Source organism: Hordeum vulgare, chromosome 5H, assembly GCF_904849725.1.
Source record: "Hordeum vulgare subsp. vulgare chromosome 5H, MorexV3_pseudomolecules_assembly, whole genome shotgun sequence".
Lineage (NCBI taxonomy): Eukaryota > Viridiplantae > Streptophyta > Magnoliopsida > Poales > Poaceae > Hordeum > Hordeum vulgare.
The window spans coordinates 68,699,635-68,771,723 of NC_058522.1; the positions used below are offsets into that span (position 1 = coordinate 68,699,635).

General features: G+C 43.4%; 1 protein-coding gene and 1 long non-coding RNA gene across 2 annotated transcripts; both read right to left on the reverse strand.

Annotated features, from left to right (window-relative positions):
• Positions 1-22,757: 22,757 nt before the first annotated feature.
• LOC123397787 lies at positions 22,758-23,178 on the reverse strand. The gene is made up of 2 exons (XR_006610025.1): positions 23,059-23,178; positions 22,758-22,967 (listed from the first exon to the last, which is right to left on the reverse strand). It is a non-coding gene; the product is annotated as an uncharacterized LOC123397787 (long non-coding RNA).
• A 92-nt stretch (positions 23,179-23,270) lies between these two features.
• On the reverse strand, positions 23,271-54,971 carry LOC123396339 (ATP-dependent RNA helicase HAS1-like). Its single transcript, XM_045091296.1, has 4 exons — positions 54,822-54,971; positions 26,051-26,068; positions 25,730-25,915; positions 23,271-23,396 (listed from the first exon to the last, which is right to left on the reverse strand). The coding sequence occupies exons 1-4, from the start codon at positions 54,969-54,971 to the stop codon at positions 23,271-23,273; spliced, it is 480 nt and encodes a 159-aa protein (XP_044947231.1).
• Between the last annotated feature and the right edge of the window lie 17,118 nt (positions 54,972-72,089).

The window sequence follows — 72,089 nt, forward strand, 5'->3', positions numbered from 1 at the left end:
AGTGTGTAACCTTCCCCTTTTGGAACCTTCTTCATGTGGGTCCAACTTGTCATGGACATGAGAGTTATCTATGCTATGATTTCATGTGATGTCCCTTGTATTTCTTCCTTTGCATGCTTGCATTCCATATCATTCCGTTTCTTGGTTTGAGACTTGTGATTTCATGTGTTGCTTGATGTGATGTGGATTGGCATACCATGTGTTATTCCATGTGGGTTTCCATGGCTTGTTTTGCATTACCATCTCCTTGCATGCTTGTCTCATTCTTGTTGTGTTGATCCTTGTATGTGTGAGCATGTGGTGGTGAAGTGATGGGAATGTGGAGTGTGGTCATCCTATTGTTTCGAAGCATGTTGTTTCCAAAAAAAACATTCCTCCTTCTACTTTTATACTTGCACGCATTTTGAAACTTGTTTGAATGCTGTTCTAAAAATGTTACCCTTTTAGTGCATTTTAGTTGGAGTGTGGTGATACGTCCATTTTGCATCATGCTTTCATGTTGATATTTATCACTTTATGGGCCGTTATATTACTTTGTGGTACCATATTTATGCCTTTTCTCTCTTATTTTGCAAGGTTCATTTGAAGAGGGAGAATTCAGGCAGCTGGAATTCTGGACTAGAAAAGGAGCAAATCTGAGTCCTCTATTCTGCACGACTCCAAATTCCCTGAAAATTTACGTGGAATTTTTTGGGAATATATAAAACATACTTGGCGAAAGAAGTACCGGAGGGGAGCTACGAGGGCGCCACAAGCCTGGTAGCCGCCACCCTCCTGGTGGCGGCTACAGGGCTTGTGGGCTCCCTGATGGCCCAATGGCCCCCCTCTTTTGCTATCTGAAGGGTTTCGTTCCAGAAAAAATCAATCGGGAGCTTTTTCGTGGTTTCGCCACCACCACAAGGCGGAACTTGAGCAGATCCAATCTAGAGCTCCGGTAGGACGATCCTGCCGGGGAAATTTCCCTCCCGGAGGGGGAAATCGTCGCCATCGTCATCACCAACACTCCTCTCGTCGGAGGGGAGGCATCTTCGTCAACATCTTCATCAGCACCATCTCCTCTCCAATACCTAGTTCATCTCTTGTAACAAATCTCCATCTCCCGACTCCGATTGGACTTGTAAGGTTGCTAGTAGTATTGATTACTCTTTGTAGTTGATGCTAGTTGGATTACTTGGTGGAAGAGTTTATGTTCAGATCCTTGATGCTATTCATTACACCTCTGATCATGATTATGATTATGCTTTGTGAGTAGTTACTTTTGTTCCTGAGGACATGGGGTAAGTCATGCTAATAATAGTCATGTGAATTTGGTATTCGTTCGGTATTTTGATATGTTGTATGTTGTCTTTTCCTCTATTGGTGTTAGTGAACGTCGACTACATAACACTTCACCATATTTGGGCCTAGAGGAAGACATTGGGGAGTAGTAAGTAGATGATGGGTTGCTGGAGTGACAGAAGCTTAAACCCCAGTCTATGCGTTGCTTCGTAAGGGGTTGATTTGTATCCACTAGTTTAATGCTATGGATAGACGTTGTCTTAATTCTTCTTTCATAGTTGTGGATGCTTGCGAGAGGGGTTAATCATAAGTGCGATGCTTGTCCAAGTAAGGGCAGTACCCAAGCGCCAGTCCACCCACATATCAAACTATCAAAGTAACGAACGCGCATCACATGAACATGATGAAACTAGCATGACAGAAATTCCCATGTGTCCTCGGGAGCGTTTTTCCTCCTATAAGACCTTGTTCAGGCTTGTCCCTTGCTACAAAAGGGATTGGGCCACTTGCTGCACCGTTGCTATTACTTGTTACTTGTTACTTTTCGCTTGCTACGTTTCACCTCACTACACCATCACTTGTTACCGCTACTTTCAGTGCTTGCAGTTATTACCTTGTTGAAAACCGTTTATCAGAGCCTTCTGCTCCTCGTTGGGTTCAACACTCTTACTTATCGGAAGGACTACGATTTATCCCCTATACTTGTGGGTCATCAAGACTCTTTTCTGGCGCCGTTGCCGGGGAGTGAAGCGCCTTTGGTAAGTGGAAATTGGTAAGGAAACATTTATATATTGTGCTGAAATTTATTGTCACTTGTCACTATGGAAATTGTTCCTTTCAGGAGTTTGTTCGGGGTATCTTCACCACGAACGGAAGCACGAGGAGTTGTTCCTCAACCTGAGGTACCTACTGAAAATATCTTTTATGAAATTCCTTCGGATATGCTTGAGAAACTGCTGGCTAATCCTTTTATAGGAGATGGATCTTCACATCCATACTTGCATCTGATCTATGTAGATGAAGTTTGTGGTTTATTTAAGCTTGCAGGTTTGCCCGAGGATGAGGTAAAGAAGAAAGTATTTCCTTTATCTTTGAAGGATAAGGCGTTGACATGGTATAGGCTATGTGATGATACTGGATCATGGGACTACAATCGGTTGAAATTGGAATTTCATCAAAAGTTCTATCCTATGCATTTAGTACATCGTGATCGGAATTATATTTACTTTTTGCCTCGTGACAGGGAAAGCATAGCTCAAGTTTGGGGGAGGCTTAAATCAATGCTATATTCATGCCCCGGTGATGAGCTCTCGAGAGAAATTATCACTCAAAACTTTTATGCTCGGCTTTCTCATGAAGATCGTACCATGCTTGACACTTCTTGTACCGGTTCTTTTATGAAGAAGGATATTGACCACAAGTGGAATTTATTGGAAAGAATCAAACGTAACACTGAAGATTGGGAGATGGAGGAAGGTAAGGAGTCAGGTATGAATTTCCAATTTGATTGCGTTAAATCTTTTGTTGAAACAAACACGTCTAGAGATTTTAGCGCTAAGTATGGACTTGACTCTGAGATAGTTGCTTCTCTATGTGAATCATTTGCTTCTCATGTTGATCTTACCAAAGAGAAGTGGTTTAAGTATCATCCTCATGTAGAAAGCAACATAGTCAAAACCAATCAAGTTGAGGATAAAGTCATTGCTTTTAGTGATCCTGTTGTTCCTTGTGCCTACGCTGAGAAACCGCCATACCCTGCTAGGATAAAGGATTATTCTAAAGCTCGAACTGTGATACGTAGGGGTTACATTAGAGCACTTGCACCCCCTGAGGAGATTAGAGTAGAACCTAGTGTTGCTATTATCAAATATCTTTTAGCCGAAGACGTAGACGGGCATGTTATCAAATTCGATGAGGACTCTGCTAGAATTGCTAAACCTCACGCGAAAGACAAATATGGACTTGTAGTTGGCCTGCCCGTAGTTTTTGTCAAGATAGGAGATCACTGTTACCATGGTTTATGTGATATGGGAGCTAGTGTTAGTGCAATACCCCGTTTTCTATATGATGAAATCAAAGATGAGATTGCACCTGCTGAGTTAGAACCCATTGATGTCACTATTACGCTAGCTAATAGAGACACTATCTGCCCTCTCGGAATTGTGAGAGACGTAGAAGTCCTGTGTGGTAAGACGAAGTATCCTACTGATTTCATCGTCCTTGGTACTACACAAGATAGCTTTTGTCCCATCATATTCGGTAGACCCTTTCTCAACGTTGTCAATGCTCACATTCATTGCATTAAGCAGACTGTCACTGTTAGTTTCGAGGGTGTGTCTCATGAATTTAACTTCTCCAAGTTTGGAAGACAACCCCATGAAAAAGAGTCGTCTGGTAGGGATGAAATCATTGCTCTTGACTCTATTGCCGTACCTCCTACGGATCCTTTAGAGCAATATCTGCTTGAGCACGAAAATGATATGCATATGGAGGAAAGAGATGAGATAGATAAAATTGTCTTAGAACAATATCCTATTCTCAAGAATAATCTTCCTGTTGAACTGCTTGGGGATCCTCCCCACCAAAGGGTGATCCTGTCTTCGAGCTTAAACAGTTGCCTGATATTCTTAAGTATGCCTATCTTGATGAGAAGGACATATATCCTGTTATTATTAGTGCTCTCCTCTCAGAGCACCCAGAGAAGAAGTTACTAAAAACTCTGAGGAAGCATCGTGCTGCTATTGGATATACTCTTGATGATCTTAAGGGTATTAGTCCCACTCTATGTCAGCACAAGATTAAAACTGATCCTGATTCTAAACCAGTTGCTGATCATCAAAGGAGATTAAATCCTAATATGAAAGAGGTCCTTAGAAAAGAAATATTAAAGCTTCTGGAAGAAGGAATCATTTATCCTGTTGCTCATAGTGATTGGGTGAGTCCAGTACATTGCGTACCTAAGAAGGGAGGTATCATCGTCGTTCCTAATGATAAGGATGAACTAATCCCACAAAGGATTATTACAGGCTATAGGATGGTGATAGACTTCCGGAAACTGAACAAGGCAACCAGGAAAGACCATTATCCTTTGTCGTTTATCGACCAAATGCTAGAAAGGCTATCCAAACACACACACTTCTGCTTTCTAGATGGTTATTCAGGCTTCTCGCAAATACCTGTTGCACAATTTGATCAGGAGAAAACCACTTTCACCTGCCCCTTCGGTACCTTTGCTTATAGACGTATGCCTTTTGGCTTATGCAATGCACCTGCCGCCTATCAAAGATGTATGATGGATATATTCTCTGACTTTTGTGAAAAGATTGTCGATGTTTTCACGGATGACTTCTCCGTTTACGGGTCTTCCTTTGATGATTGCCTCAGCATCCTTGATCGAGTCTTATAGAGATGCAAAGATACCAACGTCGTCTTGAATTGGGAGAAGTGCCACTTTATGGTTAATGAAGGCATCGTCTTAGGACACAAAATCTCTGAAAGAGGCATTGAAGTTGATAATTCTAAGGTTGATGCAATTGAGAAAATGCCTTGCCCCACAGATATCAGAGGTATGCGAAGTTTCCTAGGTCATGCTGGTTTCTATAGAAGGTTCATTAAAGACTTCTCTAAGATTTCTAGGCCTCTTACCAACCTCTTGCAGAAGGATGTTCCTTTTGTTTTTGATGAGGATTGTGAGGAAGCTTTCGAAATACTTAAGAAGGCTTTGATAACCGCACCTATTGTTCAACCACCTGATTGGAACTTGCACTTCGAAATCATGTGCGACACTAGGGATTATGCTGTTGGTGCTGTTCTAGGACAAAGTGTTGACAAGAAGTTGATGTTATTCACTACGCTAGTAAAACTCTAGAAAGTGCCCAAAGAAACCATGCCACTACAGAAAAGGAGTTTTTAGCAGTCGTGTTTGCATGTGAAAAGTTCAGATCTTATATAGTTGACTCCAAAGTCACTATTCAATCTGATCATGCTGCTATTAAGTACCTTATGGAGAAGAAGGACGCTAAGCCTAGGCTGATCAGATGGGTTTTCCTGCTACAGGAATTTGATTTGCATGTTGTTGACCGAAAGGGTGCTGATAACCCTGTAGCAGATAACTTGTCTAGGCTAGAGAATGTTCTTGATGACCCATGACCTATTGATGACAGTTTTCCTGATGAGCAATTAAATGTCATCCGCACTTCACATAGTGCGTCGTGGTATGCTGATTACGCAAATTATATCCTAGCCAAATACATACCACCCAGTTTCACCTATCAGCAAAAGAAGAAATTCTTCTTTGATTTGAGACACTACTTTTGGGATGATCCTCACCTTTATAAGGAAGGAGTAGATGTTGTTATTAGACATTGTGTGCGTGAACATGAACAGGGACAGATCCTGCAGAAGTGTCATTCCGAAGCCTATGGAGAACACCACGCTGGAGATAGAACTGCTCATAAGGTATTGCAATCAGGTTTCTATTGGCCCACTCTCTTTAAGAATGCCCGTAAGTTTGTCTTGTCCTCTGACGAATGCCAAAGAATAGGGAACATTAGTAACCGTCAGGAAATGCCTATGAACTATTCACTTGTCATTGAACCATTTGATGTCTCGGGCTTTGATTATTTGGGACCCTTCCCGAGTTCCAATGTTTACACTCACATCTTAGTTGTTGTGGATTACATCACTAAGTGGGTAGAAGCTATCCCCACTAAAAATGTTGATCACCACACCTCTATTAAGATGCTTAAATAAGTCATTTTCCCAAGATTTGGAGTCCCTAGATATTTGATGACTGATGGCGGTTCACACTTCATTCATGGTGTTTTCCGCAAGATGCTCGCTAAGTATGATGTCAACCATAGAGTTGCATCTCCTTATCATCCTCAGTCTAGTGATCAAGTGGAGTTGAGTAATAGGGAGATCACATTGATCTTACAAAAGACCGTCAATAGATCTCGAAAGAATTGGTTTAGCAAACTTGACGATGCACTATGGGCTTATAGGACTGCTTATAAGAATCCCATGGGCATGTCGCCATATAAAATGGTTTATGGTAAGGCCTGTCATTTACCTCTTGAGCTGGAACACAAAGCTTATTGGGAAATCAAAGAGCTCAACTTTGATTTCAAACTTGCCGGTGAGAAGCAGTTGTTTGATACCAGCTCATTAGATGAATGGAGGACCCATGCATATGAGAATGCCAAGTTGTTCAAGGAAAAGGTTAAGAGATGGCACGACAAACGATTACAGAAACGAGAGTTCAATGTAGGTGATTATGTCCTGCTACACAATTCTCGCTTAAGATTCTTCGCAGGAAAGCTTCTCTCTAAATGGGAAGGTCCTTACGTTATTGAGGAAGTATATCGTTTCGGTGCCATCAAAATCAATAACACGGAAGGAAATTTTCCTAGAGTGGTAAATGGGCAAAGAATCAAGCATTATATCTCCGGTACTCCCATAAATATTGAGACCAATATCATCAATATCATAACTCCAGAGGAGTACATAAGGGATGTTTATCAGCCTGTTTCAGACCCTGAAAACGAAGAGGTGTCTGTTTCAGTAAGTAATTGGACTCCGAAACTTTTCCAATAGGAAATTTCCTCCGTTTTCGAATTTTTGGAAAATTAGAAAAATAAAAAGCAGTTCGAAGAGCGCACGAGGCGGCCACAAGCTTGGTAGCTGCCACCTACCCCCCTGGCGGCGGATAGAGGGATTGTGGGCACCTCATGTGCCACCCGAACTCCGTTTTCTTACGGAGCACTCCTTCTGGTCCAGAAAAAATCATTATTTATACGCCCGACGGTTTTGATCTCCGTATCGCGCAATTTTCCTCTATTTTTGTTTCGAGCCTGTTGTCTGCCGAAGATTTAGAGCAAAGATGTCTAAGGAAACTGTTGGCGAGAATTATCTTCTCCAAGTTCATGAAGAAGTAGATGCTGATCTGAAAAGAGTAGAAGTCACGGAAGCCAGGGAACCTGTGTTCAACATTGAAGACGTTGAAGGAGTAGATTTTCTCCAGGCCTTCCTCCACGTGCTGTCTCCATCCTTGATTGAACTCTTAAGGTTTTTCGAAACAACTCGTGCTCGCAATATTTCCCTTTCTCCTGAAGTTGTTTTGCTGGAAAACCATGTCGCAGATCTCAAAGGTATAAATCAAAGATTGATAGCTCTCTTGGAATCAAAGGCAACAACTCCACCACCATCACCACCAAAGGAAGACAACTAAGCATTGGTAAGGGCAATCCCCTTGGATTTTTCCAAGCTTGGGGGAGTTGCCCTGGTATCGTATCACCTTTATATCTTTTGCTTTTACCTTTGTTTTAGTTCTTTCCTTTTCAGTTTTTATTTCTTATCTTAGAGGAATAAGTCTTTAGTGTTTAGTTTGAGCCTTTTACCTTGTGTCTCCCCCGATGTATTCAAGCTTGCGAGCTATATAATAAAGAGTATCTTAGTCAAGGGCTTTTTTTTGTGTCGTGATCAAAAGTATGAAAAGAACGATAGCATGAAAGATCATGAGATGATCTTATGGAAAGTGATAACTTCACATATGACACGTATGATGGTTGAAACTTGTTGAGAATAAATCAACATAGACCTCAGTCATTGTTGCAATTAGTAAGAAGTAATAAGGAAAGAGAGGTTCACATATAAATATATCATCTTAGACACTTTTTACAATTGTGAGCACTCACCAAACTATTACATGCTTAGGAGTAGATGTTGGACAAGGAAGACAACATAATGAATTAGAGATCCCTTAGCATGTGACGATTGCTTCCACCTCATATTAGCCAAAACTCCCGCACTAAGTAGAGATACTACTTGTGCATCCATAAATCTTCAACCCAGTTTTGCCATGAGAGTCCACCATACCTACCTATGGATTGAACAAGATCCTTCAAGTAAGTTGTCATCGGTGCAAGCAATAAAATTTGCTCTCTAATATGTATGATCTGTTAGTGTGTGGAAAATAAGCTTTGTACGAACCTGTGATGAGGAAGACATAAAAGTGACAGACTTCATAATAAAGTTCTTTATCACAGGAGGCAATATAAAGTGACGGTCCTCCGCACTAAGAGGACATGCATTCAAACCTCAAAAGCGTATGACAACCTCTGCTTCCCTCTGCGAAGGGCCTATTTTGTACCTTTACTTTTTGCCCTTGTAAGAGTCATGGTGATCTTCACCAATTCCCTATTTTTTCCTTTGTCTTGGCTACCGTCACATGCTTGGGAAAGATCTATATTCATATATCAACTTGGAGTTGAGTACTTATGCTTTATTATTGTTGACTTTACCCTTGAGGGAAATAGTTAGGCGGCAAAACTATAAGCCCCTATCTTCCTCCGTGTCCAGCTGAAACTTTGATACCATGAGTACCGCATGAGTTGTAACAATTGTGGAAAATAAAAGAGATGATTGAGTATGTGGGTTTGCAATTGCAATTGCTTCCATGACTTTGGACTGTTTCTGATGTTATGATAAATTGCAATTGCTTCCATGACTTTGGACTGTTGTTGGTTACTTCTTGGTAAGGTTTTTGCTTCATACTTTGCTTTGTGAAGGAATTGTTACTTTCCCATAAGAATCTTTATGATGTATTGCTGTTCTATGTGTGATCATGATGCCCTCATGTCCGTATTATGTTTTATCGACACCTTCGTCCCTAAACATGTGGACATGTTTATGGAACTTGGTTTTCGCTTGAGGACAAGCGAGGTCTAAGCTTGGGGGAGTTGATACATCCATTTTGCATCATGCTTTCATGTTGATAGTACCGCTTTATGGGCTATTATATTACTTTGTGGTACCATATTTATGCCTTTTCTCTCTTATTTTGCAAGGTTTATTTGAAGAGGGAGAATTTAGGCAGCTGGAATTCTGGACCAAAAAAGGAGCAAATCTGAGTCCTCTATTCTGCACAACTCCAAATGCCCTGAAAATTTACGTGGAATTTTTTGGGAATATATAAAAAATACTAGAGGGGAGCTACCAGGGCGCCATAAGCCAGGTAGCCGCCACCCCCTTGGTGGCGGCTACAGGGCTTGTGTGGTCCCTGACGGCCCACTGGCCCCCCTCTTTTGTTTTATGAAGGGTTTCGTTCGAGAAAAAAATCAATCGGGAGCTTTTTCTTGGTTTCGCCACCGCCACAAGGCGGAACTTGAGCAGATCCAATCTAGAGCTCCGGCAGGACGATCCTGCCCGGGAAATTTCCCTCCCGGAGGGGCAAATCGTCGCCATCGTCATCACCAACACTCCTCTCCTCTGAGGGGAGGCATGTTCATCAACATCTTCATCAGCACCATCTCCTCTCCAATCCCTAGTTCATATCTTGTAACCAATCTCCATCTCGCGACTCCGATTGGTACTTCTAAGGTTTCTAGTAGTGTTGATTACTCTTTGTAGTTGATGCTAGTTGGATTACTTGGTGGAAGAGTTTATGTTCAGATCCTTGATGCTATTAATTACACCTCTGATCATGATTATGATTATGCTTTGTGAGTAGTTACTTTTGTTCCTGAGGACATGGGATAAGTCATGCTAATAATAGTCATGTGAATTTGGTATTCGTTCGGTATTTTGATGTGCTGTATGTTGTCGTTTCCTCTAGTGGTGTTATGTGAACGTCGACTACATAACACTTCACCATATTTGGGCCTAGAGGAAGACATTGGGGAGTAGTAAGTAGATGATGGGTTGCTGGAGTGACAGAAGCTTAAACCCGAGTCTATGCGTTGCTTCGTAAGGGGCTGATTTGGATCCACTAGTTTAATGCTATGGTTAGACGTTGTCTTAATTCTTCTTTCATAGTTGCGGATGCTTGCGAGAGGGGTTAATCATAAGTGGGATGCTTGTCGAAGTAAGGGCAGTACCCAAGTGCCGGTCCACCCACATATCAAACTATCAAAGTAACAAACGCGAATCACATGAACATGATTAAACTAGCATGACAGAAATTCCCGTGTGTCCTCGGGAGCGTTTTTCCTCCTATAAGACTTTGTTCAGGCTTGTCCCTTGCTACAAAAGGGATTGGGCCACTTGCTGCACCGTTGCTATTACTTGTTACCTGTTACTTTTCGCTTGCTACGTTTCACCTGACTACACCATCACTTGTTACCGCTACTTTCAGTGCTTGCAGTTATTACCTTGTTGAAAACCGTTTGTCAGAGCCTTCTGCTCCTCGTTGGGTTCGATACTCTTACTTATCGAAAGGACTACGATTGATCCCCTATACTTGTGGGTCATCATGTTGGCATGTAGGACACGGGTATTTAAAACTTCTTTTGTTTGTGGTTTACCTTTAGTTCAGATTTAATTAAATCTGATTGGTAATTGTTTTAGTTGCCCTAATAATATTTTTGGTATTTTATTTATTTGGGGCATAATTCCCTTGTGCTGAGGGATATTTTGTTTCTATTTTTAGGTCCTTAGTTTTTCCTGGGAATATTAGTTGATGTGATGTTTTTTTAAATTCGAAAGGGCCACACGTTGTCCTCCTCTCTCACTGGCGCTACCGTGGCCCATCTTCTCTTCGCAGCACAGCAACCCACAAGTCGTCCCTGTTCTTCCTCCCGTCGACGTCATGCTTGTATGAACCAACCTCAGCCTCCCGATCTCACTTTCCTCGATCTTGCGGCTCCAGCGCTTCCCCCAAGGTTGATTTAAGACGCACCTCGTCTCCCCCTGCACCTAGGGTTCATCCTCCCCCTCCTCTTCTCCTTCCAGCGCTGCGAGAGACCTCCTCGTTGTCCCCATCGCCATGAGAAGCTCCGGGTCGAGCTCGACACCGGTGTAGCGTCGACCTCGTCGTCTCCTTGTAGCCGCGCGAGCAAGTGGACCCAGGAGGGGTTCCATTTTTGCGCGGAGCCGAAGCCGGGACTTACTCCTCAACGTCCATGACGTGCGCCTTCTTCCTCGACTCCGGCTGCTTCTTCCTGCAGCGGATCGGCGCTGTCTCTTCTTCCTGCAACGCGTCGACCTCTCCTCTCCTTCCCCCTCGGTGAGCAACGCGTAGACCCCTCTCTTCCCTCTCTAGCGCGGTAGGCTCGAGCTCATCGTCGATGTGCTCTGTTCGGGTGCAGTAGCAGAGAGCAGCGCAGCGGTAGTGAGGAGATTGTGCCCGTTGCTAGATGTAGTAGGAGGGTGTTTTCGAGGCGGGAATGGATCCCCTATGGATCCTACTTCGCTCCTGTAGCATGGAGTGATCGGTGGTAGCCGTGGTAGTCGCCGTCGTCCTCCTCTGGTTCGGTCGCCGGCGTGGTGGTTGCAGTAGTTGCAGGGGCTCTTCAGAGCTAGCTCCCTTACTCTGTCAAGCTCCCACATCGTAGTGCAGTGGTGTGTCTCTGTGATTATAACGAACAGGTGCAGGGTTCGAGTCCCCTGTGGGGCACTCCCTTTTTTCCCTGTTTTTCCTTCCTCTTCGACAATAGATGCAGCACCAGAGGTATTTCTTGCTAGATGCACCTTCTCTGTCGAAGCCATGTCAGTAGCAGGGTGGCAACAGCAGCAATACAATTGCAGAGAGGGCTTGGGTTCGACCCCCTCCCAAGCCTCTTATTTTTTTTCCTGTATTTTTTTCTTTGCTGTGTAATATTTTGCTTCTAGCAACAGTGATTGCAGTTGCAGGTCATCAGGTTATGTTGGCTAGTTTTTCATATTTTTGTGGTGTCCTTGGTTGCTACTAGTTAAGATTACATGTTGGTGCATATTCATGCTTGTACTTATGTGTGTGTTTATATACTTGGTAGTAGCATGTGTAGGTTGTTTTGGTAACTTGTAAGAGGGCGTGCATGAGGTTGTGTGAGCTTGCTCTAGGGTAGCATGTGTAGTTGCTTCTCATGAGATATAGTGAAGTGATGTGTTTTGTGCTTATGAACTCAAGAGTGTGGTGTGTGTGTAGATGGGTTTCCCCCCTTCTCACATGCCTTGTGTGAGTGTGGTGTGTGTGTAGATGGGTTTATTCACTACTTAAGGTTCTATGTAGTTTTTCTTCTCTAGTTTGTGCTCTTTTGTTCCAAGCAAGTGCATATGTATTTTAAATGCTTTTGGGGTAGAATCATCCCAGGAATCCATTGGTGAGATTAGTTTTGCCATTGGAACATTTTCTGGAGATGACATATTTTAGATTTGTTCCATGTTTAGAGCTTGGTTCCATGCGATTTGTTGAGCACAAAGGTTTGCTTCTTGGTTGTGCTAGCAGAGGGTGACCCCCTCTACCACATGTTGGTTTCATTTCATGTTTAGGAATCCATATGTGCAAGTTGTGCCCACTCAAAGTAGGCATGTGGCTGAAATTCCAGATTAGTGAAAATCTTAGATTTTCACAAAGTCTGAGAATCTGTTTATATTTTCTTCTCCTGTAGATGAGCTTGTGCAGGTCAATGTGTTGTGATCTAGCCTTAGCTTTCAACTGGAAAGTTGAAGCTGATATGTTTTCTAGCTCCCTGTAAAATTTCATTCCATTTGGAGTCCTGTAGATATTGTTTTGGCTGCTGTCAAAATACTTCAGAGCATAGACAGAAAGTGAGAATCGGGAATTTTCACTAAGTCCCTGAAATCTGATATTTTTGGGCATGTTTGCAGCCTTGTAACTTTCTGTGTTTAAATCCTTTGTGTGTGATTCTTGCTAGTGCTTGTAGTAATATTGGATAGCTACAGCCACATATCTTATTTCGCATGTTTAGAGGCTGTAGGTTCTTTGCATGTAGATCACAAAGTGCTATGATGCAGTTTATGGCAGATTGTGTAGTTTTGTCATTTTGATGTTTGTGAGTGCTTAGTTGATGATGTGGTGTTCTTCCTTGCTCCAACCCATTCATGTTGGGTTGTTTTATGTCTTGGCTACCTGGAAATACCAGAATTGAGCCATTCGAGTGTGTGGTGATGAATTTGACACGCAGGGCTTCATATCTTGTTTTGTTGATTCCCGTTGATCCGTAGCTCCGATTGTAACGTTCTTTATATGCTTTTGCATAGTTTTCACGAGACGCATCTGATCATGTCATTCTCATGCATGTCAAAATAGCTTAGGATGCATTTCTGTCCAGGAACATGTATTTACTTCTCATGCTTGTGCTAGCGAGTAGAATAGTGATGCATGCTTGTGCTTGTGCTTGTGCTTGAGCTGTCCGGGATCAGAGAACGAGTTCGTGGATTCGGGAGAGTACGTGCAGGACGATCAAGAACCGTTCCAAGCTGAGGATATCACAGGAAAGATGACATGACCTTGATTCCATCTCTAGACTTGTTATGCTAGATTACGTTTCTTCCATCATATACTCGCTGCCTACCACTGAAATATTTGCCTCCTGATATGCCATGAAACCCAAACACTTATCCCTTCCTAGCAAATCTTGAATGGCTAAGTAGGCTTTGCTGAGCTACTAATGTTAGCGTTGCTAGATGTAGGTGCTTGCCTCATGTGATAACATGAGCTTGATATCATTATCTTAATTTTGTTATTTAATTAATGCATCTATATACTTGGTAAATAACAGAAGGCCTAGCCTTTTGTCGGGTGTTTTGTTCCGTTATTGCCGCCATAGTTACCGGCTACCGGTGTTTGATTCCATATTGATCGCTCCTAACACGTTCGGGGTTGTTATGGGGACCGCCTCGATAAATCGGGTAGTGTTAAGACTTGTCCGGCAGGACCCAACATTGGTGTTAACTTTCTAATCACTTAATAATAATCTGCATAGGGAATGCTCACCCCGAGGATCTTTAATCAACAATCCGGGCCAGTGCTTCTCATGAGTGTTGGTCCAAACTAGAGTCGTGTGCGGGGCCAACCCGGGGCAACTCCGGAGATGTCTATCAGGCCATTGTACGCTGTGCTCATCCGGCGTGTCCTGAGACTGAGATACGTGGCTCTTATCAGGGTCGTCGACACGTCGGGATGTCCTGCTAGTCTTGTCTTACCTTAGCGATATATCTTGCGTATAGGAATCCCGATGAAGCTTTGGTTCTCCCGAGAGTTGAGGTTTTCCTCTAAGGAATCCGGCGAGATCACGAGATTCGTAATAGAGGATTACTTTGCGGCCCGTGTACGTTTGTGATGGACTAGTTGGAGCACCCCTGCAGGGTTTAATCTTTCGGAAAGCCGTGCTCGCGATTATGTGGCAACTTGGAATATTTTGCGAACATCCCGTAATAGATAACTTAAACATAAGCTGATAAAATTGCCAACTGTGTGCGTAACCGTGATTGTCCCCCTCGAAGATCTCTCTTCGATCGGGAACACGGTGGGGTTATGATTGACATAGGTAGGTGATCAGGATCACTTAGTGATCCGTTGTTCATCGACTGCTAGCATAGACCACCTTCATATATGTTCTACGTACGTTAGCCACCATATCAAGCTTAGGATGCTGCAACCTATATACTCCACCTATCCAACCTAATAACTTGACTAGTTCTGGCACCGAGGTCATAGATTGTTGAATCCCCGTGGCTCACAGATTCCTTCACAACACCAATAGGTACAGGTACCCCCGAGATAGGTGATCCCGACGACACGCACCTGGCGTGGCAGTACGACGAGGAGAACGACCGCATGTACGTGAACTATCTAGAAGATTGAGGCATGGTCGTGATCTTGGGCCAGCAGGCAGGGTAACATAGCCATTTCCCTTGTTTTGTAGTCTGTAGCGGAACTACGTTGATTGTATGCCTGATGTACTCTGATATATTTATGAGATGGCAATTGAATCCCTTATTGTCATTCTGTTGATATTATGTATGTGCTATCATACCTTGTTTGCGAGACGCTTAGATGCGCTGCTTTCCAATTCGGGGCCTCGATCCCCAGATCAGAAAGGACCGCATCTTAGTCGTTACAAGTTGGTATCAGAGCCTTACGACCATAGGAGCCTTTATGTGATCATACTTGGCCGATTCGAGTCTAGTAAAATGTTTTGAGTCTTAGTTATATCGGAGAGTAGGATTCTTTTTTCTCCTCTTCCATGCTCTGGTGAGGTTCCCGACTTAGGATATCTTTATTCTACTCCTCTTCTCGCTCAAAAAATTTTAGGATCACGCGGGTATTTGTGAAATCTATATGATTTTGATGTGACAGAGTCCTGTCTTGGTGCTTCCTGTCTGCCTTGATTTCTTTCGGGGAGTTGAGCTCCAGGGGATTCTTGCGCACATCGCCATCTTTCAGATTTCTGAGTATCTAAGAACGAAGGATGTTCGTAATTGCTTCAATACTAGTAGTGGCAAGATAACCCCGATGTCCCCAGTAGTGGTGCAGATTGTTCGGGAGTACTGCCATACTTGGTATCATTGTGATTACGAGGGTCTGTTGTAGATGAAGGTCCGAGATGCTGGTTGTGTGTTAACGGATGTGATAGAGGTGACGGGTTAGTATAGGAGTTGTGTGATATTACTCCTTGTATCCGTGTACCAGATTGCATGACCAGTTATTTCGGGAATTCATAGGTGGGATATCAAGTAGTATCTTATAGGACTATCTTCCTACAGATGCATGATTGAGCCTGGGATTCGATGTTTAGTGGATGCGTTTGTTGACGGTCGTCTTACAACGGTTCTCGTTGTGTCTTAAAGAGTCCTTGTAGCTCGCTACGACTCGGGGATACTTGGTATGTCGTGTGCACTACCTTGCACAGGATGGCTACTATAAATTCGAGCCCGTGCGATCTTATCCACGAAGATATCAGATGAAATCTCGATCATATGTTTGTTCCGAGCAGTTCTAGCTCATACTTGTTTGCAATGGTCTTAATCAGAATTTTTGTCGACCGTCACTTTGAGGAAGCATTCTTACTATTTTACTCGAATGCAATTGCTTTATTCCTGTTCAGATATTCCTGCCTTTTGATTCAGCAATATCTTCAATGTATTATGTGGGCTAATGTGTTGTCCGTCTCCAGGATGGCTCCACCAACTCGTCAGAACCCAAGGCATGAGGATGTGCCGCCACCACCACCTCCTCCGGAGAATCCTCCGCCACCGCCGCCTCCTCCTGCGGAGGCCTGGCAAGCGGTGATGGATGCTACTAATGCAAACACCTAGATGCTGCTACAGTTGTTGCAAGAGAGAGCTAATCAGGAGCAAGGCAATTTCCAGCATGGTGGCAATCAGTTTGCTAGTCTGAGTCAGTTCCTGTCGAATCAGCCAAAGACTTTCACTTCCTGTGACCAGCCATTTGATGCAGATGATTGGATCCATGATATGAACAAGCATTTCGAGTGTAGCAATGTTTGTCCTGAGGATTTTCTCAAATTTGCAACATTCCAGTTGAAGGGGCAGGCTTCTATCTGGTGGCAACAATTGAAGGACTCCAGAGGCGCTAGAGTGATCACTTGGGATGAGTTCGGCCATGACTTCAGGTCCCACTACATTCCTTGCAGCTTTGTGGAGGAGATGCGTGATAAGTTCAGGCGTTTGAAGTAGGGTGGCAATTCCGTGTACAAGTACAACGTTGAGTTCCGCGAGCTAGCCGTTACGCACTGCAAGATATCCCTGATCAAAAGAGCAAGATTTATCAGTTCAGAGGTGGCTTGAAAGAAGATTTGCAGTTAGCTCTTGCTTTGCACGATCCTGAGGAGTTCGACAAGTTCTACAACTTAGCTCTTAGGGTAGAGGCAGCCTTGCTTAGGGTGGAGAATTCTAAGAAGCGCTTCACAGATTCCAGCTCTTCCTCGACTCAGGTGGTTCAAAAGCAACAAAAGTTTTGGGTTTGCCTCCTCCTCCTCGGCACTCGCAGCAGCTTAAGCACTCTGGTGGTCGTAGTTCTTCCCACCCACCCAACCCTGTCTTCCAGCAGAGATTCCAGCATTAGAAGCAACAGCCTCTTTAGTCTCAGTTCCGGCAGCCAGCAGAGGTGACTTGTCACAAGTGTGGGCAGAAGGGTCATTATGCCAACAAGTGTACTTCTCAGCTCCGACTGCCGCCTCCTCCTCCAGGCAAACCTCCAAGCAATGCTCTTGTCAAGTTCAACCCAAGATCAGCTCGAGTCAACATGGTGAATGCTGCTGAGGCAGAAAACTCGTCAGATGTGATCATGGGTAACCTCCTCATGAATGATATTCCTGCTAAAGTGTTATTTGATTCTAGTGCATCACATTGCTTCATGTCCCGTCCATTCTCTGCAAAGCATGAGTTTGTTTGTCAAGATTTGGTTAAGCCTATCTCAGTAGTTTCTCTTGGGAGATTGATGAATTCCAATTGTCGGGTCCCGGATATTTCTGTCAATATGGGCGCTTATGCTTTTCTGGCATCTCCTATTGTCTTGGGCAATTCCGACATCGACTTGATTCTTGGTATGGACTGGCTGGCCATGAACAAGGCATCAATTGATTGTGAAGCTAAATAAGTGAAGCTTACCCACTCTTCAGAGGATGTGATTACATTCGCGGCACGCGATGATACAATCCGTCTGTTCTCTTTGAATGAAAAAGGTGAGATTAATCCTATTACGCAAGTCCCAGTGGTCTGCGAATATGAAGATGTGTTTCCTGAAGAGCTGTCAGGCATGCGTCTGCACCGTGAACTTGAGTTTGTCACTGAGCTTGAGCCAGGCACCGAGCCGGTGTGCAAACGGCCGTACAAATTGAGTCCAGAAGAATTGATGGAACTTAAGAGGCAACTCGATGAGCAGGAGCGTTTGGGTTTGATCAGATCGAGCTTGTCTCCGTGGGGCTGTGGAGTTATGTTTGTCAAGAAGAAGGATGGCACGGACCGGTTGTGTGTCGATTACCGTCCATTGAACAAGAAGACAATCCGGAACCAATATCCACTTCCGAACATAACTCAGTTGTTCGAACAGTTGAAAGGTGCTAAGGTCTTCTCCAAGCTTGATCTCAGAATGGGCTATCATCAAATTCGCATTCGCGAGCAAGATATTCCGAAGACTGCCTTCAGGACTAGTTTTGGCTCGTATGAGTATACGGTCATGTCTTTTGGTCTGGCTAATGCTCCTCCGACATTCTATCGATTGATGAACTACATATTTTCTCCGTTCAAGAATGACTTTGTCTTTCTTTATCTCGATGAAATTCTGGTCTTTTCTGAAACCGAGGAAGAACATCTCAGATTGGTGCTTGATAAGCTGAGAGAGTACAAGTTGTATGCCAAGTTTTCCAAGTGTGAGTTCTGGCTGAAAGAAGTTGTCTATCTGGGTCACATTATCTCTGCCGAGGGCATTAAAGTTGATCCGTCCAAAGTTCAGGCTATTGTTGAATGGGAGCCTCCACAGAATGTGAAGCAACTTCGAAGCTTGCTCGGCCTTGCTGGCTATTGCAGAAGGTTCGTTGAGAACTTCTCCAAGATCGCCAAGCCGCTCTCAAGTCTTCTTCAGAAAGGTGTGAAGTATGCTTGGTCTCCAGAGTGTCAGTTGGCCTTCGACACACTCAAAGATATGCTTACCTCCACTTCAGTCTTGGTTCCTCCGGATGATTCCAAGCCTTACCAAACCTTCTGCGACGCTTCTCTCAAGGGTCTTGGTGCAGTCCTGATGCAAGAGAAGAAGGTGGTTGCTTATACCTCCAGGCAGTTGAAGCCACTGGAGAAGAATTATCCTGTGCATGATCTTGAGCTAGCAGCTGTGGTACATGCTCTGATGACTTGGAGACACCTCTTGTTGGAATGTAAGGTTGAAGTTTTCACCGATCACAAGAGTCTCAAGTACATATTCCTTAGCCTAACTTGAATCTTCTACAAACACATTGGGTGGAAATGCTCCAGGATTTTAATCCGAGTGTTGAGTACACACCAGGCAAATCTAATGTCGTGGCAGATGCATTGAGCGGAAAAGCGTACTGCAACAGTCTGATTCTGCAACCTCTCTAGCCTGGTCTTTGTGAGTCTTTCAGGAAGCTCAACCTTCAGTTCGTACCTCGGGGATTTCTTGCAAACCTTCAGATCTCTCCTACCTTGGAAGATCAGGTCCGACAAGCACAGCTTCTTGATGCTATGGTGAAGAAAGTCAAGATTGGCGTGGCAAAGAGTCTTCCCAAGTATAAGTGCTTCATGTTGATGCCAGAGACACGTTGTTCTTCGAGGATCGTCTGGTCGTCCCGAAAGGTTATCTCAGAATGGTAATCATGGAGGAAGCTCATAACTCTCTGCTCTCTATTCATCCTGGAAGCTCCAAGATGTACCACGACTTGAAACAGGCCTTCTGGTGGACTCGTATGAAGCGTGAGATTGCTCAGTTCTTAAATGAATGTGATGTATGTCAAAGGGTGAAAGCAGAGCATCAACGTCCAGCAGGTCTTTTGCAACCTTTGCCAATTCCCGAGTGGAAGTTCGATCACATTGATATGCATTTCATCACTGGGTTTCTGAAGTCGAAGAAGGGGAATGATGCCATCTTCGTCGTCATCGACCAGTTGAGTAAAGTGGCTCATTTTCTTCCAGTCAAGGAATCCATTTCAGCAGCTCAGCTTGCAGAGTTGTACACCTCCAGGATTGTGTCCTTGCATGGTGTGCCTATGATGATCTCCTCGGATCGCGGAAGTATCTTCACTTCCAAGTTCTGGGACTCTTTTCAGTCTCCTATGCTGAGAGCCTGTGTTATCTCTTTTGGTATGAAGTGGGAGGATTGTGTGCCTTTTGCGGAGTTCTCGTATAATAACAGTTATCAAGTTAGTTCTGGCAAGGCTCTGTTTGAAATTCTCTATGGCAGGAAGTGTCGTACCCCGCTCAACTGGTCCGAGACCGGCGAGCGTCAGATCCTTGGGAATGATTTGATAGAAGAAGCTGAGGAGATGTGTCGGGTCATTCGTGACAACCTCGGAGCAGCTCAGTCCCGTCAGAAGAACTATTATGATAGCAAGCACCATGACATGTCTTATGAGCTTGATGACTTCGTCTATCTCAAGGTGTCGCCTATGAAGGGTATCAGCGCTTTGGCATCGCTTGCGCTTCGTTTCGTTGGTCCATTCAGAGTGGTTGGCAAGAGAGGCGACCTTGCGTACCAGCTTGAGCTCCCGTCAAACTTTTCAAATGTCCATGATGTGTTCCATGTTTCTCAGCTTCGGAGGTGCTTCAAGTCCCTCGAGCGCACTATTCATCTTCTAGACATCGACCTTCATCCTGGCCTATCTTATCGCGAGCATCCAGTTGCGGTTCTCGAGGCGACTGAGAGCAAGACCCGCAACAAGACCGTCAAATTTCTCAAAGTGCAGTGGTCACACCATTCCGGTAAAGAGGCTACTTGGGAACGCGAGGATCGCCTCCGTTCTGAATTTCCGGAGTTCTTTCAGGCGTATATCTCGGGGCGAGATCTTTTTGTAGTGTGGGAGAGTTTGTAATGCCCCATGTGTGTAACCTTCCCCTTTTGGAACCTTCTTCATGTGGGTCCAACTTGTCATGGACATGAGAGTTATCTATGCTATGATTTCATGTGATGTCCCTTGTATTTCTTCGTTTGCATGCTTGCATTCCATATCATTCCATATCATTCCATGTCTTGTTTTTGAGACTTGTGATTTCATGTGTTGCTTGATGTGATGTGGATTGGCATACCATGTGTTATTCCATGTGGGTTTCCATGCCTTGTTTTGCCTTGCCATCTCCTTGCATGCTTGTCTCATTCTTGTTGTGTTGATCCTTGTATGTATGAGCATGTGGTGGTGAAGTGATGGGTATATGGAGTGTGGTCATCCTATTGTTTTGAAGCATGTTGTTTCCAAAAAATCCATTCCTCCTTCTCCTTTTATTTTGGCAGGCATTTTGAAACTTGTTTGAATGTTGTTTTAAAAATGTTACCCTTTTAGTGCATTTTAGTTGGAGAGCGGGCATGTAGGAGAGGGGTTTTTTAACTTCTTTTGTTTGTGGTTTACCTTTAATTCAGATTTAATTAAACCTGATTGGTAATTTTTTCAGTTGCGCAAATAATCTTTTTGGTATTTTATTTATTTGGGGCATAATTCCCTTGTGCCGACGGATATTTTATTTTTATTTTTAATTCCTTAGTTTTTCCTGGGAATATTAGTTGTTGTGATGTTGTTTTTAAATTAGAAAGGGCCACAGGTTGTCCTCCTCTCTCATTGGCGCTACCATGGCGCATCTTCTCCCTGGCCCATCTTCTCTTCGCAGCACAGAAGCCCACACGTCGTTCCTCTTCTTCCTCCCGTCGATGTCATGCTTGTACAAACCAGCCTCAGCCTCCCGATCTCACCTTCCTTGATCTTGCGCTCCTGCGCTTCCCCCAAGGGTGATTTAAGCCGCACCTCGTCTCCCCCTGCAGCTAGGGTTCATCCTCCCCTCCTCTTCCCCCCAGCGACGCCAGGGACCTCCTCGTCGTCCGCATCGCCATGAGAAGCTCCGGGTCGAGCTCGACGCCGGTGTAGCGTTGATCTCGTCGCCTCCCCGTAGCCGCGCGAGCAAGAGGACCCAGGAGGGGTTCCATTTTTGCGCGGAGCCGAAGCCGGGACTTCCTCCTCGACGTCCATGACGTGCGCCTTCTTCCTCGACTCCGGCGGCTTCTTCCTGCAGCGGATCGGTGCCGTCTCTTCTTCCTACAACGCGTCGATCTCTCCTCTCCTTCCCCCTCGGTGAGCAACGCGTAGACCCCTCTCTTGCCTCTCTAGCGCGGTAGGCTCGAGCTCATCCTCGATGTGCTCTGTTCGGGTAAAGTAGCACAAAGCAGTGTAGCGGAAGTGAGGAGATTGTGCCCGTTGCTAGATGCAGCAGTAGGGTGTTTTCGAGGTGGGAATGGATCCCCTGTGGATCCTACTTCGCTCCCGTAGCATGGAGTGATCAGTGGTAGCCGTGGTAGTCGCCGCCGTCCTCCTCTGGTTCGGTCGCCGGCGTGGTGGTTGCAGTAGGTGCAGTAGTTGCAGGGGCTCTTCAGAGCTAACTCCCTTACTCTGTGAAGCTCCCGCATCGTACACTACTAGGAAAAGGCCTGCTAGTGGCGCACCTATTTTGGCTACTAAAGGCGCACTATAGGTGCGCCACTAGCATCACGTGATTAGATTTTTTTACTAATGGCGCACCACAGGTGCGCCATTAGTATCTGGTATACTAATCGCGCACCAGGCAGTGTGCCATTAGTATAGCTTATGGTGCGTCATTAGTATCTGGTATTCAAATGGCGCACCAAGAAGTGCGCCATTAGTATAGCTCATGGTGCGCCATTAGTATCTGGTATACTAATGGCGCACCAGGCAGTGCGCCATTAGTATAGCCCATGGTGCTCCATTAGTATGCCTCCCAGGGCATATATACTAATGGCGCACCAGGTAGTGTGCCATTAGTATAGCCCATGATGCTCCATTAGTATCTTGTATTCTGGCATATATATGTTTTGTTTCAAAACCACAAATTCAACAGCACGTAACATATATATCAAATATATAATACATAATATGTGCCCAATAGTTTTACTGATCCACAACACATAACATATATGCAAAGTTGCATAACAAATTTCATGATCCATATATCAAAATTCCATAGCATCCATACATCCAAAATTCCATAGCATCCATATATACATATAGTTCCATAGCATCCATATATACATATAGTTCCATAGCATCCATACATACATAGCTCCATAGCAAATATAATACACAACGATACAACCCAAATCTATAGTGCAGTGACCAACAACGACACAACTACCAAATTGCTGAGGTATATATGGTGATGTGTCAGGGAGAACCAATAAAATCTTCGCCATGCAAAGAGTTCTGTTCCTGCACTTATTCCTGCAAACCCAAAACTAAACATATTCAACAATCTGTAGAATTGAACCATAATGCAAGTCTGTGTGAAACTGTGAAACTTGTGTCTACCTACAGAAGGATTCCTTTGTTGATCCTGCGCCATGCATACTCCTCCCAGCCATTTTGTAATGCATCAATGTACTCTTTTGTGAGTATTGTGGTACTGTTGCGAACCTAGAAAAAAAACAACTTAAGTCACTACATCAATAGGTACTGTGTTGCTCTAACAACATTATGTCAAGTGCCAACGCATCACTTAACGATGTCTTCCCGATTTTCAGTGAATTAATATAAACCACACAGATAAGTATGTACAGTACGTAAAATGCACACCTGCTCCCATGAGGCCACATCTTCGCAGAGATTGAACTCAAATGCCAGCCCTTCAGACTCTCCAGTTATTGGATCTTTCTGCAAGCACCAGCCATAAGAGCTAAGACAATAATCACAACAATAAGACAAGCTGGTCTAACTACGAGAGGAACAACAGATGCCCGTGGTCCACCCTTGTCTATGTAGAACAGTTGCCAGGTACAAAATTAAATTAAAGAACAGTTGCCAGGCATCTGATGAATGGTCAGGCAATTAGCCTAAACCGAGCCCGTGGATCTGACTATTTGTTAGGACTCCAACAACACAACAGCAGGTTCATATCACTTTAAAATAACAGGAACTATGTAATGAATGATAATATAAATGCTAAAAATTGAACTAAAAGTTCGTGAACACGGCACATATAGCATGGGAGTAGAGCGCTGAAACACACAACAAGAGGCAACCAGACATCTCCAAGTGGTTCTTTAACTCATGACCACGCTTGCCTTCAGCTGGCGTCTCTGAATTTCGAAGCAAGGTTTTTCAGAATTTCAGCACTCGCATCCAAATTTCTGTGCCGCGTGTCACTGTCACTCTAAGCCGCTTCCCCTTCCCCCACTCGCCATCAGCATGCAACGGGCCAGCAGCATGGCACGGCACTATCAACTACCCACCCGGAGCCGGCAAGCGATCGGAGCCAAGAACGCCCCGCGACGGCGACGGGAAGGTACATACAAAAATGTCTGCAAAGCGACCAGCTTTTATCCCAGAAAAAGTTCAAAGGGTAACATTTCACCCATCTACAAGAGCTAAGCTGTACAAAAAAAGAAAACAGAGCATGGAAAATGAGTGCACCAAACAACATCCACACCTTATCTGCGGCCATGATGACAGATGCAACATTGGACCTGTCGAAATTCTGAAGACCCGAAATGATCTGCAGGTGCAAAAGGCCAATAACTATCATCAGAGTCTAGCAGGCACATTCCATCGTATCAAAGCAATGAAATTTCTATTGATCTACGCTTGAAACCCAGAGATGACTTCTAAACTTGCACTATCCATGCAGTATGAAGATAAAACGCTACCACATCTATCAGAACTAGTGACAGATACAACACAGTGCCACATCTATCATCAGAGTCTATCAAAGCAATGTAAATTTATTACTGCACGGAAGGTGTCAAGGTGGAGAGCGATTCCTTGAGAGCACGGTTCTCACGGAAGGGCCTGAGGACGGCGTCCTTGGTGGCGGCAGAAGCCGCCGAGGCACGGACGGCGTCCTTGGTGGCACCATTTGGGAAACTAGACGCTGCTACGCAGCGCCCGCGTGCTATACAGGCAGCTACAGCGGCCGCCAGATTTGGAAAGTCCCGTCGCTGTTTGTCCCCACCCATGTGTTGAAAAAGGCATGTTCATCCTCCCCTCCTTGCCACGTCACACCACTGGAAAATCAATCTAATGAAAATATACCTTATGTGCTGCAACTCTCAGTTTTCTAGCTGGCATAGTTGGCAGAAAAGTGTATAGTAAAATCACAGAGCTATGCTTGGTCCGATCCTTGCACTCCATAAATATGCAACTTCAAATCCAAGGTCTTGCTTCTTTAGTTATGACAATGTGCATTGATTTTTCAAGCTAACTTATGAAACCCTTGGTGTTTAAAAACATTTTTACTGCCACGCCATTCCTGCAATTTATAGAAACACCACTCATAACTGCAGGAAAGTGCACTCTGGATATGTTATTGAATGTCATTAGCCTGGCAGATCGTGAACCTTGCCCGCAAATATTTTGATCCAAGGAGAATCAACTACAACTTGGTGTAGATTTACATAGTTGTTGCAACTTGAAATTAACTATGCGGCTACAGAGGCGATAAGGACTGCGGCGAATACTAAGATAGGAAGGGGAAAAGGAGGATCATTATTCTTCATTTTTCCACTTTGAGTGCATCAGAATCAGCCATACAGCACAGCTAGCAAAATCGGAGGGTGATTTGTCAAATGAGAGCTATAGCTACTAGGGTCATCAACAGCAGTCCTAGTGGGTAAAGCACCTCTTAGATGACTGATTAGTCCATAACAAAGCAATTCTGGCATAAAAAATTGAAGTTAAGCTATATGGTGTGCAACAAAGCATCATCATACATATATAAACTATGATGAGTGCTGCTTCCTCCATGAAAATGTATGTTTCTTTCACACGTTGCTGAGAGTTACAACCATAATGGCTACTGTTTTCTGTTGTACCAAGGCCAATTACATCTCACATCTTGTGCATAAGTGTATTATGACAAAAGCTACTTACTTTAGTAAAGCTACTAGACATAACTAAATCTGTGATGTTACCATAAACATGCAACTTCAAATCCAACTTCAAATCTTCTCTGTTCCTTGACATAAAGGTGGTGCATACTAGTTATTTACCTTTAGTCTCTTATATATGAAACCCTTGGTGTTTTGCAGATGGTCCAACAACCTGCCTGGTGTTGCTACTAACAAATTGACCCCCTTTGCAAGCTGGTCAGCTTCAGTTCTCCGACCATTGCCACCAATTACATATCCGAGGGTTTGTGAGTGATACTTCATCAATTCCTTGGCAACATTGTGTGTCTGGACCAGAACAAAAATACTTGTGATTAAGAATAGTGAAACACAAAAGTGCAAGGCTTTCAAAAGTTGATTGGTAATTTGTTCCGTCTCGCTATTTGTTCAGTGGTTTAGTGGTTCGTCAGTCCCAGGAATTACCAAAGCCAAGTCGGCAAATTATAAAACTGCAAGAGAGAAGCTAATTATTTCTCACAGAAAAGGCATGCAAGATAGTTGAAACTTGAAAGAATCGAGAACTGAGAATCTACAGCCACTCATATACAAAGAGTGGCCAAGAAATAAATGTTTTATGCACATATCAAATAGATTTAACTAAATATTCTGCCACTTAAGTTTTGCTCGTGGCGGAACAAAAACAGTATAATTCACGAGGTAGCCATAAGTAAAAAGCAAGAACACAAAGACTAGGGAACATATACATGCATTATGAACACAAGTGAATTCAAGACATATTTTCCTAGAGCAATACCATATTTTAAGAATTTCGAAAGTACAATGTCCACATAAGTAGGTAACTGGTAGACGTTAGTTAAAATAATGCTAGCCTAAAGCATTCACTGTGAATCAGATGCAGAATGAACACTATGATCAGATATCCCCAATCAAACAACATCAGATCATGTTATAAAAAAATCTAAGACCCTCGAGCTAAACCATCCAAACAAATCGACCATAATGTACATAGGCCCGGCAGGCTACTGATATGGCAACGGGTAATCTGACATCCGAGTTGCCATCCCAGAACCGAACTGACATCTTCAAACTCGTCAGCCCGCGCAATCCTCGCACTCCACGCACGAGCCATCTCAGAACCCGACTACTGACACTGCTAACTATGAGCCGCTATTGGAGTTTACTACAGATCCATACTGGTAGCCGCGAGCTGCAGCCGCTCCACGCCCCGGCCGTCTGAACCCGAACCGATCACAGATTCATGAACAGTTAGAGGCAAACAATGCCTCACGAAAACGGATTACAGATTCACGGATCTGGGAACGCGGGCGAGAAGGCTGGTTGGCGCGTAGGGGACACGAGTCGTGATCAATCAGATCCTGGCGCCCACCGGAGTATCCGGCAAGAGGCGGAGCAGAGCAAAACCTAGGGAGGGGGGGGCATGGCGTGTCATGGGGAGCGGGAGAGAGAGGAGTTGCAACGTACCTGAGATCCGCGAGGCGCGAGCTATGGAGGGTCGGAGGAGGGAACGGAACGAAGGAGAATGGCGACGGTCGTCTCGATCAATCCGGCAGCTTCCCTGGTGTAACATCCCAAATTTTGGAATGTTAATATAATTATTAGAATGATCGTTTGTTTGTTTGAGTGATTGAAACTTGAGTGAAATTTGAAACTTTTTAAAAAACTTTTGAATGAGAGGGAATAAAATGACATTTCCATTTTCTTTTGAATTCAAATTTCATGCGATACAAATCACAGATAGAAGAAAACATGACTTCTTCAAAATAAAGGACATGGAAAAAAAGTGGTTTGTGAAAATAATTCCTTTTGCAATCTATTTCTTATTTTGGTCCTATTGGAAAGTTTAAATGAAATCAAATCCCCTTGCCCAAATTCAAAATCTTGAGAGCAGCAATATGACACTCCAAACCAGGGGCCATTTGGAATTATATTTGAACTCATGAAATTCACAAGACTATTTTGAAAATGTTTTATATTATATTTCAAAAACAATTTTTTAAGTGGTTTTCAAATTTATTTTTCTCCAAAAATAAAATACATGGAAAATAGGGTAAAATGATTCCCTTCAATATAAAAATGGAGAGGAATTAATTTGAATCCATTTTTGTATTTTTAAAATGTTTTCTTTGCATTTTTCTTAAACCAGCAACAATGTTTGAATTTTCTGATTTTGTGAGAATTTTATTTGGTCTAGAAAATACGTTCATCTTGTAGGAAATTTTATTCTGAAAATTTTGATATATAATATGCCTATATAAAATATTCTCTTAGTTTTGTTTATATGTTTTCTTCGCTATTTTTTCTAAAACAAAAAAAACTGTAAACACTGTTCATGCGGGAATAATAAAAAACACAAAAGGCCCGTATTGCCGCATGCGGCCCGCCGAATGCTTCCTGCCCATGAAACGTTTTCTTTTCTTTTTGTGCACATTACGTATATGTTTAGTCCCACATTGCCTACCTATGGAACAATAGACCTTCTTTCCACCTATAAATATAGACTCATAGGAGCATCCAAAAATAATCTATTTTGGGTTAAATCAATCTTTTGGTTTGACTAGGTTTATTAAATAAAAATATTATTTTCTCTTCGACGGGATTTCTTGAAGTCGTCTCGTTATTGGAATTAATTCTTACTCTGCATTCTCAAGGTATTTCTCTTCGTATTTTTCTATACTCCCGTAGTTTATTATTTCTAGACTAGTATTCCTACACTAGTATACGGTAGAGTAATTAGATATATTAATTAGTCTTCGTATTTACACATTAGTACTAGAATTCTTTTAGACATAGCACTTTTCTTCCGTAAAACAGCTTGGCCATGATTTTTCAAATAGCCATAACTTTTTACTCGTTTATCCGAATTAGATGAAACCAACGCCTAGACTTTCGTCTTGATCCCACCTATCCGGTGAACCTATCATATCAACTTTTTGAAATTTTAAAATTTTGAAATTTGTTCACACTGATATTCAAACTTCTTTTGATCATATCTTTTTGTCTGTAGATCCGTTTTAGATAAATCCAACGTATCAAAGTAATCTTCCCATTTGTATCATTAGTTTTAACTTTTCAACTTATAATTTTGATCAAATCAGATTTATCTATTAGTGCCCAAAACTGTTCACATCGTTCTAAGCCGATTCAATGTTATATTGAAGTATTTGTATCTTTTGATCCGCTATTTCAAGTCTAGTAATTCTTTTTTCTACACGCTCATGTTGATCTCCTATATCCAGTAGCATCATTAGTTTCGACCTTTGAACCTTCCAAATTTGAGCGATTCAAATTTGTATTCGAACATTCATTTGATCTTATCTTGCAAATCGTACCACCTTTTCAATTGATTCCTTTTACCCCTAAACACTCATGTCATATATTTTTGTACGTAACCATCGTACTTCAGTTCAACTTCTCTTGACCTTTTTAATGCAAATTCAATTCATACTTCAATTTGCTATAACTTGCGTTGTAGTTTCTCCATTTCAAGAAATTCCTTTTACAAATAAATTCTTATGTCTTATACTATTTGACAAACAATATTCATGTTGTTCTCCCAATATTTTTTATCATCTCCCATAGTGTATGCAAGTTGAGCTTATATAGCGATAGTTGATCATCCTTTGACTCTTTTGAGTTGACCCCTTTCATCGTTCCTTTTACAACACCATAAGGCCCTATCTTTTTTTATGAAACCTTAGTACGTTGTTATTTTTGCACCAAGACATGCTTTGTTCTTATGTTCTCTTGGTTCTTCCTTTTTGGCATGAATGTTTACGATAGATTGCTCGGAGTGTGGCCAGTAGAATTATCAGGATTTTGAGAGCGACTATCTTCATCAAGTAATACCAGGCAAGTCATTTGATCATGTATCACCTATGTTTTATGCATCGTAGTTCTACCATCCTATGCCCAATTGCATGCTGACTAGGTACTTCGAAATTATGGTTACATATTGTAGTATCATGTGGTAGACACCCAACAACCCCGTTACTTGGCCCGCAACGACAAATTTCATATTGCTATGCTTGAGTAGACGTGATTCTGGTTGAGAGTTTATCACGAGTGATGCGAGAATAATTTAATAAACAAGACCGGTTAAGTCAAGACTTTTCAAGACCTCAAGATGCAATGCAACTCTGGGTGAAGGACGGTTGATCAGCTCCCTGCAGAAACCAGTGGATGACCCGGGATGCTGGAGACGGCCTTGACATCTTGCGGAAAGCTTCACCCAGGGTCAAAGAGACGTACGGATATTTTCAAGACCCAAGGCTTACCTTCACAGCCACAAGTCATTATGGGCTCTGGCTTGGTTGGACAACGCGGCGACTCTGGACAGGCGGTGCTAGCAGATGTAGAAGAACGGTAGGATTGGATGGGCACCGACAGGGATTCAGAGGGACCCGTTGAAAGACCATGTTTTGATCATCCGGTCTTCAAACACCCTGAAGTGCGAGGACATACACGGAGGCGATCAAATCTTGTGGGGAACGTGTGCAAAACTCTGCAGAGTACTCAAACCTAATCGATTAGCCGTGTCCACGGTCATGGACAACTTGAGCCAAAGGAACTGAAGTTGTCTGAAAATCTCAACACAAATAATAATATTGATGTGGGTATTATTGACAACATGGGTATGAGAATTGGTTGGTGGAACCATCTCGTTAACAACCAACAATGTAGTAACATTTTGCTTTTATCCCTCTCTTGATGTAGGAGAAAACTTGCTTTTCGCCAAAAACTTATAGCCCCACCTGCCATATAGGCATGTAGAATAGATGATTATTATTTTACCCCCTCACATATGTGACTTGCGGGCATATACAATATGCTGACCTACACGGCTGCAAAGTCTTATGTTGCAGATATTTTTCTTCGACGAGTAAGAGTACGATTCAGGGTTACGGTCTACACTCAACCTGCCGTTGGTGTTTATTGGGACTCCACTCCCTTGACTGCTTCCGCTGAGATATTTAAGGTATATATCAGTTTTACGCTATTTACATGTGATTGCACTTTGATATATACATTGATGTACTGTGTGTGCCAGCATACTGATCCAGGGATGGCACAGATACACAGAGGCTTGACTCGTTTTGAGTCGGGTCGCTACAGAAATGGTATCAGAGCACATGTTGACTGTAGGACGTGACCCTAGAAACTGGAAACTTCTTAGGATAGGATCTCTCAAAAATCTTATTTTCGAGAACACCTTTCACTTCTCATCTCTTTTGATTTCATCAAATATTCTCTCTCACCTCAAATAGTTATACAATCCCCTTACCCCTTTGACCTCATGAAGAATCAATGGAGTTCTACTTCAAAGTAAAGAGGATTTCACCACGCGTTTGAAGAATTGAAGCTACACCAACAGAAGACTCTCAAGACCCGAAGAACTAGAAGACCCTGAAGTGTTCGAATAATTATATGACCATTAGAAGTCCAAACCCCTTTTATATACCCACGTTAGATACGATAATTTGTGAGCTGTCATTGGTGTGTGTTTTCCGACAGCCACAAATAAAACCTATTCTCAAAAATATTGTTTCTATTGTGTGTTTCTCCCTCTCTCTCTCTTACCCATCTCATCCCCAAAACCTCAACCCTACCAGATGGAGTATGAAGCTGGACTTGTAATATCTGGACCAATGACCCAGCTGGAGGCTGATATATGGATTCAGAACATGGAGAACCACTTCGGGAGCAATTTGATTTCAAGGAAGTATGAAGTGGCACACGCTCTTCAGTACTTTACACAAAGTGCTGCTATCTGGTGGAAAATGCTTCAGGCCATACAAGGATTTAGTGGAGCAGAAACTTGGGACGAATTCAAGAAGACTCTGTTAAGATCCCATCTTATTCAAAAGTACTATGAAAGCTCGATGAAGAAGCCTTGTGCATGCAAGATCTGTGGAGAAATAGGACACACCCAGGAAGAACACAAGGATGGATGCCCTCATTGTGAAGAGAATCACTAGTGGAGGAATGCCCAACTAGTCAGGTGACTTGCTTCTTGTGTGAAGGAACCACCCACTACCCAGCCCAGTGTTACATCTACACCAAGGTGCCACAAGTGGCCAAAGAGCAGAAAGCAGTAATGAAGGAAACCTTCAAGAAGAAGATTCTAGTAGAACCTGTGATGAAGGAAAATATAGAAGACCCTGATGGACAAAGCCTAACCAGATTTTTCTCCAATGCCTACTACTCATGTGCAGAATAAGGACATTTCTCACACAATGCACGTAGGAAAGCCATAAATGTCTGGGAGACTTCCCGACAGAAAAAATAGAGTTGAATCCACTTGAAATGGAAGTACTGACAAGAATGAAGCAGTCCGGAAAGAAGACAAAGTACACCAGCCAGAGTCAAACTCTGACACATAAAGACCTGAGTCATATCAGATGTTTCAAGTGTTAGGAATTGGGCCACTACAACGATATGTGCCCAAGAAGGAAGCAGGAAAACCAAGGAGAAATAGCAAACACCAAGAAGCCCCGAGACTTGTCGAAACTCATTTGTTTTCATTGCAAGGAAGCAGGACATTATGCTAGTAATTGTCCATAGGGGTAGAAAGCTAAAATGGAGTAGTTTAGTTTTGACAATGGCAATAAGTGTGACATGAAGCACTCTTGTTTTCATGAGATTATGGAGTTAAATTTTGTAACGGAAGTCTCTAAGATTGTAATAACTTCATGGATCAATGGAATTTATGTGTCATGGTTTCCTATGTCGAAATTGTATGAGTTATTTCTCTATGAACAAATATCTCTGACCATTTCGAGGATATGACAAAATACGGTCTATGTAGACATGAGTATATTTCATTATAAGTGTGGTAGTAATCGGTAAACCCACAGGACCCAAGGAATTTGAATGTACCATGCATACCAAGAAGCCAAACCCACTGAATACAGTCGAAGGAAATGTTGGATCATATCAAACTATGGGGTGACAACAGAAGAATAGTGAACCTTGGAATTGGAAATTTGAGGAAAGATTTAATATGAGGAACAAACTCTTTTGTTGGTACACAAACCAATGGAAAGGAAAATGAGTTCAAGGAATACAACCGGTACCAAGGATGCATCTCAAGATTTCATGAAGGTTGCCCCAAGAGCATGAAGGAATAGGCTATGATGCACCAGCAAACGTTTTTCTTAGGAGCATACGAAAAACCTGAGAGTTGTGAAGTTACGATAGATGTTTTGTTCAGCTTGCAGAATCAATGGATTATCCGAACTTCATTCGTGGACAAGAGAAATTCTGTAATGCTTGTGAGGATTCCCAAGTGTTAGAATGCGAGATTCGCTAAACCTTATACAGAGTAATGTTATGGGTGCGGAATTGATTGATCACCATGACGACTTACTCCTATCATTCTCTTGCTAGTCGGAATGGTAAATCTGAGAGACTTACCCATAGTGAGAGAAGACGTTCTTTGAAGCTTTTTTGCCTTAGAATGGTATGATGAAAGCCCCATGTACATGGCATTTGTTGTCACGCGTAGGAAATTTTACGGCGAGGATGAAACCAAGACCTTTCTCAGTGCAGGATAACCACAAATGGCAGACCACCATGAGAATCATCGATAGACTATTTAGGATGATCACGAGACTTGTCAGTTAAGAAGACCCAGTGATGGAAGAAGCTTATATCAATAGAAGAACCCTCGTTTTTTATGGAAACGTTACGAATCTAACAGAAGAGCTTCACCAAAGTAGTTGCCATGAAGAATGTGAGGAGTCAGATGCCAAGATCCTAGAGGATTGTTAATATTTTGAGGGACCAGTAACTCTCATTTTAAGTGTGGTAGCATCCCACATTACAGGAGGTTAGATTTGTTCGAAGACCCCCAAACCCTAACCTTTTCCTTCTAGCCCTTCCGAATATCGAGGACGAGATTCATTTTAAGTGTGGTAGGTTTGTAACATCCCAAATTTTGGAATGTTAATATAATTATTAGAATGATCGTTTGTTTGTTTGAGTGATTGAAACTTGAAACTTTTTAAAAACTTTTGAATGAGAGGGAATAAAATTACTTTCCCATTTTCTTTTGAATTCCAATTTCATTCGATACAAATCACTGAGAGAAGATAACATGACTTCTTGAAAATAAAGGACATGGAAAACAAGTGGTTTGTGAAAATAATTCCTTTTGCAATCTATTTCTTAGTTTGGTCCTATTTGAAAGTTTAAATGAAATCAAATCCCCTTGCCCAAATTCAAAATCTTGAGAGGAGCAATATGACACTCCAAACGAGGGGCCATTTGGAATTACATTTGAACTTATGAAACTCACAAGACTATTTTGAAAATGATTTATGTTCTGTTTCAAAAACAATTTTTTAAGTGGTTTTCAAATTTATTTTTCTCCAAAAATAAAATACATGGAAAATAGGGTAAAATGATTCCCTTCCATATAAAAATGGAGAGGAATTAATTTGAATCCATTTTTGTATTTTCAAAATGTTTTCTTTGCATTTTTCTTAAACCAGCAACGATGTTTGAATTTTCTGATTTTGAGAGAATTTTATTTGGTCTCGAAAATATGTTCAGCTTGTAGGAAATTTTATTCTGAAAATTTTGATATATAATATGCCTATATAAAATATTCTCTTACTTTTGTTTATATGTTTTCTTCGCTGTTTTTTTAAACAAAAAAAACTGTAAACACTGTTCATGCGGGAATAATAAAAAACACAAAAGGCCCGTATTGCCGCATGCGGCCGGCCGAATGCTTCCTGCCCTTGAAACGTTTTCTTTTCTTTTTGTGCACATTACGTATATGTTTAGTCCCACATCGCCTACCTATGGACCATTAGACCTTCTTTCCACCTATAAATATAGACCCATAGGAGCATGCAAAAATCATCTATTTCGGGTTAAATCAATCTTTTGGTTTGACTAGGTTTATTAAATAAAAATATTATTTTCTCTTCGGCGGGATTTCTCGAAGTCGTCTCCTCATTGGAATTAATTCTTACTCTGCATTCTAAAGGTATTTCTCTTCATATTTTTCTATACTCCCGTAGTTTATTATTTCTAGACTAGTATTCCTACACTAGTATACGGTAGAGTAATTAGATATATTAATTAGTCTTCGTATTTACACATTAGTACTAGAATTCTTTTAGACATAGCACTTTTCTTCCGTAAAACAGCTTGGCCCTGATTTTTCAAATAGCCATAACTTTTTACTCGTTTATCCGAATTAGGTGAAACAAACGCCTAGAGTTTCGTCTTGATCCCACCTATCCGGTGAACCTATCATATCAACTTTTTGAAATTTCGAAATTTCGGAATTTGTTCACAATGATATTCAAACATCTTTTGATCATATCTTTTTATCAGTAGCTCCGTTTTAGATGAATCCAATTGCGTCGGATTCATATCAAAGTAATATTCCCGTTTGTATCATTAGTTTTAACTTTTCAACTTATAATTTTGATCAAATCAGATTTATCTATTATTGCCCAAAACTGTTCACATCGTTCTAAGCCGATTCAATGTTATATTGAAGTATTTGTATCTTTTGATCCGCTATTTCAAATCTACTAATTCTTTTTTCTACACGCTCATGTTGATCTCCTATATCCAGTAGCATCATTAGTTTCGACCTTTGAACCTTACAAATTTGAGTGATTCAAATTTGTATTCGAATGAATACATTCATTTGATCTTATCTTGCAAATCGTACCACCTTTTCAATTGATTCCTTTTACCCCTAAACACTCATGTCATATATTTTTGTACGTAACCATCGTACTTCAGTTCAACTTCTCTTGACCTTTTCAATGCAAATTCAATTCATACTTCAATTTGCTATAACTTGCGTTGTAGTTTCTCCATTTCAAGAAATTCTTTTTACAAATAAATTCTTATGTCTTATACTATTTGTCAAACAACATTCATGTTGTTCTCCCAATATTTTTGATCATCTCCCATAGAGTATGCAAGTTGAGCTTATATAGCAATAGTTGATCATCCTTTGACTCTTTTGAGTTGACCACTTTCACCGTTCCTTTTACAACACCATAAGGCCCTATCTTTTTTTATTAAACCTTAGTACGTTGTTATTTTTGCACCAAGACATGCTTTGTTCTTATGTTCTCTTGGTTCTTCCTTTTTGGCATGAATGTTTACGATAGATTGCTCGGAGTGTGGCGAGTAGAATTATCAGGATTTTGAGAGCGACTATCTTCATCAAGTAATACCAGGCAAGTCATTTGATCATGTATCACCAATGTTTTATGCATCGTAGTTCTACCATCCTATGCCCAATTGCATGCTAACTAGGTACTTGGAAATTATGGTTACATATTCTAGTATCATGTCGTAGGCACAACAACCCCGTTACTTCGCCCGGGACGAAAAATTTCATATTGCTATGCTTGAGTAGACGGGATTCTGGTTGAGAGTTTATCACGGGTGATGCGAGAATAATTTCATAAACAAGACCGGTTAAGTCAAGACTTTTCAAGACCTCATGATGCAATGCAACTCTGGGTGAAGTACGGTTGATCGGCTCCCTGGAGAAACTAGTGGATGACCCGGGATGCTGGAGACGGCCATGACATCTTGCGGAAAGCTTCACCCAGGCTCAAAGAGACGTACGGATATTTTCAAGACCCAAGGCTTACCTGCACAGCCACAAGTCATTATTTAGGATGATCGATAGATTATTTAGGATGATCACGAGACTTGTCAGTTAAGAAGACCCAATGATGGAAGAAGCTTATATCAATAGAAGAACCCTCGTTTTTTATGGAAACGTTATGAATCTAACGGAAGAGCTTCACCAAAGTAGTTACCATGAAGAATGTGAGGAGTCAGATGCCAAGATCCCAGAGGATTGTTAATATTTTGAGGGACTAGTAACTCTCATTTTAAGTGTGGTAGCATACCACTTTACAGGAGGTTGGATTTGTTCGAAGACCCCCAAACCCTAACCTTTTCCTTCTAGCCCTTCCGAATCTCGAGGACGAGATTCATTTTAAGTGTGGTAGGTTTGTAACATCCCAAATTTTGGAATGTTAATATAATTATTAGAATCATCATTTGTTTGTTTGAGTGATTGAAAGTTGAGTGAAATTTTAAACTTTTTAAAAACTTTTGAATGAGAGGGAATAAAATGACTTTCCCATTTTCTTTTGAATTCCAATTTCATCCGATACAAATCACTGAGAGAAGATAACATGACTTCTTCAAAATAAAGGACATGAAAAAAAAAGTGGTTTGTGAAAATAATTACTTTTGCAATATATTTCTTATTTTGGTCCTATTTGAATGTTTAAATGAAATCAAATCCCCTTGCCCAAATTCAAAATCTTGAGAGGAGCAATATGACACTCCAAACGTGGGGCCATTTGGAATTATAATTGAACTTATGAAACTCACATGACTATTTTGAAATTTTTTTATATTATGTTTCAAAAACAATTTTTTAAGTTGATTTCAAATTTATTTTTCTCCAAAAATAAAATACATGGAAAATAGGGTAAAATGATTCCCTTTTCCTAGTAGTGGTAGCGAAGTGGTGTGTCTCTGTGATTATAACCAACAGGTGCAGGGTTCTAGTCCCCTGTGGTGCACCCCATTTTCCCTATTTTTCCTTCCTGTTCGACAGTAGATGCAGCACCAGAGGTATTTCTTGCTAGATGCACCTTCTTTGTCGAAGCCATGTCAGTAGCAGGGTGGCAACAGCAGAAATACAGTTGCAAAGAGGGCTGTGGTTTGACCCCCTCCCAAGCGTCTTATTTTTTCCCTGTATTGTTTTTTTCTTTGCTGTGTAATATTTTGCTGCTAGCAATAGTGATTGCAGGTGCAGGTGATCAGGTTATGTTAGGCTAGTTTTTCATATTTTTGCGGTGTCCTTGGTCGCTACAAGTGAAGATTACATGTTGGTGCATATTCATGCTTGTACTTGTGTGTGTGTTTGTATACTTGGTAGTAGCATGTGTAGGTTGTTTTGGTAACTTGTAAGAGGGTGTGCATGAGGTTGTGTGAGCTTGATCTAGGGTAGCATGTGTAGTTGATTCTCATGAGATATATTGAAGTGATGTGTTTTGTGCTTATGAACTCAAGAGTGTGGTGTGTGTGTAGATGGGTTTCCCCCCTTCTCACATGCCTTGTGTGAGTGTGTGTAGATGTGATATAGGTGGATTTGCATGTGTAGATTCATGTGAGTGTGTAGTAGTGTGGGTGTGTGTGGGTTCACCCCCACCTACTAGGGCCAAGTATGCACCATCACATGTCCATATGTGAGTGTGTGCATACTCCCTTGATAGTGTAAGTGTTATTAGTTGTTGTGCTTGATGTTTGTGATTGGGTGGTGATGTGCCAAGGCACATAGGCATGAGGTCTAACCCTCATGTACCCCCATAGATATTGTGGTCATGTGTATTTGTTTATGTAGGTTTGATATAGTGAATAGCACATGTGATGATGCACTATTCACTACTTAAGATTCTATGTAGTTTTTCTTCTCTAGTTTGTGCTCTTTTGTTCCAAGCAAGTGCATATGTATTTTATATGCTTTTGGGGTAGAATCATCCCAGGAATCCATTGGTGAGATTAGATTGCCATTGGAACATTTTCTGGAGATGACATATTTTAGATTTGTTCCATGTTTAGAGCTTGGTTCCATGTGATTTGTTGAGCACAAAGGTTTGCTTCTTGGTTGTGCTAGTAGAGGGTGACCCCCTCTACCACATGTTGGTTTCATTTCATGTTTTGGAATCCATGTGTGCAAGTTGTGCCCACTCAAAGTAGGCATGTGGCTGAAATTCCAGATTAGTGAAAATCTGAGATTTTCACAAAGTCTGAGAATCTTTTTATATTTTCTTCTCCTGTAGATGAGCTTGTGCAGGTCAATGTGTTGTGATCTAGCCTTAGCTTTCAACTGGAAAGTTGAAGATTGTATGTTTTTCTAGCTCCTTGTAAAATTTCATTCCATTTGGAGTCTGTAGATATTGTTTTGGCTGCTGTCAAAATGCTTCAGAGCATAGACAGAAAGTGAGAATCTGGAATTTTAACCAAGTCCCTGAAATCTGATATTTTTGGGCAAGTTTGCAGCCTTGTAACTTTCTGTGTTTAATTCCTTTGTGTGTCATTATTCCTTGTGCTTGTAGTACTCTTGGATAGCTACAGCCACATATCTTATTTGGCATGTTTAGGTGGTTGTAGGTGCTTTGCATGTAGCTCACAAAGTGCTATGATGCAGTTTATGGCAGATTGTGTAGTTTTGTCATTTTGATGTTTGTGAGTGCTTAGTTGATGATGTGGTGTTCTACCTTGCTCCAACCCATTCATGTTGGGTTGTTTTATGTCTTGGCTACCTGGAAATACCAGAATTGAGCCATTCGAGTGTGTGGTGATGAATTTGACACGTAGGGCTTCATATCTTGTTTTGTTGATTCCCGTTGATCCGTAGCTCCGATTGTAATGTTCTTTATATGATTTTGCATCATTTTCATGAGACGCATCTGATCATTTCATTATCATGCATGAAAAAATAGTTTAGGATGCAGTTCTGTCCAGAAACATGTATTTACTTCTCATGCTTGTGCTAGTGAGTAGAATAGTGATGCACGCTCATATTCATCTCATGCATCATGTGCTTGTTGCATCTTGAGGTGCTGTTGTTCATTGGATGTTATTCTTATGTTGGGTAGCACCGGGATCGGAGAACGAGTTCGTGGATTCGGGAGAGTACGTGCAGGACGATCAAGAACCATTCCAAGCTGAGCATATCACACGCAAGATGACATGACCTTGATTCCATCTCTAGACTTGTTATGCTAGATTACGTTTCTTCCATCATATGCTCGCTGCCTACCACTAAAATATTCGCCTCCTTATATGCCATGAAACCTAAACACTTATCCCTTCCTAGCAAATCTTGAATGGCTAAGTAGGCTTTGCTGAGCTACTAATGTTAGCGTTGCTAGATGCAGGTGCTTGCCTCATGTGATGACATCAGCTTGATATCATTATCTTAATTCGGTTATTTAATTAATGCATCTATATACTTGGGAAATAACGAAAGGCCTAGCCTTTTTCCGGGTGTTTTGTTCCGTTATTGCCACCATAGTTACCGGCTACCGGTGTTTGATTCCATATTAATCGCTCCTAACACGTTCGGGGTTGTTATGGGGACCCCCTCGGTAAATCGCGTAGTGTTAAGACTTGTCTGGCAGGACCCAACATTGGTGTTAATTTGCTAATCACTTAATAGTAATCTGCATAGGGAATGATCACCCCGAGGATCTTTAATCAACAATCCAGGCCAGTGCTCCTCATGAGTGTTGGTCCAAACTAGAGTCATGTGTGAGGCCAACCCGGGGCAACTCGGGAGATGTCTATCAGGCCACTGTACGTTGTGCTCATCCGGCGTGTCCTGAGATTGAGATACGCGGCTCTTATCAGGGTCGTCGACACGTCGGCAGGTCCTGCTAGTCTTGTCTTACCTTAGTGATATATCTTGCGTATAGGAATCCCGGTGAAACTTTGGTTCACCCTAGAGTTGAGGTTTTCCTCTAAGGAATCCGACGAGATCACGAGATTCGTGATAGAGGATTACTTTGAGGCCCGTGTACGTTTGTGATGGACTAGTTGGAGCATCCCTGCAGAGTTAAATCTTTCGGAAAGTCATGCCCGCGGTTATGTGTCAACTTGGAATATTTTGTTAACATCCGGTAATAGATAACTTAAACATAAGCTGATAAAATTGCCAACTGTGTGCGTAACCGTGATTGTCCCCCTCGAAGATCTCTCTTCGATCGGGAACACGGTGGGGTTATGATTGACGTAGGTAGGTGATCGGAATCACTTAGTGATCAGTTGTTCATCGACCGCTAGCATAGACCACCTTCATATATGTTCTACGTACGTTAGCCACCATATCAAGCTTAGGATGATGCAACCTATATACTCCACCTATCCAACCTAATAACTTGACTAGTTCTGGCACCGAGGTCATATATTGCTGAGTCATCGTGGCTCACAGATTCCTTCACAACACCAACAAGTACAGGTACCCCCGAGACAGGTGATCCCGACGGCACGCAGCAGGCGTAGCAGTACGACGAGGAGAACGACCGCCTGTACGTGAACTATCCAGAAGATTGAGGCGTGTTCGTGATCGTGGGCCAGCACGCAGGGTAGCATAGCCATTTCCCTTGTTTTGTAGTCTGTAGCGGAACTACCTTGATTGTATGCATGATGTACTTTGATATATTTATGAGATCGCAATTGAATCCCTTATTGTCATTCTGTTGATATTATGTATGTGCTATGATACCTCGTTTGCGAGACGCTTAGATGCGGTCCTTTCCAATTCGGGGCCTCGATCCCCAGATCGGAAAGGACCGCATCTTAGTTGTTACAGCTTTCCTATGGAATCAAAAGTGATTTCTCACAAATATAAAATGAAGTGTCTTCTAGCTTGAAGCTTGAGCCAGTATCATTCCTTTCTTGCATCAAAGGGGCACCTCCACACAAACCTTTAGCCATAGCTCTCCATGAAATAAACCTGAAATATCTAGGTAAAAGTGTTAGTCCAAGAGACAATGTATGTTGTCATCAATTATCAAAATCACCAAGGGAGCATATGTGATTTCAGACCTTTTGGCCAGACCCACCAAAAAACTCGGCTCCTGGAGGGAGGAGGGCATCGCCTCGTGGAAACCCGAGGAGGTGGATGCCCTGATCAAGAAAATCAAGTGGTGGTCCACCGAGAGGAAACTCGAGCTCCCTGCTGTGATCACCATCATGCTAAGCCGCCGAATTCTCCCTCTTCAATTTCGAGCCAAGCCGATGTGGGAGCACAAATCAGAGGATGCGAGGCCTATCTGTCGTTTCTTCCATGCCGACTTGTCCTCCATGTGGATGCGGCTACTCAAGGTAGCCATGGACAAGATCCCCAAACAAGGACGAGACCTCAACTTCTAGGTTGGCTATGAAGCCCCACCGGTAACTGTTCTAACACACATGTGTAATCTACTACCTTGACATGATGAAACAACTTTTGTTTGACAAATCCCTTGGTTTGTTATATGAAAAAATAGTCTGCAACGATGCAGGGCGTGCGTTGTGCAGCCCCACTGCAATAGGAAGAGAGATCTTCTCTGCTCACGGTGCTCCTGGTCAAGGAGCCTCACGTGGTAGTCTTCAAGAAGCTGAAGTCCCAAAAAGGCAAGGTGAGTACCCGTAGTCGGAAGGCCTAGGCTACCCGATTCGAAGATACCCACACCTGTGCCACCCATGAAGATGGCGAGAGGACGTGGAGGGAATCCCTCCCCCGAAGGCAAAAGGGCAGCAGCAGAGGACGTCGATGTCAAAGCACAGCCCAGAGAATGAAAGAGGTTGAAGAAGGCCTTAGCCAGAGACACTGGCAAGACGTCAGAGAGGATCGTACTCTCTAACGAGTCTGAAGACGATCCCCTTGTTTCAGGGAGGAAAACTAGAACCTCGAGGTTATGTTACTATTCTCCACGTCTTGCATTTCATTAGATATTAGCAGGGGTGAACTTATATCAGTACCCCCTCTGCAGTACGTCGAAGGTGCGTCCAAGCGACTCTTTCACTGGTCTACCACCCACTAGTGGGACCCCGGATCACTCCACTCCTTCGTCACCTCCTGATGGGCTAGCGGAGGTTACCTCCTCTCCGGCTCCCCAGGCCGACCCAACAGGGGCCGAAGGGACAATTATCATCAGATGAAATAGCTAGCGGAGCTAGTTCTCATGGTGAGGCCATCGCTGTAGGACCTCTGTATCAGACTGTGACGCACCAAAGCTCTGCCCGACTCTCAGCGGCCTCCTGGCCCGGCTGAACGTTGTTTTCCCCCAAGTGGATAGTTGAAAGCGATCTTCGTACTTCAAAGGAGCACAACAGGCATACGCCTGCAAGAAGATGCACTTTTCAAGGTTGACATGTTGGTTTGCTGTGGGGACTCCTCTAGGGAAGCAGTGCATTGCGGAGCAGTTCTACGCCGTGGTGGAAGGGGCGTGTGTGCTACCGAGGCCTAGTGTCCAAAAGACACTTTATCAGCTATAGTAGTTCGGAGTGCCAAAGTACATGGATGTAAAACACTATCTTTTCTTTGAATGAGTACATCGGTTAGATTTCCTCATATTTGTGATTTATATTAATTGATTTGCCACCCATTTGACCATTTTAACTGAAAGTTGCAAGTCGTCGACTTCTGCCCCAATGTAGAGGATACAAAGGGTGTTCATTGACACAGTTGTGACCCTCAGGTGATGTCTCAGTACCCGATGGTGGTTCGTGCATTATAGGAACTAGGCAATCAAAATATTACTCCTTTATTACTTTCACTTAGTCATTGGAGTTTGACTGTGGGGGCTGATGATGAGCCCTCGTTGTGTGAAGTGGTCGGCTGTAGGTAGCCAAGGTCAAAGCCATTACCCACTTCAGCTTATGCGATGAATACGCCTTTTGTTCAATACGGGTGACCTCCTAATGACACAGCACTTAACGTGGTATCTAGACTGCCGACCAGTTTTCGCTTAGTGAGATAGTCTATTTTCGGCTTTCTTCACTAAGGCGCTTTGCCAATTGACTGGTGGAACAATCGTAGTGGTTCTCCCATTACACCGTTAGCCAAATTTATGTGGGAACGTAAGGGGTAACATAGGAGCTGGGTAAGCCAACTACTAATCAAAATCAAGGTTCAAAGCTAATGCAAATAGTGCAATATCCAAGATGTTGAGCATTTCGGGCTTGTATGTAGGACATGGAAACCGATGCCATTAAGTAGTTGTATTTTGAAGACATTCATGTAGCTCATGGGCGGTGCTTGTATAGAAATACGATAAGAGCCTTGAGGGGCATGATTCCTTTTTTTATATCTTCAAGCTTTACATGTCGAGCTTGTAAGAAGAGAAACTAAAAATATACAATGCAAAAATAATAAATAAAGGATCACATAAAAAACACAACGGATACGATCAATGGGTTTATGAGCCCGGGCCGCTTCCTGCAGCATGTCTGTGTCTCTGTGTTGTTTGACCAACATGTCCTCATTGATGGCAAAGACTGGGATGGACCGTATGCAACCTCGGCTTTGCATGTGATCCAAGCACCTATTGGCCGAGTCCTTTAAGAGGTCTGCATATGTCCAATTCATGGTTGAAGCCACATGACTATATTTTCCTGGCCAGATCTTTGACGAGACCTTGCCAAAACGGAAGCTCGAAGGTTAGTCATTCCTCGAATGTAGCTAGTCTGATGTTTTCGTAAATTTTGGCTCCTCGACAGCCCAAGGGATTCTCAGCGTGAAATTGGGCACCCTGGGGATGTAGTGCCCCTCCCAATGGGAGCGCACAAGGAATCTTTAACCCCTATTTAGGGGGTGGGGTATGTGCCCGTGGTCGACCTATGTAGCCCGTGTACGCTTCGAAGAGCTAAAAGTGTGTTTACCACCGCTAGCTGCTTCCTCGCATGTCTGCACCTTGGTTGTGAAGGCCATAGTTTGCTCCCCTATATGGAGGGAGCGTTCGGTATTTCCGTTGATCATGATAACACCTCTTGCTCCTGGCAGTTTAAGCTTGAGGTAAGCATAATGCGGGACCACGTTAAAGCAAGCAAACGAGGTGCGCATGAGGAGCGCATTCCCACTTTGAAACGGGACAATTTCAGAGATTAAATCCTCGCTCCTAAAGTTCTCGGGTGATCTGAAGACAACTTCCAATGACACGGTTCAGGTACAACGAGTCTCAACACCTAGTATGTATGACTCCTTTAAAGATAGTCTTGCTCAGCTTGATCGGAGATGAGTTGATGCCCATCTTCCGGACCGTGTCCTCGTAGATTAAGTTGAGGCTGCTTCCGCCGTCCATAAGGACACACATCACATGGAAACTATCGATGATTGGGTCTAGTACGAGTGCAGCTGAACCGCCATTTCTGTTGTTGGTCGGATGGTCATGTATATCAAATGTGGTCGGGAAAGCCGACCAGAGGTTGAACTTCGGGCCGACTAGCGCCAACGTGTAGATGCCATGAACTGTGCACTTCCTCTCCCTCTTGGGGATGCGTGTAACATAGATGATGTTTACCTCTGGTACCTCTTTAGGAAAAAAAGTCCTCCATTGTTGGTCTACGCATGTTCATCCTTGTCCTCACTGTGATTTTGGGTTTTATTTGGAACCTTTGTCGCTACCTTTCTAGCTTGTCTGAATACCCAACAGTTCCTATTAGTGTGGGTTGCTGGTTTTTCCTAGGTACCATGGATTTGGCGCGATCAATCCAAGATCATGCTAGCTTGCAAGGTCCATAGTTATCCCCTTTTATGGGTTTTTTCTTTTGTCCAAATCTGGGTCTCGTGAGCCCTGCATTGATTGCACCATCCTCTCTGTCGCTTTTGCCATTTTTATGCATGCACTTGTTTTTATTGTGTCAAGGATTGACATTGGCGTCACACGTCTTTCAGGTGCCTGTCTCACCTTGGTGACCACTTAATGTGAGCCGGCTTCCCTCTCCCATGCAAAAGAGGGTCATTAGTGAAGTGAGGGCTAAGATCGTCCTTGGCCTGTCTTGGCCGAGATGGTGAGCAAGCCACACATCTCGAATCCTATTTTTTAATGAGGCAAATGGTTTCAGCATCATAGTAATCTTTGATCTGATTCTTTTTAGTCACAAACATGTTCCATAATTTCTGGGCAGATCACCTAGATGTTGGATGACATGATTGAGGTCGTTGGCGTTTGAAGGTCAGACATAAATACCTTGGAAATTCTCCTTAAAGGCATCTTCAAGTTCTTCCCATCTACCAATAGAATGCAGAGGCAGGCTGTTAAGCCAGTGCCTATTCGGCCCCTTTAGCTTGAGCGGTAGCTATTTGAAGGTATGGAGGTTATCTCTGTTGGCCATATGTATGTGGAGAAGGAAATTTTCTATCCACACTGTTGGGTCTGTTGTACCATCATATGTTTCTATATTGATGGGCTTAAAGTCGCCTGGGATTGATGTTCCAATATCCTTTCTGTGAAATAGATTGAGTGGGCTAGACCTCAGGACCGAATGGTGTCTTATTGGAGGTCGGGCGGAATTGTTCATAGGTGTGATCTCGGGTGCGGCCGTTCCTTCCTAACTATGTGTGGTAGTCATCGAGCCCAGCGGGCGTACATCCTCTTCAACCGTAAATGGACAAACAAGGTGTTCACTTTGCCTCGATATGATGTTGAATGTCCTGGGTGTCTACGTGAACCATGGAGTCTTTGCCATATTAGCAGGGCGCCGACCGGGTATTGAAGTTGTCCTGCACTGGCCTATCTCGGCCTCTAGGGGGTCGGTTAGACTCATCGGCGGTTAATTTTCTATCCAACTCCGGTAGGAGACGCCTGCATGGGTAGAGTTTTAGCGCGTTATGGCGTCAGTACTCGAGGTCCTGTTCGGCTAAGAGTACTTCATACTACTTATCATTTAGCGCATCTGCATTTGCCTGCAGCTGCTGCTGCTTGAGTATCATGCTCCGAGCGGTGGTGATGAGGCACCACGAGAAGATCACTTGTTCTAGGGGGTCTTCTAGGACAATAAAGTCCTTTGTGCCTAGGCTCTTCTCCTTCTCAGACTCCGGCATGTAATTGTCGTTAGCCCCTTTAAACAGTTCGTCGGGATCTAAGTCCTTGGGCTTTACTTCAGGATCGCCGTATTGTACTAGGGAGGCTTGAGGATCATTCCCATGTTATTAGCGTCGTCGGTCATTGCCTCGCCATCCTTGGCAATGGCGTTGTCCTCCCCATTGCTTCATCTTTGGTGTCTCCACCGACATTTAGGAGGGCATTTGGGGGTGTCTACCATGTACATATGTGGATGTCACGGTCCACTTGCCACTATTTATAGGGGGCGAAGTGTGTTCTTCAGGGCCATCGGCATCTTCATCCATGTCCGTGGCCTCATCGTAGTCTAGCATGCGAGTTAAGTCGTCTACCGTGGCGACTAGGTGGGTGGTGGGTGGGATGTAAATTTCACGATCGTCGGCTTTAAGTCTAATCTTGTCGTAAATCAAAGTTGAGATAGACATATTCTGGATGCGATCGAGCATCTCTCTAAGGTGATCCAACTCTTCGGAGTTCATAACTTGGATATAGGAAGGGCTGGCTTGAAGTATTCCCGGAATATAGTTTGGGGTTGGTTCAAGATCCAATATGGCTTTGGAGCTTGGGGTTGGGCCCAAGCCTGGGTTGAGGCTTGAGGGTCATCGTCCCGCGTCACTACATCTGGGACCTCTGACATCACCGAGGTCGTTGGCCTGACCTCTTAGAAAGGAACCAGTTTCGGAGTCGATCCTCCGGTGCCAAACAATCCCTCCACCGGGATGGGTGTCCATCGTGACAAGACGAGTCCTCCATCGGAATTCATAGTGTATTCCAGGCCTCCGAAGGTAATGATCTGATCCGAGGCATAGTTCTCGACTGGGGCCAAATGGCTAGTCGAGTCGACACAAAACATCATGCTGTCGTACAGAAAGAGTTGGTCAGGGACGAAGATGCTCTCATAGCCAATGTCGTAGGAGATCTGTAGATGAGCCATCGACCCTTCTGTTGATCTAATAGCGGACCTCTCAGTGAAAGCACCACTGTCGGTGTGGAAACCGATAGACCCTGGAATAGGGGTCCCGAGTTGTGGATCTCAAATCATTGGTAATAGGAGCAAAAGAGACAACGTTTACCCAGGTTCAGGCCCTCTTGATGGAAGTAAGACCCTATGCCCTGCTCTTGTTTATATTGATGGAGAAGTATCGAGTACATAGTTTATCTACCTCGAGATTATGAGATGTGTTCTAACTCTAGAGCTAGGTGAGTAATGTTGTGTTCGAGTCCTTTTTACGGGTGAAACCCCACGCCTTATATACATGCCAGGTAGGGTAACTAAGGTTACAAGGTGAAAGCACAATTGCTCCCTAGGGTAGTCTTGATAATTGATCACAACATATGCATCATTGGACTAATATGTTTTCCAAGTATATTTCTATAAAAGTTCAAGAGATGCTAGGGCTTAAGGTTTATGCGGAGATGCCCCTAGATGCAAGAAACGAATAATGTTGGCTCCAGTTTCAAGCTAGAAGACTTTTCATTTTATATTTTCGAGAAATCACTTTTGAGTCCATAGGAAAGCCAATACTATTAAAAGAGGGTCAGGTAGTAAAATGAAGAAATTGCTCAAATGCTCAAAGTTAGCCACCAAAACACTCGGTCATTTTTCCACATATCCACTCTGTCAAGATCCACACACTCAAATTTTAATCTCACGAACATTTCCATATCGGACACACCGAGTTTGACTTCAGACACAAACCCTAGCCATTCCCACCAAATCGGTGGAACCGAAACCAAGCTGGTGCTACCGAGTTCAGTGTGACCAACATTCTGTTGCCAAGATACACAAAATTGGAATTTTGGAGTTTGAGTATCGGTGCCATCGAGTTTGGCCATCTGACCATTAGTCACCTTTTCGGTGCCACCGAGTTTCATATATCGGTCTCACCAAGATCCAAAAGTTCACACCTTTAGTGATAATCAGTACCACCGATTTCTTAACGTCGGTGTCACTGAGTTTCCCCTTTTGTGTGTAACGGTTGGCTTTTGGCTACTTGCTATATATACCCGTTCCCCCACCTCTCATTCGAGGGAGAAGCACTCAGAACACACACACTTCATTGCAAGATCCATTTTCTGAGAGAGAACCACCTACTCATGTGTTGAGACCAAGATATTGCAATCCAATCATTTGAGACTTGATCTCTAGCCTCCCCAAACTGCTTTCCACCAAACCAAACTCTCCTACCCATGCATATTCCATGGGAGAGTGATTTGTGTTGAGGAGACTATCTTTAGAAGCACAAGAGCAAGGAGTTCATTGATCTACCACATCTATTACCTTTTGGAGGCTGGAGCCTCCTAGATTGGTTAGGTGGAGCTTGGGAGCCTCCTACTTCGTGTTTGGAGTTGAACCAAGATGTTTGTAAGGGCAAGGAGATCGTCTATTTCGTGAAGATCTACCATGAGTAAGGCTAGTCCTCCATCAACGGAACCCGTGGTGCAATAGACAAGGCCGCTTCTTTGTGGACCCTCCATTGGCGAAGCCCTCCGTGGATTCTCCCACCCGTTACCCTCCGTAGGTTGAAGTCTCCACTAACATGGACTTCCGATAGCGCCACCTATCGGAACCATGCCAAAAATCGGCGTGTCGACCTCATGCGTTTGAACTCCCTACCTTACTCCTCTACTTCACACTTGCATGTTTTACTTTCCGCTGCTACACTATTAGAACTGCATGTGTAGGGTGTACTTGACTTGTTATAACTACCGTAGCTACCTCTCAATTAAAATTGGGAAAAGGCAAAAAAATTATCTCCTCAAGTAGTCTAATCACCCCCTCTAGACATACTTTCGATCCTACAAGTGGTATTAGAGCATTGGTCTCCATTTCATTGGTTTAACAACCTAGGAGAGTATGGCATCCAGTGAGGGAAATTATCATCGTAGAGGTCCATATTTTGATGGCACTAATTTTGCTAGTTGGAAGCATAAAATGAGAATGCATATTCTTGGCTTTAATCCTCATGTTTGGGTAGTTATTCGTGTAGGTGTCGAGAGGTAACTTCTTTGGAGAAGGCCATGAACCAGATCGTGATGCGACAGCCGATGAACTGAAGATGTTACAACTTAATGCTTAAGCCTGCGACATAATCATCAACTGCCTATGCCTCGATGAATTGAAAAAAATCAGTCGCCTTGAGAATGCAAAAGAAATTTGGGATACTTTGGTTGATATGCACGAAGTTACTGATTCTGTGAGACAATCTAAGTTCGATGTGCTTCAAAGTCAACTTGACAAGTTCAAGATAAAGGATGGTGAAGATGTCGCTGAAATGTACTCTAGGCTAGCTCTCATCACCAATGATATTGCCGACTTAGGAAGAAAAGAGATGACCGACAAATTCATCATTAAGAAGATACTTAGATCTCTCGATGGAAAGTATGACACAGTGTGCAGATTGATCCAAATGATGCTAAATTACAAAGATCTCAAGCCAACTAAAGTCATTGGTAGGATTATTTCTCATGAGATATCACTCAAGGACAAAGACGAGCTGCACAAGCAGTCAAGCGGTGCTTATAAAGCTTCATGTGATGCTCCCTCTACATCAAAAAAAATCTTGTCACTGATGAAGAGATAAGCCTCATGATTAGAAAATTCAACAAGTTCTATAAGAGTAGAGGCAAAGAGAGAAGCTCAAGCTCGAGATATGATGAGAAGCGTTCGTCCAGCCGTGGCTGAAACTGCTACAATTGTGGGAAACCCAGACACTACTCCAATGAGTTCTCGGCTGCCTACAAAAGAAGAGAAGAGTCACCTCGAAGTAGAAACTCAACAGATGAGTCACCTCGCAGAGAGATAAGGAGTAGAGAAGATCACTATGAACGAAGAAACCCACGGAGAGGAAAGGAATCACAGAAGAAGGACAAATACACCAAGATCAGTTCAAGAAGAAGACATAAAGCTCATGTTAGTGTATGGGTGTGTGGCTCCCAGTCTGATCATCACTCCGAGAGAAGCCATCACTCCAACTCCGACTATAGTTAAGAAGAAGGTGCTGCCGGCAATGCACTTATTTCCACCAACTCCTACGACTTACTTGATTCGCGAAATGAGGAATTCAGAAACTCCTTCATGGCTAAAGGCCCCAAGGTATCGCATCCCGAGTATCTTGATTTTAATAGTGATGAGGATGACTTGATAAGAGAAGATGACTTATTTCTTGATAAAACTAGTGATTGCACTGAAAATGAACTTGCTAATTATCATACTAGTCAAGAGAGATCGAATGATGATGATAAGAAAGAAATTGAATGACTAACTCAAGAATTAAAAACTCTAAGTTAGGTCGAGATACTACTCTAGAAGATCATAGAGAACTTGCGAGAACCCATGAGAAGCTCGAGATACTATTCTAGAAGATCATAGACAACTTTGAGCAAGAGCATGAGTTCTTAAAAGCGATCAATGATGATCTTCAAAAGAAGAGTTCTTATTATCTAGCCAAACGATTACTCTTGTCTAACTTTGTTCCACAAGTTAAACCTAGGAACACTAGTAACAAGGGCAAGAAGTTTCTTCATCTAGTAACAACAATACTAAAGCTAAATCAAATAATGTTGTTGCTAGTAGTTCTATTGATTCCACTAACGTTTCTCTTAGCCAAGTTACACTTGAGCAAGAAAATGATCTTTTGAAAGGGATTATAGAGAGAGGTGTCTTCAAGTGCCTTGACGGGAGTAAACAATTCGAGCAAATTGTGTGCAAGCAAGGACGACATCGGAAGAAACAAGGTGTTGGCTACTTCAGTGTCAACAGAGATGATTGGGAAAAAGGTCCATATCCCACTCCTTAGTTTGTTTCCCAAGAGGAGAAGTGTGATCCCACACCTCCCAAAGGAACAAGCTCACAAGATGGACTTCTACCACAAGACCACAAAAGCAAGGGAAAGCTTGAAGATGACATTGGCCCATTTGCAGAAGAACCCCAAATCAAGGTCAAGTGGGTTCCCAAGGACACTACTATCTCTACCTCAACTAGTGCTACCACAACTCCAAGGATTCCAGTCAATTTGGTGTGGAACCCCAAGAGGAAGAACTAGGAAAGTTCTCGAGGGGGTGACTCCGCCAATGAAATTCACTCTTATTCATTTTGGGAAGAACTATTCGCAATCAACCTCAACCATATGCATTAGTTCAAGGAGTCACACATTCCCTCCATGTCCATAGATATTCTTGCATATGTTCTGTTGCTTTGGGACTAACCCATGTAGGTGAGAAGAGTACGAAAACAACAAGCATTGCTCCCAACTCAAGATGATCTTCATCAACATTGAGCATCCACCACTACTTCACCTACTTGAAGTCTTCTATGACAAAACCCAAGGTTAGTTGATCCCTCTTAGTGGGGATGTCATATCAAGGGGGAGATTTACTCTAAGACTTGAGTATAAGCATCTCCTAAGGATATGAACACATTAATTCTTATGTAAAAGTGGTAACCCCACGTGTGCTTAACGATGAGTCTGACCTATGATCAAGTATTCTTACTTGGCTTCTATGTCAATATACCCATATATAGATGACTTTGTCATCACCCAAGTGCTTGATAGCTGCTAGGATGTTTGTGCATGTTCACCATATTTTAGCTATCATTCTTATTGTGTGAGCATGTTGATCTGCATGTGTTTGATCATTTGAGGACATCCAATTGTTGTTCTTTGGTTCTTGATTTATCTTCTGCCAATTGGATGAACAAGAATGCCTAGGACCCTCCTCTAGCTATCTATGCTATCTCATCTCATGTTCTATTCATGCTTCATCAAAAAACTTGAACAAGCACTTGTCGATCCCTCTATGTGAAGGTGCACTCGGAGTTCCGTATCGTCAATGGATGACCTTCAAAACCTCTCTATGAATGAACTCATTGAAACCAACTTCACAAACTTCGTTCCACCGAATTCGAGAGTTGATCTAGGTTTTCCATCTCGGTATCATAGGAATCACAAACTCGGTTCCATCGAGTTTCCCTGTCAACGGACACTAGAGGAACTCTGTGACACTGATTTTGTAATCTCGATGGCACTGACAGCGGATGGGTATACATTCCAGCGGATCAAACCTTTGATTTCCAGTCATCAAAGTCATTCTATACCAAACCCTACGCTGTCCATTGGACCCCTGGTCGTTGCCTTGACCACCTGAGCATCTCCGCCACTGGGAATCGCCGCCACCGACGGATTCTTCACCCCCATCTCCATCGTAGCCGGACCGTCACCAAGTTAGGGTACGGATCCGCCCCTATCTTTGCACCTCCCCTGATCTAACTCCTACGCAATAGATACTTTTTATTCTAGCCACCATGTGTAACCTCTCCATTCCATCTAACTCGTAGATTAGAGAACTAGGAAGTTTTTAGGGTTAACTATCCGCATACGCCATCTCGGTGCCTCTGATTTGCAAAACGCGGTGCTACCGAATTTGAACCTAGGTTTACTGAGAATGAACTCAGTGAGACCGAGTTGTCATTTTCGGTTCCACCGAAATGATGACCAAGTTTCTGTTAAGGAGTTCATGTGTCTCGGTGACTCCGAAAGTTCAAACTCGGTTCCACCGATATGTGTTCTACAGAAATTTAAAACTAAGCATTTCTCTGTTCAAATTTTCAAAAACATCTGAATTTTGTGATGCTCATCCCTTCTGTCTTTCCTACATTTACTTCACAGGTTTTGCTATTTGCTGCTGAGTTTCTGCTTGTCTGTTAGATATGTGTGGTTTAGAAGATAGTGAAAATGACTTTAGAGAGAAGAGCGTAGAGATGGACTCAAGCACTAGTCCAGAGGAGTCTGACTCTGACCTTGGATCCTACGTCTCCCATGGTTTGCCCAAGGTAGCAACCAGGCAGAGGAAGAAGCTGAATTCTGATGAAGAGGACTCAGACTTTGTGTCGGAGGAAACTTCAGATCCTCCAAGGAAGGCTATGAGGAAGGTAACTATTACCCCTGCTGATCTGAGAGCGCCTGAATATGCCAGGAAGAGCACATCATAGACCAATGATGTACGTGCCAAGAAGACTGGTGTGAAGAGGCCAAAGAAGAGAATTGTTCACCTTGTTGGGAGAAGGACTTAAATGTATGAAGACCGTGAACAGCTATTGAGGAAGAAGCTCCTGAGGAGATCCCAGTTCCTCCCAAGAATAAGAAGTTGATGGTTGATGCTATGAAATCTGCTCCTAAGCCTCCTGCCAAAGCAAAGTAGGCTGTAGCTCCCAGAAGGACTACCAAGGACATACTTGTAGCCGCCAAGAACAAAGGTCGTGCATCCAGTGCCCCTGCTGCAGAGGAGGTAGAAGATGAGAATGCACCAATTCTCAGGAAGCTCAGACCAACCGTGCCTATTTGCAATGTTGTTCATCCAACAGCATAAGATATGATGAAGAGGAAGGATGTCAGATTAAGAAAGTGGAGAGCTAATGATCCATATGCTGTCAGGAGAAGAACTGTTGTTGATCCAAGGTTTCACACCAAGGAACAACATGATTTTTATGAGACTGTCTTGTTTGATAAGAGTCCTATTGTCAGTGATATGAGGTATGTCGACTGGGCATAAATCAAGGAAAATGAGAATTTCTTTCCCCATGTCCAAGAAAATTTCACGCTAGTGAACATTCACAAGTTCGTTGGCAAAGAGATGACCCCATGGAATGACGAGCTGATCATGCAATTCTATGCAATTGTTCATTTATGTGGAGATGGTTCTTTGGTCTCGATGACTGATGGTCACAAGTATGAAGCCACAATTGATGAATGGGCTACTATCATTGGTGCCACCAAGCAGGAAAATTGAGATGTTAATGTGTACTCAGAAGCAAAGCAGAGTCACAACGCAATGGCCAATTTGTACAAGACAATTCCACACAAGTACTTGGCTAGTCACGGGATGGGTTATGTGTACTTTATGCAAGCAGGAATTCCTACAACAAATACTATTCTGAGACACACCTTGATGCCTAAATAAGGTGATGAAAAGATGATCAGAGGATATTCCATCAACCTACTGCACCTTTTAGACACCCATACCAGATTCAGAGTGATGGATTTGATAGTCGAGACTATCCGCAGGACTGCGGCGGATTAGAAGAGATCATGTGGATATGCTCCTTTCATTCAAATGCTAATGAATGCCAAGCTAGGCAAGCATGCATATCTACTTGATCGTCCACATCTACATCTTCAGCCCGAGTTTGAAGACAATGAAGTGGTAATGGACGACAATGATCCCAACTCAGCTGCAGCAAGAATGACAGTAGAGGCAACATAAGATGAGGCTTCTAGAAATAGGCACCACCAGTTCCACAACTCAGAACTCAAGCCGAGAAAATGGCATTTCTAGTTAGGATTATCCAAGACATGGAGAAGAACATCCACGAGATATTGCAAAGTCAGAAAAGCCTTGAGAGAGTCATGGAAACTAAGTTTCATGACATGGATGTGAAGGTTACTGAGTTGACCACTATAGTCAAACAGCTTCAACATGAAGTTGACTTAGTGATCTCCCATGCTCAGATGATGAAGATGATGATGATGAGGAAGAGTCTCCTCCTACTACTACTACTGAATTCAGCACAATGCATAGGTTACCTAATGTACCTGCTCAGGAGACCGGACAGACATCTTCAGCACAAGCTTCAGCACCTTCAGCACCAACTCCAGCTCAAGAACCTCCAGTATCATCTCCTCTAACTCCAGGACACTCCGCAGAAGCCTTCGTGTACGCTCTTCTATCGACTCCGTCATCATCTTCCCAGAGAGACGAGTAGTTCTATACTTTTGAACTTTTTGGTAACTTGTTGCCAAAGGCGGAGAAATGTATAGATCATAGACTTTGAGAGAGAGAGAGTTTTTGACCTTATTTTCTTTTATTTGTTTTTAAGAACTTTGGCCTTTTGGATGTCTTTATCCTATCTGTGTGTTTGATCATACACTTTACCTGTTTGATGCTACGATATTATGTTTTAGCTATCTTTGTGATGATCATTCACTTATCTTGTGGGTGTCATGTGCATTGCTATTCATTCTTATCTTGTATGCACACGACCAAGATGTATGTGACATGGAAGAGTCACCCATGATTCTAATCGATTGTGCACTTGCATTCAAACGCAAATTTTACATAATGCCCAAATTTAGGGGGGGCTCTTGCTTTTTACATACTTCTCAAAGTGTCGATGCTAATCATTGATTATATCTATCGTCGAAACTTTGATCTATATGTTGTCATCAATTACCAAAAAGAGGGAGATTGAAAGGATAATTTCTCCCTTGGCTGGTTTTGATAATTGATCGCAACATATGCATCATTGGACTATTGTGTTTTCCAAGTATATTTCAGAAAAGTTCAAAAGATCTTATGGCTTAAGGTTTATGTGGAGATGCCCCTGGATGAAAGAAAGGAACAATGTTGGCTCAAGCTTCAAGCTAGAAGACTCTTCATTTTATATTTGTGAGAAATCACTTTTGAGTCCATTGGAAAGCCAATACTATTAAAAGGGGGTGAGGTAGTAAAATGAACTGATTGCTCAAATGCTCAAAGTTAGCCACCAAAACACTGAGTCATTTTTCCACATATCCACTCTATCAAGATCCAAATACACAAATTCGTTGTCACCAACATTTCCATATCATACACACCGAGTTTGACTTCAGACAGAAACCCTAGCCATTCCCACCAAATCGATGCAACCGAAACCATGCGGTGCTACGAGTTCAGTGTGACCAACATTATGTTGCCAAGATACAAAAAATCAGAATTTCCGAGTTTGAGTATCGGTGCCACCGAGTTTGGCCATCTGACCGTTAGTCACTTTTTTGGTGCCACTGAGTTTCATATATCGGTCTCACCAAGATTCAAAAGTTCACACCTTTAGTGCTAATCGGTACCACCGAGTTCTTAACTTTGGTGTCACCGAGTTTGCCCTTTTGTGTGTAACGGTTGGATTTTTGTTGCTGCCTATATATACCCCTTCACCCACGTCTCATTCGTGGGCGAAGCACTCACAACACACACTTCATTGCGAGATCCATTTTCTGAGAGAGAACAACCTACTCACGTGTTGAGACCAAGATATTCCAATCCAATCATTTGAAACTTGATCTCTAGCCTCCCCAAACTGCTTTCCACCAAATCAGCCTCTCCTACCCATGCATATTTTCTGAGAGAGTGATTTGTGTTCAGGAGACTATCTTTAGAAGCACAAGAGCAAGGAGTTCATTCATTTACCACATCTATTACCTTTCGGAGGGTGGTTCCTCCTAGATTGGTTAGGTGTCGCTTGGGATCCTCCTACTTCGTGTTGTGGAATTGAACCAAGATGTTTGTAAGGGCAAGGAAATCACCTACTTCGTGAAGATCTACCGTGAGTAAGGCTAGTCCTCCGTGGACGGAAGTCATGGTGGAATAGACAAGGCCGCTTCCTTGTGGACCCTCCATGGGACGAGCCCTTCGTGGACCCTCACGAACGTTACCCTCTGTTGGTTGAAGTCTCCACTAACATGGACGTGCTATAGCGCGACCTATTGGGATCATGCCAAAAATCACTGTGTCAACATCATGCGTTTGATCTCCCTACCTTACTCCTCTAGTTTACACTTGCATGTTTTACTTTCCGCCGCTATACTATTATAACTGCATGTGTAGGGTGTACTTTACTTGTCATAACTACCGTAGCTGCCTCCCAAGTAAAAATGGGAAAATGCAAAAAAATTATCTTGTCAAGTAGTCTAATCAACCCCCCCTCTAGACATACTATCAATCCTACACAAGGTCGATATCCTAGGGTAAAGGCAGGACAGGAAGTCTTGGAGTATACATCAAGCCTTCGGCAGATGCAATCTTGATCACATTCCATCATGGAGTCTCTGTAGTCCATCTTGAAAGGACAGATGACTTCCCATCCCAGTCCGAAGAGTCTGGGTCAGCTAGCTTAGGACCCCCTAGTCCATGACACCGTTAGTGAGTGAGCATCTCTTCTATGGGGACACTTTCTCAATAAATTCCCACTTTTGGCTATGTTGAAGCAATTTCCAACAATGCTTAAGGTTGAATGACCTACCACATGAAGCTTCCATGGTTTCTTACAAAACAAAAATAATGTCAAAATATGGCACACACATGAAAACATTTGCACTACAATGTGAAAAAGAACTCACATAGTCGAATTAATGGTGCCACTTGGTGGTGCATTGCGGACTTGCTCCAAGCAAGCAACCAAACAGCTACAAACTGCCTTGATGACGTCCAAATGACCTTGAAGTGGATTAAAGGTGTGTTGTGTTCTATTGGGATACTTTGTCATCATGCGGATGAATTGGTCCTCTATCCTTTGCCAATACCGCTTGGCGGGTTGGTCAGTGTTGGTGACCGCATCAAGAGATATAGCTTCCCATGCCTTGATCAAGATTTGATCTGCCAAATGTGTGTAGTTATTCGATCTTGCATAGTCTTTTGCTTTATCTTGGTCACACGTTGCCTTTTGAATCTCCACCACCCTCATCTTCTTCCTCACCGTGGCCGTGCATGCCACTATCTAACTCATTGTAATCGTAATCACAGATCGGGGCTTGATCGATGTCAACTGTGTTGTCATCCAACAAGTGCACAAACTCCAAAGTCGCATCATGCAAGCCTTCCTTACAGTTACACTCAATAATTCATGAACAAACGCAACTGCGAATAAACAAAAAAATACAGAAATGGAAGTTTCATATCTTGCGCCCATTTCGACGAATATGTTGGACGCGACGGCAGCATAGTCGTGAGCGGGCCACCTCGGGGTTGCTCTTGCTGGTGCAACCCGGGGAGCCGTTGGAGGGGTAGCTCTTGCGTCCACCTTATTGTGTTTCACACCTAGCGCCTTGCCTTTCCGGGCTGGCGCTAGGCTCCCTGGAATCGCAGCGGCGCTGTGGCGGCAGGCCCGCGTGCCTTCCCCGCGGGGGCTACAAAAGCCCCGCCCTGGACAAACCACGTTGCCCTACTGCTTGCAGGGTGGCATGGTCGAGGGATCAATGAGGACCGTCGCGACATGGCAGGCAACGAGATCTGGTGGAGGAGTTTGCGCATGGCTAACTTTGACAATGACGGGCGACGTCTTGGAAGGTTCCATGGCGGCAAAGGCCGGCCACGGATGATGGTCCGGAGCGGGCGGAAGGAGATCAATGGAGGCGGAGGGAAGGGGAAGAAGGAAAGGCCGCACGATAATGACACATCTACCAAAAATCATTGTCGATAGGGGTCAAGCTCGGGTCGTCCTTCCAACCCGTAAATCTAAAGGTTGAAGGCGAAATTTATAACGCCCCGTAAATTTTTTTACGGTTCCGTGTTCGATAAAGAGTATGTTCGGGTCAATTCTTCTGCATGAAATCGTAAACTCATGGTAATTTTACGGATCGAGGTATTTTAAAGAACTAGCAAAATTGCCCGTGCGTTGCAACAGGAAAAAATAACTTGTACTCCCTCCATAAACTAATATAAGAATGTTTAGAACACTACTTTAGTAATAATTTAAATACTATAGTAGTTTACCGAGGGAGTACATTCTTATTTTTTTACACTATAAGATCATATACATAATGTTTTTATAGTGGATGGGGATCATGCATTTAATTCAAGGAACATAAAAGATATTTTGCATAAAGTAAAATTAATGAGTAGATGAAGCACTTGTCGATGGAACCAGATGTGGCATGCTTTTGTAACTAGTAGAAAAAGGGCCTTTAGCCCCGGTTCGTATGGGCTATTAGTCCCGGTTCAAGAACCGGGACTAATGCTAGCCCCGGTTCGGCCCCAAACCGGGGCTAATGGTCCTCCATGTGGCTGGGTTGGGAGCGAGGGGGAGGGAGGACCTTTAGTCCCGGTTCTAGTTACGAACCGGGACTAAAGGATCTGTCTGTTTATTTTGTTTGTTTGACCCGAAAAGGTAGATTTTTTTTAAAAAAAATCAACTTTTATTTTTGAATATTTTTTGATTTCTTTTTATGTTTTATTTAAATTTTCAAATCTTTGAATTATTTGACAATTTAGTCTCTAATCACCCATCCTCACTGCTCTAGCGTGGATCACTCATTCCAAATCATCTAAACTTCTCGGCCGGTCACCCATCTTCTCACTGCTTCAACCCGAGCACACTTAACTTTCTGGTTCTATCACCCCTAGTTGCCAAGTCTGCACTTGTTGTTTTCCTGACAATAGTAAGCTATCAATCCTAAACAACCTCGTGTCTTGATGTCATGTCACATGATTTAATTTTTTGAATTCAAACAATCATTAAAATAAACTATCTAGGTAATAATAATAGTGAATTTCAATGAAAACAACCTAATACTTTTAAATAAAATTATTTTTTCATATTTTTCTGGAAAAAACTTCTTCTTGAAATAACTTTTTGTACATTTGGAATTTTGAGCATTCGAGAAAACTTCACCGGGCAAGGCCCCTTTAGCCAAGAGTCCAATCATACTCGTCGACTACATTTGCTAGCACCGTCCCCGTCAGAGTTACAACTAAGGTTAACCAAGCCAGAGTTAACCCTTTCTAACTTTATTTTCTATGTTGGCCTAAATGACCCTGAAATTGAAAAGCCAGACAAATGAACTCTGAAAAAGTTGAAACTTGGCATGGTATCATCATTTCACGCACATAGCATGTGCAAAAGTTGAGAGGGTTACGACAAAAACTAGATGCACTTCTTGTACAAAATGGAAAATCTCTTTCAAAGTATGAGGGTTCCGAACGAAAACTCATCTCTTCCAAAGGGATTTCATTTTTTTGATATAATTTGAACTCCTTACTTTTTGTGTGTTCAAAATACACCATTTAAAGCCACTTCATAAATTTTCAACATTTTCTGACTTCATTTGGTATTTTTCATGCATTTACTTTTTTGAGCTAATTGACCCTGAAATTGATAAGCACTACAAATGAACTATGAAAAGGTTGAAAGTTGGCATGGTATCATTATTTCACCCACATGGCATGTGCTAAAAAGTTGAGATAGTTAGGACAAAAACTGGATGCACTTGTACAAACTCGATCATCCTTCGAAGTATCAAGGTTTCAGACAAAAACCCATCTGCTACAAAGGCATTCTATTAAAATTATTTTAACTCCAGACTTTTTATGCATTCAATATGCACCATACTATAACATGTTAAAATCTACAAAAAGAAATAACTAAAAATAATAAAAAACATCAATTAAATGACTAAAACAACTATATAAGCAATACATTATTGTTTTAATTAAAATCCTAATTTAAATTATTTTAAAAATAACGGAATAAATCTTCCTATGACAACAATCTAAGAGATGACTAGGAGAAAAAAGAATTAAATTAAAAACTATTTGTAAGCTCAAGTTATTCACAATTTGGGTTTGAAGCAAATTTGAACAAATTCACATTTAAACCATTCAAATTTGAAAACTAATTGCACAAACAAAACAAGAATTTTTTTTGAATCTAATGCAAAAAAAATCACTCAAAAACATTAAATATCCTAAAAGATATAAGGAAATTAAAACATAATCGACAAAAAGAAAATAATTTTTTTGAAAAAAAATCACAACCCCTTTAGTCCCAATTCGTGTCTCGAACCGGGACTAAAGGTCTACCCTTTAGTCCCGATTCAAGACACGAACCGGGACTAAAGCCTTCAAACCCTTTAGTCCCGGTTCGAGACACGAACCGGGACTAAAGGTCCCATTTGAAACAGGACTAATGACCGACCGGCGCCCTTGCCGCTCGAACCGGGACTAATGCTAATATTAGTCCCGGTTCGTGTTGGAATCGGGACTAATGTGTAAATTGAGCTGGGACGGAAGCCCCTTTTTCTACTAGTGTGTGCAGCGAGAACTCACCACCCATAGCTCTTTTAAAACCGCCCGTCGTTAGTTTTGTCTCTTCAGGTTGCCGTTCCTTTTTCTAGGAGGAAAAATCCGTGAAGATAATCATACCAGTTCATTACTGAAATTAGATGCTTCTTTCATTGCCTCCACAAAAATGTTTCTAGAAATAAACATTTAATTCCATCACGTGGTGTTCGTAGGATGCTGACTGAAAAAAACATATTTGAAGTTGGAAATAGTAGAAAGAGGGTCTTTCGGCCGAGTTCCAATTTAGTGCAAAATCCTAAACCCAAAAATTTCTCAAAAACACAGCAAAGAAACAGCCCCGGTTCGTAATACGAACCGTGACTAATACCCCTCCCCCCTCGCTCCCAGCCCCGCCACGTAGATGGCCATTAGCCCCGGTTCGGGGCCGAACAGGGGCTAGCATTAGTCCCGGTTGATTAGTCTTGGTTCGCGAACCGGGAGTAATGGCCCAACCGAACCAGGGCTAAATGCCCTTTTTCTACTAGTGGTTGCTTCCCTCGGTGAATCATTATTCACTGTAACCCCATATAGGCTTTGTGTATACACTTTTCTAGGTTGTGTTGAACTTGTACATACTTGCAGACTCTTCAAAAATTTATGTGTTTAGTTTAGCGATGGATTCTGCACTACAATAGATGATGGCGACGCCTTGAGGAGATAGCACATCTTTCCATGCGTTGGAAAGAGATTTTTTCATGTCATACACGAATAGAAAAAGGGCCTATAGCCCTGGTTCGGTTGGGTCATTAGTCCCGGTTCACGAATCGGGACTAATGAACCGGGACTAATGCTAGCCCCGGTACGGTCCTGAACCGGGGCTAATGACCTTCCACGTAGCGGGGCTGGGAGCGAGAGGGGGAGGGGTTTTAGTCCCGGTTCGTATTACGAACGAGGGCTATTTCTTCGCTGCTTTTTTAGCACCTTTTAGGGTTTAGGGTTTTGCACTAAATTCGATGGGGCTATTTTGTTGCCCCCTATTTTCCCATTTATTTTTTTTGGCACTTTTTAATTCTTCTTTTGCACTAAATTGGATGGTACATACACGACAATCAAGGAACAACTATATTGCACATCATCGTCACGAATATATTACACCATCTCATCTGTCATGCTTTGTCAAACATATTACAAAATGTAGACAGGAGTTACATGCACATATATGCATCTCTTTTACACTTTAACATTTCATTTGAATTGCATCGACGGGCAATAATATTCTCCCTTCACATCTAGGACCTATGCATCTAAGAATCCGGCAATTTCCTCTTGAATTGCTCGTACACATTCCTGTGGTAGAAGACCGTCCCACAACCGTTCGATCTAATTTCAAGAAGGGTTCAATATATATCAATGAAACGAACACAATTGAAGGTAATAAAATAAAGTTGTGAGTATTGTTTATCGTACTTCAAGTTTTTTATGTCCCGGTTTTTTCCCTTCTCATGGGTCGTCTGGCGAATGAACTCGCAAACATAGTACCCACATAAATTATTCCCCTGTTCTTGCCTCAAGAACTTTACGAGAATAGAGTTCAATCAAAAACATAATCAAGAATGATAATGGTATTGAAACTATAATAAGGAGATGCGCGGATCTAGTAGTAGTTACTTACATCCATTTGGATAAATGTAAGCTCTCACTTCCAAACACCCCGAGCCTTGCCGGTGAACCGTTTCCAAGCCCTGCGAAGAAAAGGAAATGAATAAAAGAGTTCTATATTAATTCCTTGCTATCAGGAAATGAACGAAAAGTTGCCGATATAGTGCCATAAAGTTTGAAATTACCTCTGGAGGCATTCCTGCATGTTCGCCCATTCATTCGGGGTGTGCATTTTGGCTCCATGACTTTTACTTGTGCCTCGTCAGGTACAACGATTAACAGAATATAGTGGAACCTGCGGATGCATAATGAGTCAATTATACACTTATAGTAACATCGAGTAAGCGAAAATAGAATGTGTGTAGTAACAGTCACTTGAAGTTGTCAGGAAAAAATATTTCTCTTTTTTCGGTGTTTACTCACGACATAAGCCATGAGTAGGCTAAAGATATGAGCTGGAGACCGAAAGGACACCGAAGGGCTCTAGGAACGGGGTTGGTACAAGCGAGGAACACACGATGTACCCAGGTTCGGGGCTCTCCGTAGAAATAATACCCCTAGTCGTGCCGGAACGTATAATGCACCAGAGTGGTTACAGTGTGCTCCTTGAGCTATTCGAGGGAGGAGGAAGCAGGAACTGCCGCCTCGCTACTACCTCTCCTGTACGGGTGTGTGTATGCGCAGTTGGCCGACACTCTGCATGGAGGAGGGTCGGGGGTTTTATAGACGAACCCACCGAAATACAATAAGGATAAAAGTACAAGGGTGGGACCCGGCTGGCAGCCTCGTCAGCTGGCTAGGGGGTCCAAAGTGGTCTTGTCTTGTCGCTGGAGGGGCCCGCCAGCTGCAAGGTCCCATCTGGCTAAGGGACCCGTCGGCCAGCCAATGAAGCTCTCGCTTAAGGACGACGCAGGACACGTGTAGTACGCCCGGCGTCGTGTTGCGACATTCTTCATGGGTTGCCAGTACGGCCGTCTCCACTATTCCCACGCCGAGTGTGGTAATGGACTGGTTGTTTGACGGGCTGACACTGTGCGGGGATGATGGATCAAAGCCAGAGTAGGTCAGCGGCATGGCGGCTGACACTGTACCTGCCGTGCGCTCCAATCATGTACCCTGGCTGACGCGTATTCAGCTTTAATCATAGGGTCTCGTCATGACCTATGATCGGATGTGACTTGAGCTCCCTGGCCGGCTAGCGGTCTCGCTAGCCGGCCTAGGAATGGCCGTCTCGCCTCTAGCAAGTAGATGCCTCCCAGACGGCCAGAAGGAGGTAGCCGTGTCGCTCCTAGCCGGCAGGTGATTCCTAGACGGCCAGGAGAAGCTGACCGTCTCGCCCCTAGCCGACAGGAGCTTCCTAGCCGGCAAGGGGGATTCGGCTGCATGGAGAGGGTTGTGCTTTTCCTTCAATATAGAAGGCAAAGGTGTAGGCTCAATGAGCCTACCCCAGGGTTATCCCCCTGTCAGTACTCCCCCGAAGTAGGGGAGGCCCGCTGCCTTAGAGCGGGAGGCCTCGCCGGCTTTAGTTTTTTGCTGATGATCTTCTTAAGCCACCTGCAGCAGGAATCGTTGGATCGGAAGTCGGCTGGCTTCCACGGGACGCCTCGGCTTCACCGCCAGTCATCCTGTTGCACCACGTGCCAGGCCCCGGCCTAACATAATGACGAATTGATCAGCCGACGAGAATGGGCCTGAGCCCTGGGTCCCGCCACGACGCCCCCTCATCCCCCATGTGAATGGATCCTCTACGGATTACTCCGTGTCGGTTGGGTTCCGAGGGGCATAAATGCGCCCGTAATAATCGGAGGAGGTGGGCATTATGCGCACCAGATCCCCACCCACAATCTATCACGGGGATTTATCTACGTTTTATTGTCAGTCCAATAGTTCCACCCACTGGGGGTGTCTTATTGTAATGAACTTCGGCCGTAAGCCTCTGAATGCTTTTGAATGTAATATATGCTATGTCATTCTCAATTGAATTCATAAGCACTATGCTTGCCGACTCGCATTTTTATCTTTTGATTCCTGTTTGACTCCTTTTCGTCCAACTCCTTTGTTCTCTCTAACATCCGCCTCGCCATCCCGACAACCGGGAGCCGGTCTGTGACTCGGACGAGGCTTGTGCCTTTGAAAACATTGGACTTACACTTTTCGAAGCCATCATGACTCTTAGACTCAAAAGCGAGCCAACAGAGGCCGGCTAGAAAATAAGATCGAAAGCGATCAAACCGACCCGAGCCGGCAACCTTCTTTGTAGTTGAGATTTTCATGCAGCCTGCCTTTCCTACCACCATCTCGTTAGCCAGACAGTCGGGAGCCGGACTATAGCTTATGCGAGACGACAAGGGTTTGACCCGGCGTACACTATACGCTCAGCTACGATTAAGCAAACCGTTCGGGCCGGCTAGCGAGCCCCCGATCCCATAGAGCGAGACCAGGGAACTCACAAACGAGTGGAAAACTCTTTCCATGAATTTGAAAGAGGTGTGCCTCAAGCACCGGCTTGAAACATGCATTTCATTCATTTATTGAAAATCCCGAAAGGGGAGTACGATACATACGTACATGCTTTTTATTTTTCTTTTGCCATCTAGCAATAGAACGGGCGAAGCAATGCCGCGTTCGATGGATGCTCCGTTTCCTGGCTGGAGTTGTCTCTCTTGCGCTTCCTTGTCTTTTGGGCGTTTGTCAGATAATGTGCATTGTTATGCAATGCCCGACTGATGATGAAAGGTCCCTCCCATGGAAAAGAGAGCTTGTGCTGGCTGGCTGTTCGCTGGATTCTTCTGAGAACCAAGTCTCCCTCACTGAAAAAGAGGGGATTAATCTTCTTGTTGTGGTAGTATCTCATCTTCTGTTGATATATGGCCGTTCGGCTCAAGGCCAGATCCCGTGCCTCTTCAAGGAGATCGACGCCGTCTTTTCTTGCTTCCTTTGCTTTCGTCTATGTTTATAGGGTGACCCGAGGAGAGTCGAACTCAACATCCGTGGGGATGATTGCCTCGGACTCGTATACCAGAAAGAATGGCGTGAAGCCAGTTGACCGGTTAGGTGTCGTCCGGAGGCTCCACGCCGCAGCCGGCAACTCTTCAATCCAGCAGCCGGCTGACCTAACAAGTGGCGCCACCAACCTTGGCTTGATGCCGGCCAAGATCAGGTCGTTCGCCCTTTCCGCCTGGCCATTGGATTGTGGGTGCGCCACCAAGGCCAAGTTGAGCCGGATGCCTTCCTTGGAACAGCAGAGTGCCAAGCACCCTTGGCGAAATTGGTGTCGTTGTCGGTGATGATGTTGTGGGGGACCCCGTAGTGGACATCGATGTCCTTGATGAACCTTACAGCCGTGGGGCCGTCAAGTTTCTTGATGGGCCTGGCCTCAATCCACTTGGTAAATTTGTCAACAGCCACCAAGAGATGTGTCATGCCGCCTCGAGCGGTCTTGAATGGCCCCACCATATCTAACCCTGAGATGGCAAACGCCCATGACAAGGGAATGGTTTTGAGGGCCGAAGCCGGCATGTGGCTCTGCGTGCTGAAGCGTTGGCAGCCTTCACACTTGTTAAACATGTCCACAACCTCCTCGAGGGCCGTGGGCCAGTAGAATACATGGAGGAACGCCTTGGCCACCAAGGTTCTAGAGGTGGCATGATGCCCACACTCACCCTGATATATGTCTCTGAGGATCTATTTCCCCTTTTCTGACTCGACGCAGCGTTGGAACACGCGAGTCACGCTACGCCGAACCAGCTCGTAAATGATGATGGCGTAGTCTGCTGATCGATGCTGGATCTGCCTTGCCTCCTCCTCATCTTGGAGAACCTCGCTGCAAAGAAGGAATGCCAATATGGGTTGAGCCCACGACGGAGCCGATACAGGAACTGGCTTCGCCTCTACTTGAGTGCCAGGGGCTTCTGCAGCCCCCGCGCTTGTTGATGTAGTCGCAGGCTCAAGACCTTCTGTCTCTGATGCCGCCGTGGCAGCCGGCACGCTGTCTACCTCCATGATGATCACCCACTGGGTGTCGAGCCGACAGGATTCGAGGTTTTGCGTGACCGGAGTTGTTGTTGTAGCCGGCGCAATGGTTGGAGTCGGCAGAGCCAGTGTAGCCGGCACATAAGTTGTAGCCGACGGAACTGGCGTAGCCGACATCGCTGGCACTGAAGGATCTGTTGGCACAAAGATCGACGTTGACACCGAGGACGGCTTGATGGATAGCTTGTGCAATTGCTCGAGGGAGACACCGGCTGGGATTGCCTGCCTTGTGGAGCCGATTTTGGAGAAAGTGCCAGCCTCCTCATTGTCCGCCCTGGTGACATGATGGAACTCGCAGCCCTCGAAAGGACCGTTGAGCTGCGGAATGAGGAAGCGGTAGCTCGCCATGTTGGTATCCCTGGCGTCCCATTCGCTAGATACTTGCAGCACCAGAAGGTCCGAGTCGCCAAAGCAAAGGATCCGCCGAAGGCCGTGAGCAAGTGCCTCGTAGTCCTTCGAGCCATCGAGACAATGCCGGCTCCTAGACCAGTTCGCATCTTCGAGCCGTTGAAGTGCATCCGACAATGAGTGGAGTCTAGAGGCGGCGGCGTAAATTGGGTTTCGGCCTAATCGACGAGGAAATCCGCCACCACCTGGGACTTGATGGCAGTGCGTGGCTCGTAGCGGATGTCGTGGTTGGCCATGGAGATGCACAACTTGGCAATCTGTAACATCCCAAATTTCCTAATTTGGAATGTTTTACAATTGTAGCTAATCATCTATGCATTTTAATTGTAATAAAGGTGACATTTGAATTTCCTTTGATTTTTGCTTTACATTTTATTTTTCTTCATTCACAGAATGCCGGGAATATTATCTTGCCAAGCAAGAAAGAGTGGAGGAACATGACCCTATAAAACAGAGGTATTACTTTGAAAAACATTTTTTCTGAAGTATTTATTTTGGCCGTGGAAAAATGTCCATCTTATTGGATTTATTTTCTCATAATTTTAATATATAATACTCCTATATTTGGAGTTATATTTACTTGCCTATTTAATTTTTTGTTTCTTGTTTTTGAAAAAAGGAAAATTTTCTTTATTACGAAAATCACCAACGGGCGTTAGGAAGGTTTTGGGCCGAATCACCCCTCGCCAGATCTGAATCTGTTTCGGTCCGGCCGGCCATCCTCTGCTAGCCCCTCTCTCTCTCATTGACCCCCGGCCCCACCGCCCGATTTCGCAGCGGTCACCTTCCTCCTCCTCCTCCTCCATTCCATCCCTCAACGGAGCCGATCGGATCCGCGACGGATCTCACGATCCCCTGTCGTTTCGGAGCTCCCGAGGCCGCCTATAAATAGCCCGAGGCCCCCGCACCCCGTTTTCCCCCAAACTCCGAGATTCCCCGCCTCCGCGCCACCGCACGCCATCGCCGGAGTTTGACCAGGAGCCGAAGCTCCCTCGGCTCGAGCCACTCGCCCCCGACCCCCTCACGCCCTTCTGAGGAGTCCAAGCGACGCCGGAGTGGTGCCTCCACCGCATGGGCCCCTCAGACGCCGCCGACGACCACCGCCATGGCCTCCCCGACAACCGCCGCATCCCTGTCTCGCCGGAGAAATCCCAACACCGGTGACACCCCTGTAAGCACCCTCTCCTACTCCCTAAGCCATTGGATCTGGATCCAGCGATCCAGATTAGAACTTATAGACTCAACTGTTTTTTCCTTATTTAGCGAGCATCCGCTCATTTAGCACCGCAATGCACACCCCTCGGCCAGTAGGATTCGGCCACGTACCCCTGTTAACTAGTTTAGGATTTTATATTATCAGTTTTTAAGTTTCAAAACAGAACTAGTTCTGATTTTGTTTTTCAATAACTGTTAATCTACACATCCAATTAAGGTGATTCTTTTTTGCATTAGATGAAAAAAATTATGTAGTTTCTGAAAATATACAATTTGACTATGTTTGAATTTATAAAAGTTGAGTTAGAACAGATTTGGTTTAAATCTTATTTTGTGAATACCGGGAGTTTAAAAATAGATTTTTAATTGATTCTTTTTGCTACTGATCACTAGTGATCTTATTTATCAGTAGGTTCAGTTTCAGAATTTTTACAGTATTTTATCTTGGGGATTTCAACAAAACAGATTCTCTTTTGGTTCATGAAAGACAATTTTTCCTCTCACATGTTATAGCTATTTTTGTTGTTGTTTTATTTTGATTACTTGTTATTGTGATGCTTATTATGTGAATTTGTTTTTGTCGATAGATCACCCGGAGTGTAAAGCTTGTTATCTAGAAGCGTTCGAGTTCGACAGTCGTCAGCAAGGCAAGTCACGCTGATCATATTTCCTATGTTTTATATGCATTGTAGATCAACCTTTCTTCACCTATTGCATGCTAAGTAGGAATTCCAAAAATTGGTTCTTGATGTAGTATCATGTGGTAGGCACCCATCACCCTTGTTACTTGGCCCAGGACGATACATGTTATTTTGCTATGCTTAAGTAGATGGGGTTTTGGTTGAGAGTCTATCACGAGCGTTGTGAGAAAATTTTAATAATCAAGACCGGATATGTCAAGACTTTTCGCGAACTCGCGATGAAATGCAACTCTGGGTGAAGGACGGTTCAGATGGGCTTCCTGGGATAAACCAGCGAAGGACCCGGGATGCATGGAGAAGCGCCATGACATCTTGCGGAAAGCATCACCCAGGCACGAAGAGATGGTTGGATGCTTCAAGACCCAAGGCTTACCTGCACAGCCACAAGTCATTGTGGGCTCTAGCTTGGTTGGACAACATGGCGACTCTGGACGGGCGGTGCTACGAGATGTAGAAGAACGGTAGGATTGGATGGGCACCGGAAGAGGCTTAGAGGAACCCGTTGAAAGGCCATGTTTTGATCATCTGACCCTCAAACACTCTGTAGTGCGAGGATATTCAACGGAGGCGATCAAATCTTGTGGGGAGCGTGTGCAGAACTCAGCAGAGTACCCAAACCTAATCGATTAGCCATGTCCACGCTCATGGACGACTTGAGCCGAAGGAACTGAAACTATCTGGAATTCTCAACACAATTAATAATGATGTGGGTATTATTGACAACTTGGGTATGATAATTGGTTGGTAGAACCATCTCGTTAACAAACCAACAACGTAGTAATATTTTGCTTTTAGCCCTCTCTTGTTCTAGGAGAAAACTTTGCTTTCCGCTAAAAACTTACAAGCCCCACCTGCCATATATGTATGTAGTATAGATGATACTTTTCACCTCTCTCTTTAGTGACTTCTCGGCATATTCAATATGCTGACCTACACGGCTGCAACGTGTCATGTTGGAGAGTACTTTTCCGACCAGGAGTGAGGTCACGATCTACGCTCGGTGATATGCCCTGGAGTCAGATGGACTCTACTATGTTTGAAGCTTCCGCTAGTCTTCCTTTAGTTATGTCATGAGTTTGGCCTTCAACCTCTTTATTGTAATCTTTATAGTAATAAAGTACTCGATATGAGATCCAATTAATAAAGCTATGTGATTGAACTCTCGATATATACATTGATTGACTGTGTGTGTACCAACATGATCTTAGGATGGTACACAAACACTTCTACCTCTTGAGCTTGCGTTTGTTTTTCCCTTGACGAGGAAAGGGTGATGCTGCACAATAGCGACAAGTATTTCCCTCAGTTTGAGAACCAAGGTATCGATCCAGTAGGAGTATCAAGATGAGGCACCAATGTACCTGCGCAAAAACAAACAAACTTGCACCCAACGCTATAAAGGAGGTTGTCAATCCCTTCACGATTATTTGCAAGGTGAGAACTGAAGGTGGAAAGTGCAACAAAGTAAAAGTGTAGATCTGAAAATATGATGTGAAGTAGACCCGGGGGCCATAGTGTTCACTAGAGGCTTCTCTCATGATAGCAAGTATTAGGGTGGGTGAACGAATTACTGTCGAGCAATTGATAGAATCACGCAAAGTCATGATGATATCTAAGGCAATGATCATACATATAGGCATCACGTCCGAGACAAGTAGACCGATACTGTCTGCATCTACTACTATTACTCCACACATCGACTGCTATCCAGCATGCATCTAGTGTATTGAGTTCATAACAAACAGAGTAATGCTTTAAGCAAGATGACATGATGTAGAGGGATAAGTTCATGCAATATGATATAAACCCCATCTTTTTACCCTTGATGGCAACAACACAATGCGTGCCTAGCTACCCCTTCTGTCACTAGGTGATGACACCGCAGTGTATGAATCCAAAACCAAGCACTTCTCCCATTGCAAGAATTATAGATCAACTTGGCCAAACGAAACCCATAACTCGAAGAGAATTACAAGGATAAGAAATCATGCATATAAGAGATCAGAGGAGACTCAAATAATATTCATAGATAATCTTATCATAAATCCACAATTCATCGTATCTCGACAAACACACCCCAAAGGAAAGATACATTGGATAGATCTCCATGAAGATCATGGAGAACTTTGTATTTAAGATCCAAGAGAGAGAAGAAGCCATCTAGCTACTAGCTATGGATCCGAAGGTCTGTGGTGAACTACTCACGCATCATCGGAGAGGCAATGGTGTTGACGAAGAAGCCCTCCGTGTCCGAATCGCCCCTCCGGCAGGGCACCAAAATGGTCCCCAGATGGGATCTTGCGGAGACAGAAGCTTGCGGCGGCGCAAAAGTATTTTCGTGGCTCTCACTGGTGGTTTTGGATTTTTAGAGAATTTATAGGCGTAAGAGGTAGGGCAGAGGAGCCACGGGGGGCCCACAAGCCTGCTAGGCCCCCAGGCCGCGGCTAGGGGGCTTGTGACCTCCCCTGAGGTCCCCTGCCATGGTTCTCAAGTCTCCTGCGTATCTTCTGTTATGCAAAAAGTCATTCCGCAGGTTTTATTCCGTTTGGACTCTGTTTAATACTCTCCTCTGAAAAATGTCAAAAACATGGAAAAAACAGAAACTGGCACTTGGCACTGAGTTAATAGGTTAGTCCCAAAAAAGATATAAAATAACATATTCATGCATATAAAACATCCAAAGTTGACAAGATAGTAGCATGGAACCATCGAAAATTATAGATACGTTGGAGACGTATCAAACACCAGAGACTTGGCCGTTTCACGTCGGGTCGCTACAGATATGGTATCACAGCACACGCTGACCGTAGGACGTAACCTCTTGAATTGGAAAAGCCTTAGGAAGAAAACTATTTTATTATTTCTTTAAATCTTCTATATTTTCTCTTCTTCTCCGGCAACGGCGCCAGAAATCCTTCTGCTACTTCTCAAACAACAGCGCCAGAAATTGACACGTTGACGGAGACTCGGCTTGCATTGATTTTTCCCTTGAAGAGGAAAGGGTGATGCAGCACAGGAGCAGTAAGTATTTCCCTC

What these genes read in the sequence shown, in the direction of transcription:
- LOC123396339 (XM_045091296.1), bottom strand. Translation starts at nt 54,971, where the DNA reads ATGATGACGGAGTCGATAGAAGAGCGTACACGAAGGCTTCTGCGGAGT. An exon ending in TCATATATAAGAGACTAAAG is followed by an intron (nt 23,397 to 25,729) that starts GTAAATAACTAG and finishes TGGTGCTTGCAG; the next exon opens with AAAGATCCAATAACTGGAGA.